The sequence below is a fragment of the Lycium barbarum genome, chromosome 8, assembly GCF_019175385.1.
Source record: "Lycium barbarum isolate Lr01 chromosome 8, ASM1917538v2, whole genome shotgun sequence".
Classification (NCBI taxonomy): Eukaryota; Viridiplantae; Streptophyta; class Magnoliopsida; order Solanales; family Solanaceae; genus Lycium; species Lycium barbarum.
Genome location: NC_083344.1, coordinates 112548843 through 112620931, shown reverse-complemented (window position 1 = coordinate 112620931; position 72089 = coordinate 112548843). Strand labels below are relative to the sequence as shown.

Below are 72089 nucleotides of genomic sequence, written 5' to 3'. Positions count from 1 at the left end.
AGTCATAAGGTGAAGATACAACCTGTGTAACTTTTACGGGTGGATACATTTCGTAACATATAAATCATCATCGTTAACCCGCGTTCGGGTAACCATCATATACCGCCCACTAGTGGTGATCATGCCCGGCCCTCAAGGCTCGGTGTAAACATAGCAGCCCGCCTTAGCGGTGACATGCCCGGCCATTTAGGCACGGTGGAATCGTACGCAGCCCGCCTTCGCGGTAACATGCCCGGCCAACTAGGCGCGGTGGAATCGTATCGTCATATAGTCAACATAACTCATCATTATTACACATCTCATGGACATATCATAATCTTATCATAACTTAACATCATCATACATTCATCATTAATCCTATATTAAAACTTGGAGGTAACCATGGCTATGTCGGGGTGACATGAGGTCGTGAACCCCCGAGTACATTATGGAGTGATCATAATCGTCATATCTCACCTTGGAGGGACTAGCATTTTAAGGTGAGTGTGCTTCAAGGAAAATCATCAAGGGAACTATACTTAGCATCGTTAGCTTCATAGACATCTTATATTACTCTAGGATTCTTCATACTTATATTCATCATCATCATTAACATGCTCGTATCGTATCTCTTTTCTTTATTATGAGCGCAGGCAGCTTTTTATAGTCATAGACTCATAATTTCCGTTATTTAGGAAAATTATGGAAAATTAGGAAGATTCATGCCTTAGAAGGAAGGGGTTAGCCTTACATACCTCTTTCGTTTAGCTAGTCTATCGTTTGATCGTTCTTCTTCGTTGCTCGCGTTTCTACCTTCAAGAAAGTTCATACTCATATTAGATAATCGATAACATAAGCGCGTTTGAACTTAGCTAAAGAAATTTGAGCAGCATCTCCTTTGTTTCTACTACTTTCTCCATATCGTATATCAACTCCAAAACGTCAATAATAACATTCTTAATATCATCATCAATAACTTTTGTCAAATTCATCATTATCCAATTCCCACAATTTCCCCTCAAGGTCCTCCACAATCATGATCACAATACAAATTTTCATTTGTTCTCATCTAATGTTTCTATAATGCTCTTAACATCATTCACAATGTAATTACACTCACAACATATCAATATTCATGATTCACCCCAAACTACTACTCAAAAATGGCATTATTCCCACATTCATGACCCATTTTCTATCCCCTTCTACAATCCAAGTGTTTCAAATTTTCAGTACCTTAAATAATATAGAAATACCATAAAACTTACCTTATATGGTGTGGGATTAAATTTTAAGTGAAAATACTTCACTTGAGCAAACCCCTAGTTCCACTTCCCACGAAATTTCTTGCCTTAGATGAACCCTAGTGAGTTTCTTGCACTTGTTTCTCTTGATTTGATGAAGTTGATCATTGATTTCACTTGGATTCTTGTATATGAGGAGTTTGAAAAGTTCTAGAGAGCTCTTGAGTCGTGGAGAGAGAAAATGAAATGAGTTAAATGAACTTGGGATATTCTTTTATAAATTAAAAATCTGTCTCGACATCATTATACGGACACTTATATGGTCCGTATAAGCGACCGTGAAATTACTTCAGCAACCATCTCTTTTTGTGTCAATTATACGGCACATTATACGGTCTGTATAATTTTATACGGTCTGTATAAGTGACCGTCAAATCACCCTATCAACAATGCATTCTGTGACCATTATACGGCACATTATACGGTCTGTATAAGTGACCGTATAATCCCATCAGTGAGGGAACTTCACTGTGGCGATTCTGCGGACCATTATACAGACCGTATAACATTATACGGACCGTATAATCGGCCGTAGAACCTATCTTTTCTCTGATCTTGTTCTCGTCACTTCGTTTGATCTCAAATCCTTATGGAATCTTATTGATACATGTTTAACACTTTGTTAACCATCTAAGGGACATTATAACTCTTCTTTAAAGCATCATTAAGCTATCATTAATTCGATACTCGTAAATCTTGCTCGACACACAACATATACCTTGTTTTCCTTAACAACTTTCGTCTCCTACCTCCCATGTCTTTGAAATCTCATTTAGAATCATCAAATGTTATTTCTTACTTATTAAAACATCGTATACGTCATGCACTTCGTTAGTCTACTCACTGTACGTTAACGGAAAAATTTTGAGGTGTAACAGTGAGCCATATTCGTGGAAGGGTTTTCTTAACAGTAAATAGTCACGCCCTGATGAAGGAAGATTAAAAATCCGAGTAGTGCTACGAGCTCAATTCGGGAATCGCAATAAGGTTTTTGAGGAGGAGCAAAGTGAGATTTGAAGAAGTGCAGATGCATGGAAAAGGAAAATACATGGGCTTTATATAGAAAGAGAATCAAGAGGTCCTGTAGCGTATCAAGAATTCTGACACAAGGAGGTCTCCCAAAAGGATTTGGCGGCTGAGTAATGATGACGTAGCATCGGGCAAATTAAGATTTTGAGTGGAAGGTCTTGTCCTAGGTAATTGGAGGCGGCTGTTCAGCTTTATTTGGGTCCATTCCCCGCCGTCAATAATTTTACCTCGGGAAATGGGGGACTATCTGTATACGGGTAAAACCGAGGATACAGACATGCCGATTTCCCGTTGTCATGGCTATGCTCGGGCACAATATGATCGGCTCATCAGGAACGAAGCTTCGAGCTTGATCTGGGATGAGGCGTTAAAGGAAGGGCGGTTGACTGCCATAAGGAGAGACCGAAATATCCGCCCTCAACCGGATATTTTGGCAACGATCTCGGCAACAGCTGTCACCAAATTACTTTCCTTTATTTAGACTTGTACTAGGGTTGGGACTCTTCTACTATATAAAGAGGAGGCTCTCATCCATTGTAGGGGGTTGGCAACAGAAAGAGAGATAGAGTTTATATAAAAAACAATAGAATCATTTGAGTTCATTTCCATTTGTTCCTAAGCTCATCTTCATTATTCATCGTGTACGTATTCAGCATAGGGTATCGACCTCGGTTTCCATACCCGAGGCCAGACATAATTAGTGTTTGGTCAGATTCGATTCTTTATTTATTTATTCGTTTATCTTGCAATCTAATCTCGAATTGAATTTAGCCACATATCTTTGGAATCACGCATAAATTTAATTGTTCTCCATTTTAAGGTTAAACAATTCGAAGCAAGGCATTCCCATTATAGTAGTTCCATACACGATGGGGTAAATGAATCCATGTCGAAGCAAGTGGTGTCTCCTCCTTGGGGTTGAAGTCTTTGATCCAACGTAACAAACGCATAAGAAATCTCAAGAACGTGACTTTGTCTCTGAAATAAAAGTTCTTAAAATCCTCCTTTTAAAATCTATTAAGATATGTTTGGATTGTGGTGTCCGATCTTTATTAGCCCCTTAATCAAAAATCTTGCAGCGAATATCCTCAATCATATGTTTTCCATGCTAGAATTTTCCAATCATCAGAATACGCACACTTTGACGAGTTCTTCGTCCTCCTATGGAGAAAAGAACATTGTCGGATTCCCTTTGTGTATTTCTTGAGGTCGAAAATTGAGCCTTATGGTTGGCTGATTTTGTTACGTTTAGCCAAAGAAGAATCATACGTACCCTTTCATGAAATCTCAGTGTACGAGGGATGGTTGTGGTTCTATCCTCCCACACCGATGTGGCAAATGGCCATGGGAGAATTCATCGGAGTGAATTAATTAATTTGGAAAAAAGAGACGCGTTGGGCGTGTCCTTTTCTCATAACGGGCATATAGTAAACAGAAAAGGGCCAAATATACCGCTGTACTATTGGAAAAGGGTTAAATATACCCCTCGTTATACTTTGGGTCCAAATATACCCCTGCCATTATTCTTTGTGTTCAAATATACCCCTCGTTATACTTTGGGTCTAAATATACCCCTCATTTTTAACGGAGGGACAGGTGTCACCATTTTATTGGCCTATTTTAAATTATCCTCTAATTAATTAAAATTTAATCCATAATTTGGTATCCAATTAAAATACCCATGCCCATACCCATACCCGGAAAATTAAAAGCAAGCTCGGAAAAGCTTCTTCAATGGCTGCCATAGTATATGACCGGCGAGCATACCGGATCAAAGCACCGTTCTGATCCCAAAGTTGTCCGCTAAATGCACCAACCTGAGACAAAAGGTTTCCATTCTGATGAAGTCCATTTTGGAAGAAAGCCCTAGAGAGAATTTCTCAAGGACACTCCACGGTCAGGAGCTGACAATGAATCCCCCCCCCCCCCCCCCCCCTCCCTCCTCCCTCTAAGCCACTTACTTTCTTTTTCAGTTTAAATTAGTTTGAACTGCAAATTTTTTCATAATTACGAAATTCGCTTCATTACATTCATTGATAATCGACTAATAAACTACGGAATGGGATACAAGAAATCAATCTTTCCTCAGATCCATTTCTTCCCTACGGATTCCATCAGCATTTAATACGACTATCTCCAGCTTGTCACCCTGCAATAAGGGAGCAAAATATTCAAAAATATAGGATGATAATTTAGACTGGAACGGCTATTTCTTCCAGTCATATACTATGGCAGCCATTGAAGAAGCTTTTCCAAGCTTGCTTTTAATTTTCCGGGTATGGGTATGGGTATGGGTATGGGTATGGGTCTTTTAATTGGATACTGGATTATGGATTAAATTTTAATTAATTAGAGGATAATTTAAAATAGGCCAATAAAATGGTGACACCTGTCCTTCCATTAAAAATGAGGGGTATATTTAGACCCAAAGTATAACGAGGGGTATATTTGAACCCAAAGTATAACGAGGGGTATATTTAATCCTTTTCCAATAGTACAAGGGTATATTTAGCCCTTTTTCATCAATTTTGTGAGTGAGAATTGTTTCCAACTTGTGTAGTTGTGTTCTACTATATGTATCACTATTTTAATGTCTAAGACTATCTCAAAAGAGAATGTGAGGTGGTCATCTATTTCTTAACCTTACATAAATGAAGGGAAAAATGAAATAGAGAAAAGGAAATTTGGAAGAGACGATTCACAAGTCATTGCCAACATGCTCATCAAACATAATTCGGAAAATCTGAAGCTCAAGCATATAATCAGCAAGATCCTAAAGAATGTGAAGGGTACCAATATTGAATACCTGCACTGTTTCAGAGAAGCAAATTATGTGGCAGACTACTTAGCTAAACTTGTTTCATCAAGTAGAGTCAGGTCCTTATATCACTCTCACGACAGTTTACCTGGAGAGGTAAAGGGACTAGTTCAACTTGATCAATGGCAGTTACCAACTTTTAGAAGAAGATTTGAGAAATGTAATTTCTTTGTTAGTTAATATACCTTTTGTATTACGGAAAGAGAATTGTATAGGCTACCTCTTTCCTTAAGATTGGCTTTCAATATTCTTTTGTAGATTAGAGGCAAGGTTCCATGTCCCCCTCTAATCATTGTAATCTTATTACATATATTAACATGGTAGGTGTTGACACCCAATTTTGTCCCTCCTTTATTTCAATTTATTTCCTGGAGCTTCTAAATTTATTGGCGAGCTAAACACTTTTCACTATTAATATCATTACTTTCATTTTCACTATTCTATTATCAACATTACTAGTATCATTTTATCACAAATTTTAAATGGTTCGTCATCGTTTCATTTTAGAATTTGTACTCGTTAAATTAATTTTACTTTATTAAATCCTTTACTTTCTACATACTAATTATTAATTGTCTTCACATAGTATATATTGTACTAGTTATTAAATTAGAAGCCCAAAAAATAATTAAATAGAGGAAGAAAAGGGACAAATTCGGATTTCACCCAACCCACACTTTAAATCCATTATCCCTTCCACCAGCCCATTACCACTAAATCAGCTCACCCGACCAGCCCCAAAACCCGTCAGCCCACAAATACTTTCAATGACCCAGCCCATTATCTCCTACCCGACCTGGCCCAACGGATAAATACATTTCACCTTAACCCTTCAACCTAACCTAACGCCGCTCCCTCTCTCTCTCGTCTCTCTCCTCTCGCCTCTCTCCCTCTTCCATTTTGGACCAAAGCTCAGGCCCTTTCAACCATGGCAGATCCTGCCACCCCCATTTTCGTGCAATACGCACAGCTTTCTTTTCCTCATCCCTCTCTCCTCTCCCTTTCCAGTTAAATACCAGCCTACCTTTAGCCTTGCACAAGACGCATTTTTCCATTTCCACACAAAAACGTCTCTATGTCTGTTTCGTCTGAGTTTTCTGTCGATTGACAGAGAAAGACGCTCCCTTCTCGCTTCAAACAAATTGAAATCTTTAAATATCAGAGAAGGTCGAACCACTTTAAGGAGGGTCTGAATCAACCACGTGAAAGGCCCCAATGTTCGGATTAGCAAAACTTTGACTCAATTTCGAATTTTGATTTAAAAACCCCACCCAATTTCGAACTCAAAAAACCCAACAAATCATCCTATAAAAAAGATCTCTAAGTTCATTTTGAAAGAGGGGTATTTTGGACGACACTCAACGTTTTTCCATCTTTTTTTTCATTACTACTCTAAATCTGGGAGTTGTTCGAATTCCGTTCTGTTTAGTTCGTTTTACTCTACTTTACTTTAAGATCGAGCGTAAATCCGAGACCTCGAAATCCCGTTCAATGCACCTACAAAAGGTCGGTAAACCTGAAGCTTCATTTTTATTTTTTATTTTTCTGGTACTGTTAGTATAATGAATCTGTCGTTTGAGATAAAATCATGAATTAGAGTTCTTCTCGTGTAAATCACTTCTCATTTCGCCTCGATTTTGTTTTACTGTTAATTAGCCTAAAAATATTACTCTTCGTCAATTTTATTTTTGTTGTTTTATGTGGTTGAAATTCCGACTGAAATATGTGTTATTTACTAGTTTGGTTGAAATCGCGACTGAAAATGTGATTGAGTGGCTGTTATGACATCTTTACTATGGCATGTTGGCTGGGCTGATTTTCGACTTTAGCTTTAAAACTTTTGATTCATTAATTTAAGTTAACCTTAATCTAAGTTGTTTAGCTACGCGTCTCTGGTTTTGATTTAGAAATGCTCGATTAAGGTTGATAACTATCAAGAGTTTAGAGAATTATAAGTTGAATATCAATTTGGTCCTTTTTGTTCTGAGATCCTATTTGAGGAAGAGGCAGAGTTTCAGTTATAGAGTGAGTTCGTTAATTGAGATTACGAGTGCGATTTCGAATTTAGAATAGACAGTAGTCTCCTTTCACTTACTTTGATCAAGATTGGTTTAGTTTGCCGCATGTTTTCCAAAGTTAGTCCTATATCTATTTTAACTACAAGAACTTGGCTTTGTGTTACTTCTTTAATTTGGTTTGTCACTGGTTTTATTCTTTGTCCCGTTAAAGAATGAGCAAGCATGTTTCGGTTTTCCTTGAATCTGTAGTTACTAAATTTTGGTTTAAAAAAATGAAATTTGCCAATGATTTATGCTCAGTGTAACATCTTACAAATTCCCTGATGAACATTCTGCTTTGCCTTGCTTTGTTTGAAGCTTCTCGTTTGAACAAAATGATGATAATCTGTTGTGCCTTAGTGTGATCCCTCTCTCTCTCTCTGTTTGTTTGGATTAACCTCCCCTGTGGTCAACCATTGTTGTTCCTATGTGCATAATTTGTTGCTTCACTTTTCTTGCAACATAGTTAGATGTCAACTGCTTCCACTTAAAAAATGCTAAAAAAAACAGTCTTATAAACCTCTCGTTCCAAGTAGACATTATGACTATCGATGGGTCTAAGTTGCTGCCTTTCTTATGCTAATTTTTTATTTACCTATACTGTACATTGTCATATTCTCATGAAGCTTATACTTGTTTCAATTTTGCCGTACAGCTGATGATAATCCCCTTGTTATTTTAGGCTTACTTTATTTGCTCGTTTTGTTGCTTTGACACGTTACTGGGCTTGCTGCCCCTTTGATGCTAAGCTTGGTTTTTCTTTCTTTGCATCATAAACCGGATTGGGTTTTTGTTGTGTCATGAGAATTAGTTTAAAAGAAAATAGATCAGTACTTATGTAGTTGCATTAAATTCATTTTAAGTGTGTGTTTTAGATTTCGATATCCTTTTGAAAATCACCTTTGTTATTAATCCTTATTTTCCTTTCGTTACATGTACACATCGGAGAAAAATGGAGTCCTAATTCAGGATTCATCATCTGCCGCATTCAGTGTTGGGCCAAAGCCCAACGAAATTTTCTTCTCGAGTCATCCTCAACCCGCAACATACAAAAGAAAAATTCTTGGGCCAAGCCATGTGGCAAGAGAGCCGAATGCAACAGCCTTTAAATGGGCTAGGCCCATCTACTTTCTCTACTCTATTCCTTTTGTATATTTGACTTGTATGGATTGACTAACACTTTATCTTATTCTTGTTCTTTCTTAGCTTAGATGAATCCTAGAGGGGTTTGTAGGATTTCCAGTTTGAAAGATTAAGTAGGTTTGTTTAAGACTTAGAATGAGTTTAAATGTTGATCTATAACATTTTGGGCTACACGAATGATTTCCCAAAAGAACGCCAAGAGAAAATAATAACTATACTTTCCAAACAAATCATGTTGATTTCAAAACATTTTAAAATAATGAAGACTTGAATCATTCCCTTTTATACATTAAAATCCTCTCTCCGATTTCGTCATATTTAATAATGTAAAACTTTAAAACTTTACCGATATTAATCTTACAATAACTCTTTTTAAATTTGTTAGTTAGCATAACTCATTTTCTCAAATATTTACAAAACGTTATACATCCCGCATTTTTCCCAGTTTATTTGCAACTAAACTGTTTTTATGCAAATTATTATTTTCTACCAATCCTATTTTAAATAGCATTCTTATACATCTATCCATAACTTTAGCAATACTTATAAATATATTTTTTTAAATATTATAAAATATTACATCTACATTCTTAGCCTAATTAAATTTTAGTCCGGTCGGTTAACCATTATTAATGGAATTTAGAGGATGTCTAATACCTTCCCTCTAGATTAGTTGAACCCTTACCTAGAATCTTAAGTTTCGTAGACTTTAAAATAAAATCAACTTTAGATAAATACTTTAAATAACCTTAGGTGCCCTAATTCACCATAAATAATTAGGTGGCGACTCCCAACTTTAAATAACCCCGGAATTACCGGGATATTGTAAACTATTTTGACTCCGGTTAAAATAAGGTATAACAGTAGGGGTCAAGCCAAACCCCCCACACCTTAGGCCCACAACCTAATGGTGATGGCTTATCTAAAAAAAAAAAGAGACGATTGTTTTAAAAGGAGTTTCTGGAGCGAGTTTCAGGTGAGACATGCCAAAATGTAATGCTACTTTATATTGAATGTAATGGTTGCTTTGCTTGGTCTTTTTGAGATGAAAATGTTCCACATATATTTTTCACTTATTTTACAATATTCTTAAATTTTCTACAATTTTACCTTTTTAAATTTAATATCTATTTCTATAATTTAATTTTTTAAATATTAAAGATTAAATATTCATAAGGCTTATGTTCATCGCTCGGGACTTACGCTTCGCCCTGTATCAGGTAAAACGCCTGGGGAAACCTTTTAAAAATTAAAAGACACTAAACTAAATAGGATCGAACATGCATTATTAAGATTGGATGGCAATACAACCAATCGCCAAAGTTTTATTACAAGACTCGACCATGACTAAAAAAGACACTCAAAAAGAGAGAGAACGGACACGACCAATAATTAAGCAGGATCATACTCGACCCGTCTTATTAATCTCCACATGATTGCGCTACTACCACATTATGTTGAACATGTCTTTTCCGTCAGAATACTGAACCCTGCATAAACCCGTCAACCGGTTCCTTTTTACCAGTTCCAACCGGTAACCGGACCGGTAAAATCGGAACCGGATCCGGAACCGATTAACCAGTTCCGGTTAACCGTTTATTTTGTACCAGTCCGGTTTCAATTTCTTTGAAACCGAAACCGGTTAACCAGTAAACCGGTGGAATTTGTTTTTAAAAAAAAAATGGTTTTTAGCCATTGGGGCTGGCAGCCCAATGGACTGTTGGGCAACGGTCCATTTGCAAAAATGGTCGTTGCCAAACGGTCCCCAACTCATTCCCCCCCCCCCCCCCCCCCCCACACACACACACAAAACCCCCCAAACTTTTTTTTTAACACTTTAACCCATCCCCCATCCCTATATAAACCCCTCTCCATTTTCATTTTAATCCACACCAATTCACTTTTCTCTTTCTCTAAAATCTCAATCTCTCAATTATAGTTACTTTGCAACAATTAGCCACTTTAAATTTCTCTCAAATAAATATTATAAAGTCTTATTATAGTTTCAATTATTAATTTTGCAATTATAATATTGTTGGTGGAGTTGGTGATTTTGCAACAATCCGAAGTAGCTTTGGCGGATTTGCAATTGTAGCCGCCTTCACTTTGTTGGAAATTAGTCCGGCAATTTGGTACCTTCGTTCCAACTCTATCTTTATTTTTCGCAATTTAATTTGTTGCAATTCATTTTCTTGTGATTTATTTGAGTGTGATTTAAATTAATTCTATTTAATAATGGCGAAGAGATTTAGACGTGGTGCCGGTAGTAGTGGTATTGTTAGGCGTGGGCTTAATGAGGAAACATTTGTGGAAGAAACACCTAATTTAGGTATTGATAGTGGTGGAAATAATCCACTTTTAGGTCATGAGGCAATGCAACAACATTATACCGACACTTTTAATGAAATTGATGATGATGATGATGATGATGAAACACAACCCCCCGAAAATCCCATAGGAGATACATGTCCTGCACAATCACATACACAAGACAAACCGCCTAGAACTCGTAAGTCAACCGCTAAAATTTGAAAATTTATGACTAAGGATAGGGAAAGCCAAACAGCTAAATGTACCCTATGTGGACAAATATTTACTTTTAAGCAAGAAACTAGTAAGGATGGTGGAACGGGTACACTAAATGGTCATATGAGAAAGAAACATATGGATGTTTGGGGAGAGCAAACGGGTTCAAATGTGGGGGGTATTCAAATGACGATAGACTTACGAACCGATAAAAATTTTAAGTATGACAACAAAAAAGAGCGTGTAGAAATAGCTAAAATGGTAGCTTATGATTGTTTACCATTTTCCTTTCCTTCGGGTTTGGGGTTTGTTACTTACATTCAACGTTGTTATAATCCTTTATTTGAGGGTATTCCTAGAAGTACTTGTAGAGCGGATGTTATAGATTTGTATAAAAAATATAGATTTTATTTGCGCCATGTATTTAAATCTTTAAATTGTAATGGTTCTCTTACCGCTGATTTGGGTCTTGGTCTTAACAAGTTAGATTTTTTTGCTATTACATGTCATTGGGTTGATGACAATTGGGTTATATAAAAAAGAATTATAGCTTTTTTATATGATGAAGGAAAAGGTCGTCAAGATGGAAACTTTTTAGCGGATTCAATGTCTACTATTATGAGATTTTTTAACATTTATAGAAAAACACTTTGTATTGCTTTAGATAGTGCTTCTAATAATACAAAGGCGATTGGTCTTTTAAAAAGAGAACTAAACCCTCCGCTAAGAAATATTTTTCATGTAAGATGTAGTTGTCACATTTTAAACTTAATTGTTAAAGATGGTCTTGTGCGTTTTGACGATTCTATTCAAAAAGTTAGAGATGCGGTTGCGTTTCTTTTTTGTAATGCTAATAGGGGAAGAATTAGAGATTTTAAGAATGCTTGTGTCGAAAATAACCTTAGACCTGGAAAGATGTTAAGGAATGTGTTGAACTCTTAGAAATTTTTTATAATGCAACTCTTGCTTTTTATAAACAATTCTATCCCACGGTAATCGGAATTTTAGCCTACTTAGCAGAAATAGCTAGAGTTTTACAAGAGTATAAATATAAACCCGGTTATCAAGCGGCTATTTTTGATATGACAACAAAATTGAAGAAGTATTTTTTTCTCATCCCAACTTTATTTATATTGGGTTCTATTTTAAATCCTTGTTTAAAAGTGTCTTATACTAAAGCATTGGTTGGTCAAATTTATACATTTTTAGAAATTGAAGAGGGAGTTCAACCATCTTTAGCTGAAGCCAAAACCGCTATTGATGACGAGTTTAGAAACGTTTTTACTCATTATTCTAATTTGGAAGAACATGCTACACCCGTTGCTCCACGCCCTACTACTTCTCAAAGTAGCAAAAAGGGCTTGTCGGGTTTAAAAGTTTTACATTCACATCCAACTCGTTCTTGTAATGCAAACTTTGATGAATATCACTTTTATTTGATGCAGCCAAATGTGGATATCAAGGAACTAGATGAGCTGGACGTCTTAGCATGGTGGAAGAAATACAAGGCAAGTCATCCGATACTCTCAAGAATGGCTCGAGATATCCTTACGGTTCAAGTATCAACCATGGCTTCGGAGAGTGCATTTAGCCAAGGAAGACAACAAATTGGAGACCATAGACACTCATTATCTGGCTTTAGCTTGCAAGTACTAGTGTGCATTCACGATTAGATTAGATCGGAGCGACGCAACCAAAACTTAGAAGCGGAGGAAGGCGAAGAGGAAGAGATTGAAGATTTGATAACAAGTGGACCGGACCAAATGGAAGACTTTGAAGATATCTCCATGGCCGAATATGATATGGGGGAAATTAACCAAATGATTGAGAATTGGTGATTTTATTCTACTATTGTTTTGCAACTCATGTATTATTTGCAAGTTAAAAAAAACTACATCTTGCAAATAAATGTTATCCAAGAATGAAAAAAATATATGGCTCATTGAGCTTTCTTCTATTTACTTGTGTTCATATTTTTACTTATGTTAAGTTAGGAATATACCTAAAATATACTAAGAATATACTTATAATATACATCTACTTAAATTAAAAACTAGAAAGTTATATACTTGAAAAATAACTAAAATATACTAAGAATATACTTATAATATAAATATACTTAATTTATAAACTTAGAAAAAAATTAAGCTATAAATAACTTAAGTTATAATATATAAGTATATATAGTATACATATAACTTAAACATATATATATAAGTTATAAGTCAATATAGTATACATATCACTTAAACATATATATATATATATATATATATATATATATATATATATATATATATAAGTTATATAACCTAAGTATATTGATATATATAAGTATATTTTAGGTATATGTAGTATAACTTAAGCATATAACTTTATATATATATATGTTACCTGTATTGCTGTTAGTCAGTTAATATATAAACCTTACTTATAAATAAATATAACGTATGTAAATATACCTACAATATACTAATAAATACTATAATATATATATAATATACAAAAAAAAAAAAAAAAAAAAAAGAGGTTTTGGCACTTTTGAACCGGACCGGTCCGGTTTCGGTTATTTAACCGGTAAATTTGAACCGGAAACCGGCCGGTTTGTTAACCGGTTACCGATCCGGTCCGGTTCAAACCGGTTAACGGGCTTAACCCTGCATCGCCACATTAAGTCAACATTAACCAACAATCTTACTAGCTATATATATGTACAGTAATCTACTCAATAATCGACCAATTCAAATTTCATTATCAAGAAAAAGATATAGCGAGCATTAACATTTGACGTTTCTAAGTTATTATCGTTGCAGTAACTCCATTATTTAATAATGCAGGTACCAATCCATTTGTAACACGTTAGATAATAAACATTACGTAGGAGTAGTAAAAATTTGTCATAGTGTATCCCATGAATTAATATAGTAAGAAGATAGGGGATTCAAATTGAATCCGTTTTGTATACTAATTACACCGTGCAAGAAGGATAAATGATTATATATGAATTGTTGAATGCTAGTGTTAGATAAAGGAGATTCAAAAGTTGCTTTATATCACAAAATTGAATCATAATTGCGCCATCTTAGTTGAGTTTTTAAAAATTTCCTTATGTAAATTTCTGATTATGCCACTTCGCAAAATAATTATGTTAGGGGATAAGGTGAAAACGAACTTGGAGCAGTCAACAAAGGGACTGACTTTGAAAGGAATCTCGAGGCCACAAACACCAGAGATTCCAGCGGCTTTGCCATAATCAATACCATTTATAGTTCTAAGAGCCGTTTTCACGCAACTGCATGCAGTCCTACGGTCGTCTGGCGTCTTACGCAGTTTCAACAGACTTTCAATTGTGCCAACAGCCTCCAAGGGCCACGGTTTTGCAGATAAGGGACGAAACCAACCACGCCAACATGAATTTGGTCGCAGGTCACTGCCTCGGCATGGGGTGCAACCACCACCATGCAAAAAACCATAAAGCATGCAATCTTGCCAAATATTTTCATTCCTTAAAAAATTGAGAGTCTATAAGACAATAGAGAGTACGTAATCTGAGGCAGTGACGGAGCCAGATTTTTCAGCAAGGGTGTGCAAACTTCAAAGAAGTAAATCGTGGGTGCGAGAAAAAAAAATCCTGCGAATGGATGCACCAAATTTTTTAAATAAAATTATATATTGTTGAACTAAATCATAAAGAAAACATGTAATAGAACTACCAATTGTATAAATCATAACTAAATATAAAAAGTCAACTAAAGAAAATCGACTAGTCAAAATCCATAAAAAATAATACGTACAAATCAAAATAACGTATAGAAGTTAACAAAAGAGTAATCAAAGAAGACAGTGAAGATGTTGAAGATTTAATTAAATAAAGCTACTATGTTAGTTTTAACCGTTTAAGCTTTTAATTGAGTCGGCCACAATATTTAATATATTTAGAGGAGAAATCAAAGGTACATAAACTTAAAAAAAAAAACCTCAAATATATTACACACAAAATTATATAGAAGAGGACTTAAAGTTACTGAAAACTTCCAAAAAGGATTGAGCTCCAAACAAAGACAACACGATTAATACTTCTATAATGGCTTTCATATATATACACACACAATGGGTAAGTAGAGATAAAGGTCGACTAAAAAGGTAAATAAAGTAAAATTAAGGGGTATAGGAAAATGAGAGAGAGTCAATTTGACTAAGGAGAGAAAAAATACAAAAGGATGAAAGAGAGAATAGGGAGATAGATAATCATTGAGAATTAAGGGACCTTTCTATTCCACTTGTCAATTAATTTTAAACTAGCAAAACAGCAATAAAAAATGCTCATGATGTAGTGAGCGCAGGTTTGATCTCGTGACATGAGACGCAAAGCATCTTTGCACACCCTTCACCGCTGGACTAAAGGTTGTGTTTGTATCAAGGGTGTGCAATTTTCTATATGTACCAATATTTAGTAGAATTTGACCTATATACACCGTGTAATTTTCCGGCGAAAGGTGTTCACGTGAACATCCTTACATGGCTGTAGCTCCGCCCTTGGTCTGAGGAGTGTTGGGTACAAAAAATAGTGAGACCTTAGGGGTTTTTATAGAGAGGAAATTGAAACTCAATTGATGGCCGACCAACAGATGAGTGAGAAAATTTAGCCGGTATACTTTGGTTAAATAAAATTGGTTTAATACGTAGATAGCCCCTTAAAGTTGTATACAACTTTCAATGACAATTCAATAGAGGCTTGTTTCAGTTGAACACTATAACCTTAATAAAGTACCTATATTATTAGACACTAAACGTTGTAAAGCAGTTTTAAACAAAAAAAATCCAGCTTTGACAATATTTTTTAAAAGAAATATTAAATTGGGGGTAGGATAAGGGAAAATGGGAAAGGGGATTACAACATAGGGATTAAAACCCTCACCAACAAGGTGAAAGTTCAAGCAGACAACTGTAATGACCCATTTGGTCGTTATAGTGTTTTGACCCATTTAACCTTGTTGACCCTTATCCCGAGTCCCATTAGTATGATCGATGACTTAATGAATTCATTGGGTCTGTTCCCGCAAGCTTAGAGTGTAAATTGAGTCATTGATGGGGAAGCTAGTTAAGTTGGCGAGTTAGAGTTGACCACGGTCAACGTCGGGTTAGGATGACCTCGTTTCAATGTTTTGAAAGTTCCAACAATTTAAAATGATGATTTTGAACTTGTCCACAAGTTTTGGTAAGGTTCCAAAGAGTTTTAGATGGGTTTGAGTTTTGTTGCGCTCGTATTCGATGTTTTCACCGTAGGTCTGTGGATAGAAAAGGCTCCAGATTGACCAAACGACTTTTTTTTGTGTGAGGTTTGAACCATTAGATCCGTATCGAAATTACAAAGATACAGCAAAAAGAATCGTCGCGTTTCGCCTCCGGATGAGGGAGTTATGACCATTTTAGTGCAGACTGTTCCAGCAGGTCCGTTGTAGCGACCATAAGGCAGCTATAGCGAGACCACCGTAGCGGTTTGGTGACCGCCGCAGTGACCGTCGGGGGGTAGAAAGCCCTATTTTAATACTCCAACTCCTAACCATTACCCCCAAGACCCCATAATCGGTTTTCAAGAGAGAAAGAGGCAAAATTCATTCCATTTTTTTGGTGAAAGCATCTCGGAGGGTAAGTCCCCATCTTTACTTGTTCCTTTTTCCTTTCTTCTTCAAGTTCCATGATTATTTTAAGGTCCATCAATGGTGGGTGAAAATCCTTGAACCCTAGAATTAGTAAATCCTTAAATAATTAGTGGGTTGTTGATTTTGTTGTTGATTAATCATCTATGAGTATAGATTATCACTTTCTAGGAAGGGAATTTGATTTCTTATGATTAAAATTGCATGTTGAGACTTAGGGTTCTAATAAAAATGGAAGCTTTGTTCTAAAACCTGTTGGAAAGGGTAAAATTGATTAGAAACCCATGAATTGAAGGTTAATGATTGTAGAGATATAAGTTATGATAAATTCACCATTAAAGGATGGTTTCTGTCACAACCCGACTAGGGGCCATGACAGGTACCACTACTAAAAAACTGCCAAAAACCGATAAAAAAAACGACGGACCGCGTCGGTTTTTTCAATGAAACCGATGGGAAACCGACCCATTATGGTCCATCGGTTTACATAGCTTCGCTTTTTGAAAACCGACGGACCGTATTGGTTTTTTGCGACGGACTGCATCCCTTACGTGGTCCGTCGATTTTTATCCAATAATTTAAAAAAATCGACGGATTGAGTCGGTTTTTTAATTTCTGATTTTTTATCTTAAATAAAAACAATATAAATTTTATGAAAAAATCGACGCAGTGCGTCGGTTTTTTATTTAAATTTTTTTATTTTAAATAAAAAACTGACACAGTGCATCGGTTTTCTCGAAAATTTTAAGAATTAATTTCCAGAAAACTGACGGACTGAGTCGGTTTTCTGGAAAATTTCCAAAATTAATTTCCAAAACACCGACAGACTGCGTCGGTTTTTCCTGCATGCAATTGCTGCATTTTCTGCAGCCACACCTGCACAAAACCAATACAAAAACCTGCTCAAAACCAGCACTAAAATGCTCCAAATCAATTCTAAAAGAGCTAGCTACAACACATAAAATCACCCTAAGTAACAATCAAACACATCAAACACTATCTAAAAACATCAAATACGATCTAAAATGACCTTCAAAGTTCAAAAATATTTAAATGTCCAACCAAAAGTACCATTAACTACTTCTACATAGTTTTAACATAAGTCCATAAAGCATAAAACATAAGTCCATTATGAAATTCAAACCAAAACATAAGTCTCATGACTATATAAATGAGCCCTAACCGCTTCCGGTTTCAAATACTTCTTACACCGGCAACGAGAACAAGCACACCTAATTACCCCTTCATTTTGAAAAGGGTGAAGTGACATTGCATGTGTGATAAACTTGTCAACAAATTCATCATGTACACCCACACGATCACTATTATTTATATCATACATCCACATACAATCCATCTACAAAAATATACCCACAAATTATTGAGGTTATAGAAATATATTTTAACTTAAGAATTCTAACTTAAAATATAACTTAAGAAAACACAATCCCAACCAATTCAAACTTTGAATTCTCAATAACAATTATAACTTTAATAACTTATGGATTCTAACTTTAATATAACTTTTAAAAGCACAATCTCAACCAATTCTAACTTTGAATTCTCAATAACAATTCTAACTTTAATAACTTATGGATTCTAACTTTAATTCTAAAAATTGAAAATTAAATCTAGTCAAATAAAGTTTACATTTTAGTTTAGAGGTTATAGAAATATTATGACTTAACCAATCCCAACCAATTCTAACTAAGCTAATCCCAACTAATTCTAACTAAGCTAACACAAATACATTGACAATGAACATAAAAAATAGCACAATCTCAAGCAAATATATATATATATATATATATATATATATATGAAAAGTAAACTAGTCAAATAAAGTTTACATTTTTTCACAAATTCAACATCAATAATTGTTAAAAGCACAATCCCAACCAATTCTAACTTTGAATTCTCAATAACAATTCTAACTTTAATAACTTATGGATTCTAACTTTAATATAACTTTGAAAAGCACAATCAATTCTAACTTTAATAACTTACGGATTCTAACTTTAATTCTAAAAATTGAAAAGTAAATCTAGTCAAATAAAGTCTACATTTTAGTTTAGAGGTGATAGAAACATTATGACTTAACAATTCTAACTTTGAAAAGCACAATACCAACCAATTCTAACTTTCAATTCTCAATAACAATTCTAACTTTAATAACTTATGGATTCTAACTTTAATAACTTATGGATTCTAACTTCAATATAACTTTGAAAAGCACAATCCCAACCAATTCTAAAAATTGAAAAGTAAATCTAGCCAAATAAGGTCTACATTTTAGTTTTGAGGTTATAGAAATATTATAACTTAACATTCTAACCTTGAAAAGCACAATCCCAACCAATTCTAACTTTGAATTCTCAATAACAATTCTAACTTTAATAGCTTATGGATTCTAACTTTAATATAACTTTGAAAAGCACAATCCCAACTAATTCTAAAAATTGAAAAGTAAGTCTAGTCAAATAAAGTCTACACTTTAGTTTTGAGGCTATAGAAATACTATAACTTAACAATTCTAACTTTGAAAAGCACAATCTCAACCAATTCTAATTTTGAATGCTCAAATAAAAATTCTACTAACTTATGGATTCTAACAAATAGCACAATCCCAACAAAAAGAACAAAACAAAAAAAAACTAGTCAAATAAGGTGTACATTTTTGCACGAATTCAACATCAATAATATTACAAACAATGATAACTAAGCTAACAAATACATTGACAATGGACATAAAATATAGCACAATCTCAAGCTAAAAAAAAAATGAAAAGTAAACTAGTCAAATAAATTTTACATTTTTTCACATATTCAACATTAATAACATTACAAATGATGTTTAACAAAGCTAAATAGACTAGCATTAGGCCTAAAATCTACAAATAAAACTAAGATTGAAAGAATTTTAAAAGCCCTAATTTAAAATAAACGTAAAATGTGGTCGTTCATTCGTCAAGGCTCAAGAATCCGCTGGACATCTCAGCGGCGGGATTTGATACCCGCATCCGATCGAAGTTGCATTACCTCAAATTACAAGTTAAAAACGGGGCTGGGGTAGGTGGGGTTAGGCTGCGCAGGTGGCGGCGGGTGGGCGGCGGCTAGCAGCAGGTGGCGGGCGTGGGCGGAGGGGGTGGGCGGTGGGTTAGGGTTTTTTATTTTAGAGAGAAGTGGGTATTTTTTTTGGGGGAAGATGCCAAATGATATGCCAAACCCGTTTCTATAATATTGTTAAAAAAAAAAAACCGACGCGGTCCGTCGGTTTTTAAATGTTGACCAGCCTTTGACCAAAAAAAAAAAACTAAAAACCGATGTAGTCCGTCGGTTTCTTTAAAAAAATCGTTTATTAATATTTTAAAAAACAAAATGAATTATAAATTAGTTAATATATTTTTAAAAATAAAACCGACATTGTCCATCGGTTTTTTAATTAAAAAAATTATAAATACACAAAACCGACGCACTGCGTCGGTTTTTCAAAGCGACGCAGTCCGTCGGTTTTTTGTCCGTCGAATTTTGGCAGTTTTTTAGTAGTGTACCCTGAGCTGACTACCGAGCACCACTCATTTGACTAATCATTATACTCAACCTGAACATGTATGATCTCCAAAGCAACACATATCTATATACATAAGCCCTCACTGCTGCAAAAATGATAAGTACAATGTAGTTAACATGGAACATCTACTACCCACAAGTGCGTGTCTACGAGCCTCTACTAGAGTACTATACATGAGGACGGGACAGGACCCCGTCATGCCCAAAACATATGTACCCAAATAATATATCAAAATAGCACCTCCGGAATAATGGAGTGCTCATGTAAGTCCGCTGATCAGCTACTATGAATCTGGGTCATCTCCCTGTCTACCTGTGGACATGAACACAGCGTCCAAAAAGAAAGGACGTCAATACGAACATTGTACTGAGTATGTAAGGCATGAATAATACTGGCATAATAAAGAAATCATGAAGCATGAGATGAGGATATAACCTGATTAACCTGTCAAAGTAAACACGTGTTATACATCTCACATTTATAAACATATCACATGTACCATCGTTGTTAACCCGCGTCCGGGTAACCATCATACGCCGCCCACTAGTGGTGTCATGTCCGGCCCTCTGGGAACGGTGTAATCATATGCAGCCCGCCTTTGCGGTGACATGTCCGGCCATGTAGGCACGGTGGAATCGAATGCAGCCCGCCTTCGCGGTGACATGTCCGGCCATCTAGGCACAGTGAAATCGTATACAGCTTGCCTTCGCGGTGACATGTCCATCCATCTAGGCACGGTGGAATCTCATCAGTCTATATTTATTATAAACTCATCATAACCTTATCATCATCATACATTCATCATGAAACATGCATTAGAACTCAAAGATAATTTATAACTATATCGGGGTGACGTAAGGTCGAGAACTCCCGATTCCATTATGAGTAATCATAATCATCATACCTCACCTTGAAGGAACTATCATCATAAGGTGGGTCTAGCAACAATGAATGACATCAAGGAATCGTATAATGATCATTAACTTCGTAAAATGTCATTTCATATTCATAGCATGAACTTTGTGAGAATATCGTATCATAGGCTTTAGAATCTCTAGACTTAGGCTCATCATTACCATTATCGTATTCATAACATATCTCTTATTCTTTTATCTCATAAGAAGCTCTATATAACGTTGACTCATATTTTCCGGAATGTAAGAAAGTCATGGAGAGACAAAGGGAATCATGTCATAGGAATCATGCTTTGGAAGAGAAGGGACTAGCCTTACATACCTTTGTGCTTTGCTAACTTTATCACTTGAATGCTTCCCTCCAATACTCATGTTTCTACCTTCAAGGAAGTTCGTACTAAAATTAGATAATCGAAAATATGCTTAAGCTTAGGCTAAAGCTAACGAAAATTGGATAACATCCCCTTTATTTTGATGACTTCCTTCATATAATAAACAACTCCTAACATCAATAACAACACCCACAACACCTTAGTCAATGACTTTATCAAACTATACATTATTAAATACTCAACATTCCCTATCAATCCTTCATAACCCTAGCTATGGCACCATGCCATATCCATCCTCATACAATGCCCTTACAATATCTTTAATACTATTCATAGCAAGATTATACTCATTACATATCAAGAACTATGATTCAAGTCAAGTCATAGTTCAAGAATATTATTACTTTCATATTTGCACTCCATATTCTCCTCTTTTTCCATAATCCAAGTCTTTCAACCCCTCAATACTCTCAATAATATGAAATAAACATAAAACTCACCTTAATCACTTAGGAATAAGCCTTGAGCCACTCTACTCCATTAGAATGATATCCTCCACTTGCATGCCAAAGAAATTCTTACTCTTCACAAACCCTAGTAGGCTTCCTAGTACATGAATCTCTTAATCTTGGCTTTTGATCTTAGTTTGTTGGTATAGATTTGTTGTAGAAAATAAAAGGAGGGTTTCGGAGGGTTCTAGAGAGATATAGGATCTGGTTTTGGGAGAAATAATGGAATCAAACGTGGGATCTTATATTTATAACCAGGGCTGGAAAGTTCCAGATCCGCGGGTCGACGGTCCGTCGACATGCCCCGTCAAACTGCCGCCTGAAATGTCTGAGTGCAGAACCTCATCGATGGTGCCAGATGACAGCTCGTCGACGTATTGACGGTCGTCCTCTTGGCCGTCGACGCTGACTGGTTTCAGCAATTTTTCTGAACTGCTCCGATTCGATTCGTTTCACTTCTAATTCCCTCATAACATCAAGAATGCATACTTATACTCCTGTACACATACAAGGAAAAATATCTCAAGTCCAAAACTTTGGTGCAGATTATCGAACCGAGGGTACACACCACCAATAAACCAAAATCTCCTTGCAATAAAACGGGAGGTGTAACAGTTTCATCCATTGAAAAGGGTAGAAGTAAGTGGGTCTTCTTCCCCAAATTGGTGTTCTTGTGTAAATACATGGTTTGTTGCTTACTTAGCATCATATAGTTAGACTTTGATCATTCTGAGGCGCTTCGGAAATTGAAGGCTTGTGTGGAGTAGTTCGTGGCTCCTGTTCTGCATTCGAGGTAGGCTACAGCTTACTTTAGTTAGACTTTGATTAGCGAAATGTATGTATTGTGTAGAATTGATGGGAGAAATCATGATTAGGTCTTCGGACATGGTGTTTTGGTTGGATATTAGCTATGTTGGTATGACTTCTGATTTTATGAACTCGTCGTTGTTACGTTATGTACTGAAATATGAGGTGTAGTTGTATTCATACTGTGGCGATTTGGGATGGATTTCTATTAGGTTGATTGTTCTTGATGGCGGCTCATTGATAAATTATTGTGATTAGACTTATTACCTAAATTGTCGTATTGTACTTAATTCTCTCTTATTGTGACACATATCATCGGAGAAAGGAAGGATGTTTCGACCTGAATTGTGATTTATATATTTATGATAGTACGTAGATGAACACTTGATGTATGATTTACTGTTGATGATAATATATAGAAAAGTGGAGCTTCTTGGTGATACAAGACTTAGTTGTGAGGCGTACTTGCTACATGTGGAAGTAAAGAGGGACATAGACTATTATGTTGGTTGAGACGGTTTGGATTTGTCTGATTCATTTCATGGTTGAGTTGATCCAAGTCTTGATATGACTTGTGGCTACTTGTACCTTCACTGTTGCTTTATTGGTTTGCATTGATTTACCATCTTTACACTCATTTATGCATTCATACACTCATGCATGGTGGAAATGGTTTGGAAGACTTGTGGGATGATGCCTTGTGTTTGACATTGATATTGCTAATTATTCATAGTCCATACATACTAATGAACTGGAATATGTTGAGACATACATTGTGATGTGAAATTAGTGAAGAAGTTAATATAATCTTCTTGTTGAACTTGTGATACTATTTGATACATGGTACTTGATGAATTGATCATTGAGAGTGACGTGACAGTTTTACTATACATATGAAAAGGCACATTTGACCAGGGGTGAGGATGTGACCTAGTTGTGAGCTCATGGTCTGAGGTTCGTTCCGGAAACGAGTGGTACATAAGGTGGATCCGCGTCCAAGGTTCTTTTTGAAGCGGATGATTTGTGGCTCGGGTCCGATGAGTATCCGGAACGAGTGGTACATGGACACCATGGGTCCCCTGCAGGTCATAGTTATTGAGCAATGACATCAGTTAGCATGTGTGTACAGTTCGCGTGATTGGCCAGTGCATGGCATTGCATTTTATTCTGCATTATTACATGCTCGTTTGTTTCTGATTTTGGTGTGGATGTTGAATGCCTATTGTGATATAAATATGACCATTGACTGAGTTAAATTGTGGATTAGTGACTCTACCTAGGGAAGGAACTTGGACTTGTGATTATTAGGTGAGACTATTGAAACTTGACAGACTTGTGGTTTAGAAGCTTCATCTTAGGCTGTGACTCTATTATGAGATATTCTGTGACTTGGATTTAAGTATTAAGTGACTATCTGTTTATCTTGTTGATTTTATACTTATATGCGTGAACTAATCTTAGTCGGCCTATGATGTTTACCGGTACATAGTGTTTGTACTGATACTACCTTGCTGCACCCTTTTTGAGTGCAGATTGTGTTCCAAATATTTCATCCAGACCACATCTCTAGCTTGAAGCTAGTTAGCTTGAACGGATCCGAGGTGAGCTTCCATTCATGCCATGCCACATGAAGATCTCTCTTTTCAAATGTCTACTTTCATTCCAGACATTATTTGTTATTATATTTGAGATATACTTCATTCTTTAGACATTATTGGTTAGAGTCCTTGTACGATGACTTTCAGATCTTGGGGGTGTAATAGTTAAGACTTCCGCACTTATATTATCTGTTAATTATGAATTGTTTTAGTTATTTATTCATTCACATGATCATTGATTGTTTGAGTATAAATGTATGAAGAAATTAAAATTGGCTAGTGATTAATGGGTTAACGGGGTAAGGGTTCGCCTAGTAGTGACAATAGGTTAGGTGCCCACACGATCGGTAACTTGGGTCGTGACAACAATCAACTAAACTACTAGATCCCTACAACTTGGACAATTAAATATGTGGCTAATAGTTAAAAAAAAATTACTAAAAAGAAGGATTAACTATACTAAACACCAATGTACTATGACTCAATTACTGATAAATATCCTGTATCTTAAAATGAAACACTTACACCTCCTATATTATGAAAATCCTGCACATGTTATATCTTTTCTTAAAAAAAAAAAATGAAACCATTTATATAATCGAAATTCTTACACAAATTAAACTTAATTCAACTAAGTATATTTAAGATAATTTTGAAGAGAAAGAATAAATTAAAAAAGAGAAATTTCTATGTAATATATATTAATTACATATTTAAAGTGCAAGAAAGTTATTACTAATAGTTGGTACTATATCTTATTAAATAATTTATGTTCATTTTCCTTTTTTTGACTTTCGATCGACAAATGTTCCATAAAACGTCTTATTTATTTTGTAGTTTATTTTTTAATAATTATATTTTAATATATTTAGTTACAGATCTACATGGTGGTAAGTGTAAGATTTTCATTCTTCCTCTGCTAATTGTTTCCTCAATTGCTTGTCAGAAGCCATGCTTTGCGGTAGCTTTTCGATTCCTTTGTTCGTCTAAACCATCAATCCTTTTTTTTTTTTTTTTTCTTATCACTCAACCATTCTTTACCACAATATTTCGTATTTTTTGGTGTTTGAAAGAATGATTAGCAAACTTAGTGCTATAATCATGGACATACATGCCGTAGCTGGAAGAGTGTTATAAAATATTTCTGGATTAGTTAAATAGCTTTTTCTTGTTTTTCAACTACAAAATATTTTTTTATAATTATTTTGAGGCCAAATGCCACTGTCATCGTCTCGTTTGTCATTTCGTGTCTAATAGGCAAGCATTTATTAAGGTTGGAATGTCTAACTGAAACAAGCCTCTATTAAAGTGTTGAAGTGAAAACCGTGGGTAAGACATCACAAGCACCAAATGTAAGAGAAAATTGTTGGGTTTTGGGTGAGAAAATTGTTGGATTTTGGGCCTTTTTGCCTTCCTATACAGATAAATAAAGAGAAAAACCTAATAATACTAGTTAAGACTCTATATTACAAAACATAGGGATACTTTTCCTTATTTACAAAATATACCAATAAAATTACAAAATATACCAGATCTGAAAAATTAAAAGGGTTGCACTTCCTCATTCTCCTTCACGCACAAATCTGGAAAAATTAAAATGCAACCCTTCCCTTCCCCATTGTCCTTCACCCCATATTTCTTCATCTCAACAGCGACTCTTCTTCCCCACCCATTACCTCGCCGCTGACGGTGCAACTCCGACCTAGGCACCCACCATCTTGTGTGAGCAAAGTGTAGTATCTAACGTCTTTCCAACTTTTAAATTCGTGAATATTAGGTCTTCAATTCTATACTTGTTCACTTTAGAAGTTGGAAATAAGTTACCTTCGGTATTTTAGTGAACAAGAATAGAATAGCAGATCTAAAGAACTAATTTTCACCAAGTTTGAAGTTTGAAAAAGTTGGAAAGTGATTGCTTGTTGACCAATAAAAAAGAAAAAAAGAGCGGCACATTGAAAGCCTCCTCCTCTCTGGTTGTTGGTCTTGTAATTTCAATATTCTATGTTGTTGTAGTTGATTTTTGGATGTATATTGTATGAAAGTTGTATACAATATTGTTGTAGTTGTATTAAATTTTCAAACCTTAATATGAACTTTACACAAATTTTATACAGTTATATAGTTTGTATACAACTTCATACCATTTTTATACAGTTTTCATACATGAAAAATGTGAAAATTTTAAACCTTGAGCAAGATGTACATATTTCATACAATTTCCATACACAAAATTTTGAGCGAAATTTTCAAGCCTTCAGCGAGATATACATATTTCATACAGTATTCATACACAAAATATTGAGCGAAATTTTTAAGCCTTGAGTGAGATATACACATCTCATACAGTTTTCATACACAATTTTTTGAGCGAATTTTTCAAGCCTTGAGCGAAAAATTTTGTATATGTTTTGTAAGAAATCTATTATTATGTTTTGTAAATTAAAAAATATCATCATATTTTGTAAATATACTCTATTCTTATGTATATATACGTCATTCTCCCATATTCATATGGGCCTATTTAACTACCCGTTTTTGCCTATATGAGGCTTAGGCTTCATTTGTTTTCATTAAGACTAAGACGTCTGAATCTAAATGCACATCTGAATGATTAAGATGTTGTCTCTAGATCTAAACACTGAATGATTAAGACTGTTTATTTTTCAACATCTGAATGTGCATAATGTATTTATTTAAACATAATAAATATATATTTCAAATAAAAAAGTAACTAAAAATTAGAAAAGAAATGCAAATTTAATAAAAAAAAATATTATTTGATAAAAAAAAAATGAAACATTTATGTTTTTCTAGTAATGATGGAGATGTTTGTAGTGGTGGTGGGTGGGGTAGGGGTGGGGGTGCGGTGGGTCTGGGGTAAGATAGCTGGGGGCGCGGGGGGTGGATATCGAAGTGGGGGGTTGGTTGGGTAGGGGGTTAGGGTGGAGTGAGTAGGTGGAGGGTGGGGGTTGGGGTTGGGGTTGGGGTGGTGTTGATGGTGGTGGTGAGTGTGGGGTTGGGTAGTGGAGGGTTGGGGTTAGGGGGTGGTGGGATGGAGCTGGTGGTAAATATTATCTATATAAAATACTTCTTAATGATATTAAGATTTTGTTCAAAATCATAATGATTAAGACCTATTCAGACCAAATAAGTGTTTAGATCTTAATGTAAATAAATACACTTAATGATCTAAGGTCTAACCATTCAGATTCAAACCTCCATTAAGTGCAAACAAATGAGGCCTTCATTATCATTGCTACCCATGCAGATAAAAAAAAAGTGTACCTTACCCACCTGAATTGCAGCGTCAAATTCCCTTGAATTGAATTGGGTTTGTTTTATTTTTGTCCTCTCCAACCTTCCATTTTTGGGCTTTTTTTTTTTTTTTGGGGTCCTTGTTTTCTCTTAGCTGGCTCCATTTATTTTTTTTGTTTGTTTTGTTTCTTTTCTCTTTTTGTCGTTTTTTCTCTTTTAATTTCCTTTTCCATTTTTGGTTAGTTTATCTTCTTTTCTTGTCCCTTTATGAGTGTGTTTGGTAGGACGAAAGTGTTTAATGATTGGCTTGAAACTAAATTTGATTATCTAAGGAAGTCGAGCCAATTGAAAACTCTTTTGTTCAATCGAAGACTCTTCTTTTTATTTTTAGGAAGACGATTTCCGACCATTCTTCGAAGTTGATTTGAAATCAAAACATTTGTTCCATGACGAGAGGCTCCAGCTTCAAACTTTGAAACTATACCAAATCATACTTGGCAACTGAAGCATGGAGGAGAAAATATTTTACTTGTTTGGTTGCACTTAAGATCTTGAAAAATATTTTTCTTTAAATGTTATCTTCAAATGAAAAAATATTTTTCGAATTAATAAAAACACACTAACGCATTCCCCAAGCCCCCCATCTCACATGTACACCCCCGCCCCCAAACTCCACCCCCCACACCCACAAACTTAACCCCACCACCCCACCCCTCCCCCCACCACCCCCACCCCTCCCTCCCCACCACCCCAAACCACATCATGCCCCACACCCCACCCTACACCTTACTATCCCACCACCCCCTCCCCTGGTCCTAATTTTCTTTTTCATATATTTTATATCACTTTTATAAAACAAATTAAAAAATGAAAAAAATTCTAAACAACACCCCCCCCCCCCAAAAAAAAAATCTTTTTAAGAAAAAAGTTTTCTTTTTAGTTTTTTACACCACCCCCGACCTACCCCACCACCCTCCAAAAAAAAAAAAAATGGATTCTTACACCACCCACCCCCCTCCCCCCGAATTTCCCATTTTATATATATAAATTTTTATATAAAAAAGGAAATTTTTTTCTTGCTCCAACACCACCCCCCACCCCCGGCCCTGCGTAGCCTACCCCACCTCCAACCCGTACTCTACACCACCAAAAGTTGCACTCCGAATTCAAAAACTTTATAAAGGTTTTGCTTTGAATTTATGCAAATGCTCTTAAAATGACATTTTCGAACTTGCGTACCAAACACAAGAAAATGAGTAGGAAAATCACTTATATTCTGAGAAAATATTTTCTTGAAAAATATTTTTCATCATACCAAACATACTCTATATATTCTTGTCTTTTCTCCCCTTTTTTAACAATAAAAATAAAATACAAAGACAAGAATATTAGCTAACTATTTTAGACTAATAAAAATATAGAAAAATTAAATAACTAGACTACAACAAGAAATAAATAAGAAAATACTAAAAAGTCATTAACTTAGTTATTAAAATCTAGATTAATAGAAAAAATATTTTTATAAAAAATAAAAAAAAGAGTTACAAATGAAAATAAAACTTATATCCAAAATTTGAGTTTTTTGTTTTTAATAATTTTTTACAAATAAAACTTGCTAAAATGATATAAAATTAAAATTTCAAAATTGTGCTTAAACATTGTTTGTTGTATTCTATTATAATTTTTTTCTTTTGACGGAATGAACATGTCCTTTATGATACTCTATCAATATATGATATATACAATGTGGGTATCATAGAGAACTATTTGAAAAATGATTTATTGAGTCGGAGGTCTATCAGAAACAGCTTCTCTATCCACAAAGGTAGGGGTAAGGTCTGTGTATACCTCATACCCCTTCCCTCCAAACTCCACTTATGGTAATATACTGGATATGTTGCTACGTTGTTATTGTTGGGTATGATAGATGACTGAGGAGTTTTTATTTTTGAAAGAATGAATCACTCTTCTATGATACCCTGTCAACATATCATAGAGGGCTGAGAAATGTTTAAGTTGAAGAATGAATCAGTCATCTATAACACCCTGTCAGTTTATGATATATACCATGTGGGTATCATAGAGATTGAGTTGTGTTTTTCTTGAAACAATGAACCAGTTCCCTATGATATACTATCAATATATTATATATATACAATGTGGGTATCATAGATTGAGGACTCTTTTTCTTCTTAAGGATTGAACCAGTCCTTTTATGGTACTCTGTCAATATATATATGATATATACCATGTGGTGTCATGATATACTACAACAGTATACTTTAACTACTACTAATATATTATTTTGATATACGATATGCTAGAATAAGTAGTTTTCTGATAATTGGCATAATTTTTTTATTTTTTTCAAAAAAGGTGTACTATAGACTGTAGTAGTTATCTTTTTCTGTTAATATAGAGAAAAAAGGAGAAAATAATTAAAAAAAAGAACAGAAATAAAGATTTAAACACTCAAATTAACAACAACTAGTACTACCCTTTTAATCCCAATTAGTTGAAATTATCTATATGAATAATATTCATCTCGTCCTATTTCGACCATGGTTTCATTTTAGAACTAAAAAAGCGAGGTTCTTTAACCCTATTAGCGGACTCAGAATTTTAGTGTACCGAAGACATCTCTTATCTGTAAATATGTTCATCACTAGCAGTGGCGGATCCAGAATTTTCATTCAGGGTATTCGGAAAAAAGAAGAAGCTAAATATAATTTAATTTCAGGGTGTTCATAAGTTAATATATGCACATAAACACAGAAAATTTACCCTATATATACACTGTAATTTTTTGCCGAGGGTGTTTGGGTGAACACACCTCGACAACATGTGGATCCGCCCCTGATTACTAGGGGGAAAGTCCGGCATGGAACTCTTTGAAAACCTAATGATTATAATTTATCACCAAAGTATAAACTTTAATATTATTAATTTGATACTAAGGAGCTGTTTGGACATGGTTTGAAACCATGTTTTGAAACCATGATTGGACATGCAATTTGAATTTCTTAGGTTGTATTTTTTCTTATAGACATAAAAACCCCACAAGTTGTGAAAACTATCAAATATTCTCAATTCTTATACAATCTTACCAAATGAGCAAGTAATAGTTCATAACAAAATTAATACTCTACTAGAAGGTCATTCTAAAAAATACAACATCAATTGATAAAACTTTTTTTCAATAAAAAATACAATTTAACATGAATAATAATGTAACTACTCTTTAATATAATCCTCTCACATGGTAGACATAAATAAATTTTGGCAAATGATTGGTGGGAGTAATTGTTTGAGTCTTTTTTTACAAAATATAAACTTATGGGTCAACTTTTATAGTTAAAATTTTTGAAATCATAGTTTGAAACCCCAAATCATGTCTTTTGGGATGATTAGGGATTTCAAACCATGAGATAAAATGCACGTCGAAACGCTGATTTCATCTCATGGTTTCAAATCAATGTCCAAACAACTATTAATATGACAAAAGTACATTATCCATCATACGTGCTTTTATATTCTAAACAATATAACAAGTTTTTAAATAAAGGTAAAATAGAGAAATTTCTTTGCAAAATGAGTGTTAGTGAAGGCGTTTAAACCTTTTTCAAATTTCAAAATCTTATTATTTCTTTTTTCAAACAAAAAATGAGCTCATGTTTAAAAGGGTATTCAAAATTTTAAAATATAAAACACTTACTCAAATAAAGTGAAGATTAAGGATATATTCAGCAGTAAAAAAGATTGATAAATAGTCTCATACTCTCGTCGAAATCGACAGATGCCGAAGTGAATGTTGAAGGCAAAATGGTTTGTATTTTTACTATATATGTGGAGAGAGAAGGCGTGTTTTGGGACTTTTGATTTTGAGGAGTTGATGTGAAACAAGAATAAAACAAACTAATTAAAAATAATTTTCTCAATCATATTAGTAATTTTAATAATAGCAAAATCAAAATTTAAAATATTGGTTATACAGTTGAGAATAAAAGAGTGAGAAATTTGTAACGTGTGTTAAATGCAGGTAATAAAAATAAAAATTATAAAATAGATGTGAATTTTAATAACAAATTCCTAAAAAATTATCTATTATACTTTAAATAAATTTTTAAATCGCAATTCATAAATATTTCCTTATTGACAATCAAAATTCAAAAATCTAGATGATAGAGTTATAGGAAATAAAATGAAATTTTATTAATGCATATATACTTAGTGCACGTTATATTGGAAAATAATCATACTAGAATTGCGGTAATATTGATGAACTTAAATTAAAATTTAATATCAAATGTTATAGGATTAGTTAATTACAGGTAATATGAAAAATATAATATCAAAATTCATATATAATATAAAAAGATATTAAATGTATGAGAAATCATGATGTCAAGATAAAATTTCCATTACATAAAATAGGAGAAGCGGAATATTTATTGTTCAAAATTGAAGAAGCAATTTAATGTTAAAGTAAAACTGAGGGTGTAAATCAAAACTGGGTCCGTAAACCCGTAGCTTATGCTCTAGATCCACTGCGACTTGTTGCACCTTTTATTTGATGTGATGATTTCTTAAATTTTTTTCAGGTTTATATGACTATATACCTTTTATCTTAGCTTACAGTTTTAAGACATTCGTCTTGATAGATTAGACTTCAGCCAACATTTACTCTCATACTATAAGATTTGCTTGTGTAAAAATGTTTTGCAGAATTTACTTTTGATAAATATTACATGGATCTATATACTTCATCAACATAGCAATAAAGAAAATTTAACCGTAGTGTTTCTAAATCGGAAAAAGGGTCAAAAATGCCCCTCTATTTTGAGAAAAGGGCTAAAAATATCTTCAATTACAAATTTGCGTCAAAAATATTCCTTCCGTCATTAAAATTTTCAATTATACCCCTATCTTAACGGAAATCCCAAACATAACTCGATTTCATTTTTAATTTAAACCCGACCCAACTAAATAAAAAACGTATATGGGTTACCCGCTCTTGTGCCTAATGGCTACAGATGTAGGACTCGAGAACAAGTTGGTCGCATATGCGTTTTTTATTTAGTTGGGTCGGGTTTAAATAGAGCGGGGTTAAAAATAAAATTGAGTTATGTTAGGTATTTCTGTTAAACCAGGAGTATATTTAAAAAATTTAATGATAAGAGAGATATTTTTTACCTAAATTTATAATAGATGATATTTTTAGCCTTTTTCCTCCTAAAGTGAAGGGGCATTTTCACCCTTTTCCCTTCTAAATCTGACACCTACATCCAAAATTTTACAAAAGGCCTCACCTGGCTAATATGGCAGCATGAAACTGACACGACAGTGCACATTCATGCATATACAGGACACTGCTTCAATGCACTGAGATTTAAAAAGGACAAACACACAGCTAAAAGATTCCAATTTTTAGATATGGATAAAACCTATATTTATTATTTTGATAGCAAGTTCCAACAAACTTCCTTCTATTGCATTTAATAGTAGTACAGTTCTTGAAAAGGCAAGACTTGACTCATCAACGACTCTTGTACTCTGCTTGTTCCACCAAAAGAAATTAGACAGCTAGCTATACTAATTTAATAGGGTCATTTATTACAACCAATCCCTCCAAATCGTATCACTGGATTCAGTCCATATTATATATAATATGTTGTTTTTAGCTTGGATACACTTTTTAAAAAATTTATTCATCCCTAAAATGGAAGAGATGTTTTCACTAAATTATCCTTTAATCAAAATTTGCATCTTTCTAAATTGACATAATTAAGTATTGAAATTTAGAGTGTTAGATAAATTAATATTACCTAGCAATTAATGAAACATTGGAGCCAATTCTTAAGGGGCCGTTTGGTGCATGGTATAAGTTGGGATATTCCAGCACTAATGTTTTATACCATATTTGGTAGAAGGTATAAATTTATCCTGGAATAAATATCTTGTACCAAACAAAGTATAAATGCATCCCATGATATAAGCTGGGATATCCCAGCATATCCCACTTATCCTGGGACTATTTTATACCATCTAGAAGATGGTATCTAGATGATATAAAATAGTCCCAAGATATGAGATAAATTAGTCTTGGGATTATAATCCCGAAATAATTTTGGCCATGCACCAAACGACCACTTAATGTAACCTGTTACTTACTCCACTTGGAAGTCTTGAAAAAGAGCAGTAGTACTAATTATTTAATATGATTTTTTGATTATGTAAAAATTCATTATTTAAAGAAAAATTAAAAAATTTAAAAAAATTAATATGTTTTTTATTATGTAAAATTACTTACTTTGGAGTAAATATAAAATCTAAAAACACAATTATGGACCGGAGGGAGTATATAAGTTTAAGCACCATATACTGCTTTGAACGTGTGATCATCTCATTAAAAGTGATTAACTATGACATTTATTTATTTAATTATTTTTTCAATACACATTCTCACCTAGCCAAGCATGTATAATTTTTTATTACTATTGTGTAAAGTATTGGCGGATACAGTCTTGCAGCACTGGTTTCATCGGAGCTTGATCAATACTTTTCACTTAAGCATAAATTTATGTGTTAAATCAATTAAATTTGCAATAACTATAGTATATATGAACCTATAATATTAAATACTCCTATATATTATGTTCAACGCCAAAAACTTTAACGGTTGAACTAATCGAGTTTAATAGTGGATCCGTCTCTAATAGTAGGCGATAGTAAGACTTCAATGGAAGCCTCCATATTTTTTATACCATATTAGACGAGTGCAATCACCTTATATAATCACTATTAAGAAGAAGACATACTTTTATTTTTATTTAATGATGTCTTCAATAAGTTGCTGATGTTTGCATTTGTGCATACAACAGCTAAATTAACACCAGAAAATAGAGGGAATAAAATTAAAAATGATAAAAATACAAGAAGTAGCACGCACATGAGAACCTTAACTAGATCTACGGCCACTGAGGTCGGAAAAAAGAGCTTTCTTCGTCATAAAAACACCAGCTTGATATCCACCACATTTACTTAAAGGTGTTGTAGGAGCAGAGAATGAGGAATGTGAAGAAGACGACCGCGATAACGATGATGAAATCGACGACGATGAAGAAGAAGAAGGTGATAGAGGAAAATGGGGTTTCTTTGGATTGATCAGTTTCTTGAGGAGTGCATGAAAAAGCTTGGATCTTGAATTCTTTCTAGTTGGTTTTTGGTTAATATCATTATTTTTGTAGTAAGACGGAGGGGGAGTAAGAGGAGGCAAATAATGTGAAGTTTGAGAAAGTGTATGTTTTGGAGTGCCAGGTTGAGATTCCCAAATGAAAGGAACAGAACTTGGAACATTATCACCATAGTAGATTCTGAAAGAAGGGATGGCTAGCTTATTGGTGTTTTCTTTGGAAAGGAGTTTGGAGAAGAACTTGGTGGTGTCTTCATGCTTAATTCTGAATGATTTCTGGTGATGCACATGAAACTCACTGCAATTACTGATCATTATAGATTTGCACAGAAGTTCTTGAGAGATAAGAAGACTAGGGGATTGAGGTGCTTTTAGATTCAGTTTGGACTACGGCTCATTATAGAAATGATGAAAATGGTTGTGTCGAAATATATAAGTTGTTTATTTGTATGACTACAAGTTCTAATATGTATTGGCAGTATTAAAACAAATATGTACCAAAAGAAAAGTAACTAAAACAACTACACAATTAAGCGACTTATAAGTTATTCCCTTTATTTCAATTTACGTTTGCAATTTCCTTTTTAGTATGTCCAATTAAAGAATGATACATTTCCGTATTTAAAAATAATTTAATTTAATTTCTTGTTTTACTTGATGATTTATAACCACATAATATCTATAATTTGTATTAAATCACATATTTTAAAAGTCTTTCATTTTAAAAAAAAAAAAATCATGTCCGATCAAAGCACATGCATTACATAAATTAGGACACAAGGAATAACTTTTTCATGTAAATAAGTCGATATTGAAATTCATAATAAAATATTACATGGAGTTGACTCTTGTCTGTAGGATTTTGAGTGGTTAAACCAACTGGATAAAAATTGCGTACCTGTTCTTCCTCAAATGCTAAATTCTAGTATGTTTTTTAAAATTCTTAAGTCATCTCCATTCCAGGAGCCTGACTTGGATGTTATTCATTCAGCAAAAAGGGGATCAACAAGGTTACAATACCCTGTACCTACTATGATGGAACACCCTCCATCTATGTAAAGTAGGATTTCATCTAGGCTCTCAAAAAATTCTAGAGTGTGAAAGTGAAGATATGACTCATATCTTCACTGTTAACACAAGAGGTAATCAAGGGACATCAAATAAGTAATTCCTATACATAGATCTATGCACATTAAAGGAGTTTTTAATAATGGAATTCCTAAAAGAGGGCATCTGCAATTTGTCAATCTTGATCTGTCCTCTGCTGTCTCTTGGTAAATCCATGAAGTTGTTCATCCAAACAGTGTCTCCATAGGTTAGGCCCCAGTTTGCTAGATTATCCTCAGGTCTATTACATTCTCTGAAGCAATGATGGATGATCTTATCTTGGAAAGACTCTTAACATGTGCTGGATTTGCTCTATAGTATTTACCAGATTCCATGGAGGATTAGCCTTGTTGGTAATCCAATCCCCTAGTAACTGTGAGTCACTTTCAATTTCCAGCTTGCAGATTCCTTTGTCTATGCACCACTCAATCCCTGTTTTCTTGGCTAATGCTTCAGCCACATTGTTAGTAGTACTCCATATACAATGTAATTCTTTTGTATATTATTTTCATAACTTAATTTGGGTTCGAGGCTTTCACTTTAGTTGTTTTCTAAAAACTTCTAGTCGGTAAAATTTGTTAGGAAACCCCCAAAAAGGGCTACTTAACACTTCCGATAATAAATTATTAAGCTAGTTACCACTATTAAGAAGTGTTATGAGTTTAAATTCAATGTATAGTAGGGTATTCGTTACTCTCCTGTTAACAATATAAAAATTACTACTCCCTCCGTCTCAATTTATGTGATATAGTTTGAATCGGAACGGAGTTTAAGAAAGAAAGAAACTTTTGAAACTTGTGGTCTAAAATAAGTTATAAAGATTAGTGTGGTTGTTAATCATTTCATTAAGGATAAAAGGGAAAGTTTTAAGTTAAATTATTTCTAAATATAAAAATATATCATTTTTTGGGAACAGACTAAAAAGAGAAGTATATCACATAAATTGGGACAAATGGGTAGTAATAATTAATAATAATTAGTCATACAAATTACTAAAACGAAAAACTTGCCTCGTCTCGATATTTAAGATCTCAAGATCATTAATATGAGACATATTAAAGAGCAATAGATTAAAGAAGCATATCCGCAGGGTGTGTGCACGTGTACCACATGTTTGTTCGACGAAATGTCCTTTATTGCATTCACAAGAACAGCAGACAGTCCTCCTAAAAGCTTTAAGAACATGGACCATGTTTAAATAGGGTCCAAGAGCTCTTAATTACTACTGATTTGTTTCCCCTTTCTTCTTTCTGCTTGAGACAAAAGTGCAAACTTACATTCACGAAGAATTTAATGAAGGGTATATAACGTAACGTATATAAACCAAAAAAATTGACCTGCAGTGTCTCCTATAAGTTGTATTAATGAAGGTTTAAAAAATAATAATTGAAAAAATAAGTAACTTGAATATTTGTTTACAATGTCAGAGTGCATATATAGAACTTGAATTCTTATTTGTCACACCTTCAGTCCCCTATTTCCTTTCTTTTTTTTTTTTTTTTTTTTTTTTTTTTTTTGATAATTCAATTGCCTCTGAAGCGCGAGAAAGGTAGGTGGGACTGATGAAGTAACCTATCAAGTGGTAATACTCAAAAGGATTGTGTATTTAGGTGCCAAATTAAAGAATAATATAAATAATAAATGCAGAAATAGTGCTTTCTGAGAAGCTAAAAAACGTGTTTGCATAGACACTGGGCCATAGGTCCAACCTTCCCATGGACCAGAATACCACATCCCAGAAAGGCATTTAAGTTGAGCAAAATTATACAACTCACAAGTTTAAGACAATTTTGTACTATTTCTTTTACGTTCTGGATCCTATTCTTGCAGTAACTTTTAGACCTCAAGTTTTGTTCTCAAATCCCTATACAAGAATAATTTGGGAGTCTGTAAACCACATGCATGAAAGAAATCAAGACATGTCAAATAAAGCATCTCAACGAGGTTTGGAATTGTTTTAAGGTCTCTATGGCGTACAACTCATGAGCAGCAAAATGAATTATTTGATCGTAATAATCAGAGCACTAGCATTATAATAAAGGAACAAATTACAATAAATAGAGAGAACCCCAATCTATCATGAAATAACTCAGAATTGCAATATGATACTCTATACGCTCTGATTACAAGTTCCCTCACTAGACTGCAGTAAAGTATCAGAACACAATTAAAGCTCTCAATTTACTCTCTATTTCAACATTAGTTTCCCCTAACAGGGGCGTGTGCAACATATCAAGTGGGGGTTCAACTGAACCCCTAACTTTCGCACCGAGCATAAATTTATGTGTAAAAATTTATCAAAATTGCAATAAATAGTAGACATAAAGCCATAACTTTTAAAAGACAACAGGTTCAACGCTAAAAATCTTAACAAATTGAACCCCTAAAGTTTAAATCCTAGATCCGCCTCTATCCCCTAAAATTTTATGAAACTTATAAGTAATAGTCCAAGCGAGTGAGTCTTGCCTTTTCTCATATTCTCAATCTATTTAGAGCCCGTTTGGCTTAGCTGATTTAAAATAGCTAATAAGCATTTTTGGGTGCTGCAGCTAATTTAATAAATAAGCAGTTACATGTTTGAATAATAGTGTTGAAACCCATAACAAGCAGCTGAAGTGCTTGGCAAAAAAATGTTGATAATCACTTTTTTCTGTTAAAATGACTTAAATATCCTTAAAGTTGTTTACACTAATAAAGATATGATTTTTACAAGGTTTTAGATTCCAAATTAATTTATGTTTCATTTTATTTTTAATATAAAATTGCTTAGGTAAGACTATTTTTATAAATAAAAATTATATAATAATATAAAATATAATCTTAAGCTATAAAAATCACAAATCAACTCCATTGATGTCAAGTTGGAGATGAAGGGAATGGCAGTAACTTGTATACAGATCAAGAAAACTGAACAGCTTGAGGGCTCGGCTGTGGAACTTGAAGGACTAAAAAATATTAGATGGAACTGTAATCAAGTAATCTTAATTAAAATGTGAACCTAGTTGGGGGTTTGTTGTCTCTAGCACGTAGTAAGATCGAAAAAATACGGCAAAGGATAATATATACCCCTGTACTATCCCGAAATAGTTGTGTGTATTCTCTGTTGGCTTTTTCGATGATATATACTCGCCGTTAGTGTTTTGGTCATCTATACCCCTGCGTCTAACGGCCCATTTAACTGGGACACGTTGTCAACGGCTCCAACCATTTTTATTTTTAATTTAATTTTCACTTAAACCCATACCAAAATAAACCCGACCCTCCCCATACCAAATAAAAATGAAAATTGAATTAAAAATAAAAATGGTTGGAGCCGTTGAGATCGTGCCACGTGCCCCCGTTAAATGGGCCGTTAGACACGGGGGTATATATGACCAAAACGCTAACGGCGGGTATATATCATTGAAAAAGTAAACAGGGATACACACAACTATTTCGGGATAGTATAGGGTATATATGACCCTTTGCCCAAAAAAATATTTAACAAGATATCATAATATACACCGCAACACAAGTTCATCATAGCAAAATTCGACGACGGCACACATGGAAATTCAGGACGAAAAAAGTATGACTATGACTTGCCACTGCTGCAAATTATATACAAGTACCAAAAAAAAAAAAATACACCGAACACAAGCACAAGTAAATAAGTTGATTTTCTTTTACAAGAAAAATCTATAGATTTGTCGTTAACTTTGAAGAGGTTGGAGGAAGTTTTAGGTATGGAAGAACAGCCCAGAGAGAAATCATTGGAGAGGATCAGGGGTTTTATTTTAAGAAATGGTATTTTAAGAATTACATAAAAATATCAGGGATAAAATTATAAAAGTTTGGTCAAATCAAAGTGCTTATAAGATGTAAAATTATAAGTTGGGGGAGACCGATTTATAGCTTAGGACTTATTTTAGCTTATAAGCACTTTTAAAATTTACCAAATGCGTAAATGTTAAAAGTTTAACCAAACACCCTCTTAGAGTTATTAAACTGTAATGGGCCGTTCGGTAGCTAGTTAAAAGAGCACTTATTCATGTATTATTCTCTGCATAACTAATACAACATTTGATAGCTATTAAAGAGCCACCTTATTCATGTATTAATTTCTACATACTTTGGTAGCTAGTTAGGAAGTAAGTTATTCACATATAAAATTAGTACGACGTTTGGTTTACAATTTCAAAATCCGTATAACTAATACATGCATAAGTTATGAGAGAATCTATGTATTATTTTGTGCGGGGTAAAAGATGAAAAAACTAATACAACAACAACAACAACAACAACATCCCAGTGAAATCCCACATCGTAGGGTCTGGGGAGGGTAGAGTGTACGCAGACCTGACTCCTACCAAGGTAGGACGGCTGTTTCCGAAAGACCCCCGGCTCAATAAAAGCATAAAAAGAAGTCAGATACGGTTAGATAAGGTTAAGAGATTCGGACAAGAGATTTAAAGCGATATGGAAATGAAATAATGCAAGCGACACAGATAATACAGGATAATCAGAGCACAGAAAATAACCGATAATAGCAGAAATCAGAGCAGATGACACAGGATAACCAAAGCACAGGAAATAACACATAATAACAGATAATAGCAGAAATCGGAGCACAAGAAATTATATTGGAATAATGCGACTACTAATAAGAACGGATAACGAGACTATCTACTAGCCTTCTACCCTAATTTGGGTCCTCCAAACCCTCCTATCTAAGGTCATGTCCTCGGTAAGCTGTAATTGCGCCATGTCGTGTCTAATTACCTCTCCCCAATACTTCTTCGGCCTACCCCTACCTCGTCTGAAACCATCCATGGCCAACCTCTCACACCTCCGCACTGGGGCATCTGTATCTCTCCTCGTCACATGCCCAAACCATCTCAATCTCGCTTCTCGCATCTTGTCTTCCACCGAGGCCACCCCCACCTTATCCCGACTATCCTCATTCCTAATCCTGTCACTCCTGGTGTGGCCACACATCCATCTCAACATTCTCATCTCGGCAACTTTCATCTTTTGAACGTGAGAGATCTTAACTGGCCAACACTCCGCCCCATACAGCATAGTCGGTCTAACCACCACTTTGTAGATGAAAAAACTAATACATGAATAAAAATTTGAAATGACAATTTTACCCTTATCACTTCCCACTTAAATACTTTCCTTTATGAAACAAATAGTTTTATATAATATTTTGTAAAAAAATATATAATATTTTAATTTTAATTGTAAATAAATATTTTATTTTAATTTTTTAACAAAAATATAATATTTACTAACTTTAATATAACAAACCAATATTCGAAAAAATAATCTATGCATAACTAAACCCTTCATAACTAATACCTGCATTACTAATACCTACATAACTAAACCCAGCATAACTAATACCTACATTACTAATACCTGCATAATCCTAACTAGCCACCAAACAACCCCTAATTACACTAGTGCTCAAGTGTTCGACCCAAAAGTATCCACAGGAAATGCCTTTTACAGCTTCCGTTAGAACTAAGAAGTCATCAGCAAGACCAAGACACAACACAAAACAAAGAGAAAAAGGAAAACGCTATGTAGAGGAAGATGAAGTTAAGTGAAATAACACACAGCACGAAGAAGTTGTTTCTCCACTAACAATAAGGTGAAAGACAGTACGAGTTGAACACTCCATGCAAAACGTGGATGGATAAAGCAATCCTTTAGTTCTTTTTCTCGCTTGAATTCAATGAACTGCAAGCAAAATTGAGAAAGCTAAGATTTCCCTCAGTGTTCAGTCACTTATGCAGGCCTACAGCCATATGCGGTACATATGGAAGAACTCTATGTTGTAACTGAGCAGTTAAATGAACATTTCTAAATTAATTATGCAAAGTTTAAAGTGAGAATAGCACTAATCCTTTATGTCAGTAATAGTCTCTTTGCAACAAAAAGATCAGGCGAGTACTCAGTCATGTTAAGATCAATTGTTACCTGATCAGAAGCACATGCATGTTACATGTAACCCCATCATGATAATGTAAAATCTCCCTTTCAATGAAAAGAAGGAAGATACAACTAGTCCGACATGCTAAAATTTCCTACAAAAGAGGCCAATTTTCCTCTTCAGAACGGGAGGGCGCATTCAAATCCTCTCCCCTATTTTCCTTTGCTATTTTTTTTTTTTTTTTAACTCTATGACCAAAGAGACTGTACATCTGGTGTGTGGCATAAGCCGCCAATTGACGCCCTTGTTATCTGTGGGTTGCCTACACCTTCTCCTGAACCCTGCTGAGTCCAACCCTTTCTGAAAAAGAATGCACAAAAGTAGCAGTAAGATTATGTTAAAGAAAAAAAACAAAAAAGTAAAAGGCATCAGACGACCTTCCTGTGCGCGCGTGTGTGTCTCACTCTCTGTGTGTTCTTGTGTATGTGAACATTACATGTATATGTTAGGGAAAAAAGGATCTGACAGAAGCAGATACCATCCCTGGGGAAAAGAAGCATTTATCACTAAATTACAATTATATTGAAAAGTATAAAATGATACACACACAAAAGCAGAAGTCTCATTGTGCAATCCAGGTAAACATTACTGCACTTGTTAGGAGAAACTTAAGCGACATAATTGCTTTTCATAATCATAAACACAGCCATTTTTTTTATGACAAATCATACACACACCATAGTGCTTATGATTATGAAGAGCAGTTACATCAATATGTCTAAACTACTTGGTGCGACTTAAGTACTCTCAGCTTACAACTACCCAAAGGCTTAACAGCATACAGAGACTTGTTTATTGTATGTGACTTAGACAAGCGGATTACAAGGAGACGGGCGAGGACGTGGATCATCTTCTATTACATTGCGGGCTAACCATGAGGCTATGGTGGGATATGTTTAGGTGGTTTGGTACTCCTTGGGTAATGCCAAAAATAGTGACAGATTTGATGTTCAATTGGAAGAGCGGAACAAAGAAGAGAAGACAAAGGACTTGGAACGTGGTTCCACTTGCTTTAATGTGGGTAGTTTGGAGGGGGAGAAATAGGAGAGCTTTTGAAGGCGTAGAGTCGAGTTTCTCTCAATTAAGGAGTAGTATACGTTCCCTTATTTACTTTTGGTGTGAAAAGAAAGTTCCTTGTCGTATAGATGATTGGGTGGAGTTTGTAGAGAATCATATCCTTTTGTAGATTCTTTACCTTTTGGTATACCCCTTCTAATATGGCCGCTTTGGCCATGTTTATGAATGAAAATATACTTGATCAAAAAAACAAAAAACAAAAAAGTTGCACCACTCATTGATGTTGACCAGATATGAGCTAGAAGTTTTGCATCACACAAAAGATTTCAGTATGTTGTTCGACTTGTGACTGACCAACAAGCTTTACTGTAATATAACATCCAATGTTATCAATATGCCATTCTTCAGGCCATACTAGCTGTATGTCTTTAATAAACTACAGAAAATGACATTGAATCATGCATGAACCTAATTATAGGTCCCGTTCAGAAAAAATAGTGAGCTTATCAGCCCTATGTCCACCAAAGGTGTCCTAAAACCTATTCAATGAGCTAGTTTTTTTTTTTTTTTTTTTTTGATCAAGTAAATATATTTTCATTCATAAACATGTGGCCAAAGTGGCCGTATACAAGCGGTATACCAAAAGGTAAAGAATCTACAAAAGGATATGATTCTCTACAAACTCCGTCCAATTATCTATACAACAAGGAACTCTCTTCACAGTTCACACCAAAGAAAATAAGAGAACGGAGACTACTCATTAATTGAGAGAAACTCGACTCTACCCCTTCAAAAGCTCTTTTGTTTCTCTCTCTCCAAACAAATGAACAAAAAGGAAAAAGGGGAACTCATACACTCATAACTGTATCTTGGAATTTCACTTTACATGAAAAGGGAAGTAACGCTCATCATTTAAATATGGTAAGCAATCATGTCCTCGATTGCGTGATTGAATGTAGAAATCACACGTGAAGTGTAAGGGATCAATCAACTGCTGTATACTTCGTCCCACCTTTCAGTTTTAGAATTTTGCAACCAAAAACCACAGAACCACCACTCTATCCTTCATCCTTTACAACTAAATTAGCTCTCTAACAACCCCAAAGCAGAACATACAACAACAACAACATACCAAGTGTAATCCCACAAGTGGAGTCTGGGGAGCGGAGGATGTATGCAGACCTTACCTCTACCTTTTGCGGGTTAGAGAGGTTGTTTCCGATAGACCCTCAGCTCAAACGAAACGTAGCCAATGCAGGATTGCAAGAATAATAAGACAGCAAAATATCAAGATACAAAACAAATGAAGCAACATAGTAATACACACATAAAGAGAATGACCTACGCGATACCAAAATACTACTACTAAGAAAAGGAGATGGAAAGGCTAGACCCCCGCCTCTCTCACACAGCGTGACAAAACTCAACTACCTACTAACCTTCTATGCTAATCCTCGACCTCCAACTCTTCCTATCTAAGGTCATGTCCTCAGTCAGTTGAAGTGTCATATCCTGTCTAATCAACTCCCCCCAGTTCTTCTTCGGTCTACCTCTACCTCTCCTAACTCCTGCAGCCACCAATCTCTCACACCTCCTAACTGGTGCATCCTCACACCTCTTCACATGCCCGAACCATCTCAGTCTCGCTTCCTTCATCTTGTCCGCCACATAGGCCACTCCGACCTTGTCCCGTATATCTTCATTCCTAATCGTATATCTCCTAGTGTGACCACACGTCCATCTGAGCATCCGCATATCTGCTACTTTCATCTTCTGAACGGTGAACATTCTTGACTGCCAGCATTCTGCCCGATACAACAATGTTGGTCTAACCACCACTCTGTAGAACTTACCTCTCAGAAACATAGTGATGATTTATCGGGGTAAGATGCAAACAACTGTGAATGAAGAAGCAAGGCCACAATTCCTTTTGAGAACATTATTAATGTGAGATGTAAGATACGGTTTACTAATGAGAAGATCTACATGGTGATAACATAAAGAGGTTGTAGTTGCATCTGATTCTTTTTTCCTTTGGAGGGTGGTAATTATCTAAGCATTTCCTATAAATGCGTGAGAAGATTGATCTAATTGTCATTAACACTTTCACTCTATGTTTCTTGGACTCACCAAAAATGTCGCTGCATCCGTGCCAGTAGCATTTTTGAAGAGTCCGAACAACATAGCTTATGGCCAAAGGTTTCTGTCACAACTTATAATTAAGTTGGCCAACTCACATTGCTGATCACAAAAGATTTTTTTGTTTTTGATTGTTAAATTATTTTTCTTGTTCTTTGGTCCAAAATAAATGTACAGTTTCAGGGATCTCAAAAAGGATAAGATATGGGGCTTCATGATCAACAGGTAAACAACCTGGCCTCAAGTTCTGGCTTCCTCTATTGTCAGGATTCCACTACTTCATCCGTAAAGAGTTTTAAACTGTTCTAAGTTCATGGTTTTAAGGCTTCAAACAGGGGCCAGAAATCGAGCTAGTTAACAGAACAAAGGGTGAGGTCCCTGTCTTTTCCAGTTGACACTTACACTCACAGCCACAATATCCTTAATGTTCCAACATCCTCTACACCAATTGAGCCCTAAACGGACAGCACTTATCTTCCCATTGCTCTTCAAGAGCTTACTCGATTATGTCGCTACCGTCAATTCTATTTCTTGAGTTAACTATTTATCATCTTTACACCACATGTCTGTTACAAAATAATCTGCAGTTCTAACACCTAGGACTGTGGCATAGGATTACCGAAGTTTCACCCTGGTCTGCCAGACTATAGTTAAGAAGATAACTGCTCTACATTAATAATAGTAATTAGGAGACGCCTCTTTAACACAAAGTAAAACTAAAGTAGAATGTTACCGAGTATTACAACCAAGGTACATTCAAACAGAAAGGTTGATCTCCATAAAGCCTCAACTACCAAACAAAATATTTAGATACACAGCCTTGATATAGGATACTTTTCCGTATCTCCATGAAAACCATGTGTTTCATTCGCCTCTTCATCAGTTGGAGAGTGAAGTACCTTCTTACATGGGGAACACGCTAAAGAGGTTTATGTAGAACAACCACGATGATTTGTTGAAAAGGGATAATCTGAGTTAGTGCATCAACTGTGCCAATCCCTCTAGGATTTGGTCCATTTAACTGTCATTAAACACTTTGGCATGTTTCAAAGGAAGCAGCTTATTCATTAGTTTACAACACAAGTCTAACAAAAAACTTATTTTGTTGGTTATTTAGGCTTATAACGCTACTCCTATCACCTCGACTGTAACAGAATCTAAAAGACTCAAAGCTGATACCATAAATTGATTTGGAAGCTCACTTACATCACAATTCTCCAGTCTCATTTGCTGAAAATACGGTAAATATTCTCCAAACTCCTTGTGACTTTCATTGGAATGCAATGATTTGCTCTCTTAGATGTCTAGGATCTCTATGATAAGACATGTTATATAAGGATATAGACATGCACAAACTGTAGAGTATTATGATATTTACTGAGAAAGATATCCTTCAAACAGATAATCAACTCCAAGTCTAAGGTCATGCATCTTAAGTGGAGGTAACATAATGTGTCAGAAAAGTAAGAAAATGGCTTTCATTAAAGGCAGACAAATCATGGATGCTGCATTGATTGCAAATGAATGTCTAGACTCCAGAAAAAAAGAGGACAGAGCTGGAATCCTATGCAAGCTAGACATAGAGAAGGCTTTTGATCATGTGAACTGGGCTTTCCTGTTAAACATGCTTAAGAGAATGGGTTTTGGCACAAATGGGTGAATTGGATAAAATTCTGCATCAGTACTGTCAGATTTTCAGTTTTAATCAATGGGTCCCCTGAAGGTTTTTTTCCTTCACATAGAGGATTGAGACAAGGAAACCCTCTTTCTCCTTTCCTCTGTCTGATTGCCATGGAGGGTCTCAATAACATGTTGATCACAGCTCAAAGGAATAATTGGCTTAGAGGCTTCAAGGTCAGTAGAAGGCAAGCTGATAGCATGGAGATTACACATCTGCTGTATGCAGACAATGCAATTATCCTATGTGATGCAGATGCTGACCAAATGAAGATTTTGAGAATCATCCTCATTATTTTTGAAGGGGTGTCAGGTTTGCATATAAACTGGAGGAAGAGCCTAATTTTTCCAGTAAATGAGCCTCAACAATTCCAGCAGTGTGTTGATATATTAGGAGAAGTGGGATCTCTGCCGACAACCTACCTTGGTATGGCACTTGGTGCAAATAGCAGATCTTTGGACATTTGGAATGGGGTTTTAGAGAAATGTGAGAAAAAACTCACAAGATGGAAGAGCCAGTACCTTTCTTTGGGTGGCAGGCTAATTCTCATAACTAGTGTCCTAGATGCTCTACCTACCTACATGATGTCTCTTTTCCCCATTCCTCCAAAAGTTGAGAAGAGATTGGATATGTTTAGAAGCAATTTTTTGTAGCAAGGCAACAAAGATAAAAGGGGTATCCATCTTGTCAAGTGGAAAATTCTGACACTAAGCAAACAACTAGGAGGGCTTGGTATAAAAAATCTTAGGAAGCAGAGTCAAAGTTTACTTATGAAATGGCTCTGGCGGTAATCAAATGAAGATCAATCATTATGGAAGAAGGTGATTAAAGAAAAATATGGGGAGGACGATGCGTGGAAAACCATAGCTGTCAGCACTATCTATGGGGTTAGTGTTTGGAGGACTATCAGAAATCTTTGGAATATCTTCAGCATTAATACCAGATTCAAAGTTGGGAATGGACAACATATTTCTTTATGGGAAGACAACTGGTTAGATAATGGCTCTCTCCAGCACCTTTATCCAGATGTTTACATCCTAAATCAGCAGCAAAGGGCCAATATCAATGAGGTGTGGAACAACCAAGGATGGGACCTTAGCTTCAGAAGACTTTTGAATGACTGGGAAATAGACAGATTCAGTGCCTTCCTCAGCACACTTAAATCTCTTCAATGGAGTTACCTGAGCAAGATAGATTATGGTGACTGTGAGACAAATCAGGAGTCTTTTCAGTCAAGAAAGCTTACCTTTGGATGAATCACAACAACAGTCTTCAAGTACAATGGCCTTGGAGACAAATTTGGAAGACAAACATACCATACAAGGTGGCATGCTTTGTTTGGTTGGTAGTAAAGAATGCTTGTTTAACAAAAGACAGACTACAAAGAAGGGGAATACAAGTTGGCTCTACCTGTCACTTATGTGGACTGTATGCAGAAACAAACAGTCACCTTTTTTTGCATTGTAGGGTGACTACTCAATTGTGGGACATATTTCTTGCTAATATTGGTTTGAGTTGGGCAATGCCAGTTCATACATTAGGTATGTTATCTAGTTGGAACAAAAGTGGAGGGACTAAAGCTCAAAGAAAGTATTGGAGTATGATCCCAGGATGCATATGGTGGACTATCTGGAAGGAAAGGAATTCAAGATATTTTGATAACAAAAGCAACCCTATCCAGAAGCTAAAGCTTAATTGTATTCGACTTTTGTAATTTTGGTGTAGAGAAAAGTACATAGATGACACAAAGACGCTCATACAATTTCTAGAGTCTCTCTAGTTGCTAGTTTATTATTTTTGTGCAGCTTTAGCTAGACTCCCTGTAACTATGACCTTTCACTGGCACTTTTGATTCAATACAGTTTGTTACCATCTCAAAAAAAAAAAAAAAAAAAAGGGAGAGAGAGAGAGGAAGCATAGGCAAGATATGCTGGCTAAATCAAGTGCAGAAGCCAAGTATGAGTAATGACTTTAGACACATCTGATCTTATTAGTTAAACCAGTCTCTCGTAGATCTCTTCCTGAATCTAAAATTGGCCCAAGAAAGCCTTTCAATACTGTTTATCTGCAATGTTCAAGCACAAAACAGTCCAAAATTGATGTTGGTTCAGGTTCTCTCCAACTTCAATTTAATCCCTCCCTCCCTCTCTTCTCAGACACACACACACTCACACAAAATATACATTAATACACATGTAAACTTCTATGGGCAGCCCGGTGCACTAAGCTCCCGCTATGTGTGGGGTCCGGGGAAGGGCCGGACCCTATTGTACGCAGCCTTACCTTGCATTTCTACAAGAGGCTGTTTCCACGACTTGAACCCGTGACCTCCAGGTCACATGGCAGCAACTTTACCAGTTATACATGTAAACATCTATGTTACTAAATATTTCTTGCCACTGATAATGCATCTAGAAAACTAGCATACCGCCTTATCCTTGAGCCCGCCAACATGAATGTGCTACTGACTTATATATTAATAATGAATGTGCAAGTTGCAAGTAGCATGCACTTCCAAGCTTTAACACAAAAGGCAATGGGGGCTACACATTATAACCACACAAGACTTATGAGATGCTCCCAAATGTAATTTTCAGAAAGAAAGGAATCAGACACATTGATGCAAAAAACAACTGCAACTATGTACCTAAACTAAAGGATTTCAAATCTCAAAAAAGTCAAAAACACAATCAAGCTACAAACAAAAGGTCACAAATATTTTAAACCAATAGAAGTTGAGATTTTTTTTATTTTGCTTACTTGGCCCAAGAATCAGGTGGAGACAACTCAAATGGATAGCTTGTCACGGGAGCATTTGGACTCTTATAATCACTATGAGCAGCATTCTCAGGATTGAGAGAGAATTGGCTTTCGCCTCTAGAATATGTACCAAAGAGTGCTTTTTGGAACCCATTTTCAGCACTGCTAGGCAAATTAGCACCAAGTGTCGCACTGTTCTGGCAATTTCCGGCATAAACTATTTGTGTAGAATGAGAGACAGAAAGGACTGGATCATCATTTTTAAACAGTGAAGCCATGGTCTTCGGAGGTGCAGAAGGTATTATCTCTTCCATGTTTGATCTGTTAGGTTCTGGATTTGAAAGCCAGTTGGCTGGAGTACTAATTAAACTAAGACCATCTTGACCAAGTGGAAAGCTATTCCACATCTGCCATGTTCCAGTATCATCTGCATTACTTGAAACATTCATTGGTGGCACAGTGCGTACATCCTGAGACTTAGGAGTGCGGGGAAAAAGAAAAGACTCGGCATGCCTCTCCTCTGGAACACACAATCTTGATATTGGACACTCAATTGGCGATGGTCTGGTGACTTCAGAAGAGGCATTACCATGCTTTACAGGACATGGTTTGTCCAATCCTACATTTGACACAAATCCAACGTCAAGCTGAAAGTTATCAAGTGACTCAGAAACGGGTCCAAGCAATGATACTGGGTCTGGAACATAACAAGGATCTTCAAAAATCTCTGACTCCTCTGGCAATAACTTACCTGCACCATCTCCAACTAGAGGAAACAATGGTTCTGATGATAATGGAAGAGTTGTAATATTACTTGTGGATCCAAGAGCAAAATTAGATAAAGGAAAAGGTGACGGGAGTCCAAAGCTAATGGGGTTGTCAAAGGATTGGGTAGATGGAGGTTGACAAGGGTAAGTTGGTGTTTGAACTTCTGCTTGTGGCTTAACAGATGGTCTGCTTATTACATTTGTAGTTGGACGAGAAACAGCAGTTGAATGTGTGAATAACTCTTGCCATGATTTTTTAGGAGCTGTACATGGTTGAGATTCAATAAGTACCTGTAACGAACAGATCAGGGTAAATATAAATATAGCAACTGTATGTAAATTACTGTTACCGTATCGAAAGGTTCATTGAAAACAGTATCTTTTGAAAGAGTGACATTTCTCCTGACATCAAGTGAACTCAATCTTTTCAGAAGTATAGGTCAAATAAACATGATGCAACCCAAAAATTGAAATGCCCATTGAACATGACACACCAAATTATCAGCTGCTGAGTTTAATTTTAGCAGAAGTATCAGAAAAGACGTTTGATGAAAATGAAGGCATAGATATAAGCAAGAGAAAAGAAGATTTAACAAAAGACTTACAGGATGGTTGATGCTCCTGTCGTTCCCGTTTGGGTTCAGTTTTCCAGATACCCTATCTGGCTGAGATAGTTCCCTCCTCGAGGCATGGGTTTGAATATGATCTATGCCAGTTTTAGATTTGTTTTCTCTTGGAACACTAGAGATATTATTACTCTTTCCAAAATGATCACCTCCAGTAAATGCTTTAGAAGTGGATAAAAAGGTACCTCTCATGCTATCCAAGTACCGAGTTCCAACATTCCCATGGTTGTGATTGCTTGTGGAAGCACCCTTAGAACCATGAATAACTTCTGCATTATGTGCCTTAACAGTTTCTTGCCTATTTTTGTGCTGTTGCCTTCTATCACTTATGTCACACTTAGTTTGCTCACTTCCCTTGCCTGCTCTTTTATCCAGTTCTTCTGTATCTGAGTTGCTTTTGCTTGAACACCTGTCCCTTTCTTTCCTCTTCTCTTGACGCCTCTTTTCTGCTTCTCTTTTACTCTCTCGTACCTTATCAGATGGTGACACTTTACACTGTTCTTTCTCAGCCTCAGTATGTTCCTCCCGCAATTTCCTGCGCTCTTCCACCAATCTAGCAACATCCTCTCTTTGCTTTCGCTCCTCCTCCTCCAATAGCTCCTTCTCTAACCTGGCCTGCTTCTTCTCTTCTGCTTTTCTTCGAGATTTTTCCCATTTACTCTCCTGACAACTGCCCCCATTCTCCCTTCTCTTATCCAACATTGCTCTTTGCTCTGCATCCATTGAAGCATCATCATCTCTGGAGGAACTAATCCTAAAAAAAAATCTGCAGATCCATATGATACTAGAGAAAAAATTAGTCAGTGCCTTGCAAGCTAAATTAAAAACCCGAGAATATGACTTTTCTGCTAAGCAATGCTCCCTATCGAAAAACCCACTGCCATTCTTGCTCCAAGAACTTGACTTCCCAACAGAAGAACCCCTGACCCAATTCCCATTCTCAAACGAATCCTGTCCACACACCCACCTGTTGTCTGGCCAAACATTCCCATTCAATATCTTCCCGCCTTTCCCAATTAAGTCTTTCAAAATCCCAGAACTCAGAAACCCCAATCCTGGCTGCACAGGCAAGTCCAGAACAGGTCTCTTTGATACATGCCCACAATAACAACACATAAACTTCCCACCACCGGGATTCTGATCTCTATACGGAGTCAAACAATTCCTACACTTCCTCGTCGCTATTTTCCTCAGTTTCTGCATTTCAACGGCAACAAGCCTCTTTCTTTCTCTAGCCCTAGCTATTCTTCTCACGTGCCAAGCTGTTAACCACGGCATCAAAACCTCATACCACACAAGCGTAAACAAAAGCACCATTACACACCCCAACCTCGGCGACGTAATTTCAAACCGAAATGCAGGTGGCAATAGCTGCGATAACGCCCATAACCCAACGAGCGGAATCACCAACCATGGTAACATGGTAGCAACCCCTCTAGACCACCTTTGTATCTGGCACAATATACACATTATCCTCTAAACCCCACGCTTATCGTCCCCGTACGGAACGATAAACAGTTAAAAATCAAACCACAGTTGAAGCACACCTGTAGTTATAATGCCCCACAAAAGAATTATGCTTTCCAATAGGGAAACTCCAACGGTGTCGTTCCAAACAAAGATACGATAACCCTAGTCTTTAAATTTCACTTCCAAGTCAAATTATGCAGCAAGTTTCTGTTTACCAATTCTTCTAAACCCTATAAATTTGAGAGAAATCGCCAACCAACCAACGGAACGATAAACAATGAAAAAATCAAACCACAGTTGTAGTTGCAATGACCCACAAAAGAATTAAGCTTTTTTCAATCTCTATAAAAGCAACAAAACAAGCTTTTCATTTGTCCAAGGCTGCGTTGCTTTGTAAATACACACTTTGGTAAATAAAATTGTTTAATCACTCAAACAAACAAAAAAAAAAGGCAGCAACAAAACCCTAGTCTTTGAAATTTCACTTGTGGGTCAAAGTAATGAAGCAAGTTTTCGGTTCATCAATTCTTCAAAACCTAAAAGAATAGATTTTGATCAATAAATCCCCTGATTTCAAAGGGAGGAATGATTAAATAGAAAGAAACGGGTCGGGTTAGGGTTTGGGGGAAGAGTATTGTGATTGCTTCTTTAGCTAGAGCTAAGAAGTTAGGAAAGGACACGGAAGGAATATTTTAGATTAAGAAATGAAGCTAAAACACGGAATGGAATTTACTTACCGGCGAATTAAATGACTGTTGAAGAAAAGGCGGAGTGACGAGATAAGAGCAAAGGTTGTGGTAATGTTTATATTTGGACCGGGAGGGTTGAAGTAAGACCCGGTTCGCCACATCATACCGGTTGACAACAAGTTGAAGAAATTGCACGAAATTGGGGTCATTTGCACTTTTGTGCTAGTCTTCAAATGAACTGGTTTTTTATTTTTGTCTTTCAAAATTGTTGAAGTCATGTTTGTGAAATTCATGTAGAACCCCCAATTGAGATCTTTATTATTTGCACCCTCTAAAACCATTTTTATTGTGCTATTTAGACACAATTTGTTGATTTGGCACAGTGTGTATCACACTTGTTCGTGAACAATTTTAAATAATAATTGTCTATTTTTTTTTTAGCTTGAAAGTATGTGAACTATAATAAATGATCCAGAAAGAAAAAAAAATAACGAAAAATAATAATAATATTGTTGTCGTTCTTCTTACGACTAACCCCTTCCCCATCACCGCCACCGCCATTACCGTCGCCACCGCCACCGCCACCGCCACCACTGCCTCTTCCACCGCCAAAAATTTGAGAGAGATGGCAAATCCAGAATGGACATCATTTTCCCCTTCCGGTAACCACAACAACCACTAACTTCCTATCTTCACCGCCACCACCGACAGCGTAAACTCATTTCGAAATCAAATCCAAATGTCAACATTGATAAACTCACTCAAATCTTTCTGCAAGAAACTATATGCTTTCCTATCTCTGTTGGTTAATTATTACTCTACTAAACTACTTGTCTGTCCTTAATTAGTAAATTAATTTTGTTTTAATGCTTTCGTCGGAGCAACGCCGGAAAAGCATCAACACAACAAGGCGTCTTCTTCGACGATTTTGAGAGTTCAGTGTTAATGGAGAAAGGAGGGAGACGGGTGAGCAGTGGGCATCGTGGTGGTTTAGTGGTTGCTTCGATTCACCGGAACTAGAAGCTCCTCGCTGGGAAAGAGAGCATGAGAAGAAGAGTTGGGGGGGGGGGGGGGGTTCTGTTTGTGGAAGGAAGAAAATAATATGTTTCTTTTTTGTAATTTTTATTTTTTTTAAGATAAAATGCACGTGTTTCTTTTTTATTGGTTGTTTTGGCGTGTGAATTGCACGTACTATTCATGTTTGGCTGAATATTAACTTTGTGTCCAAGTGGCACAGTAAACATCTTTTTGGAGGGTTCATATGGTACGAGTCTCAATTGAAGGGCCCAAGTGGATTTCACAGACAAGTTCGAGGGTTTGTCGATGACTTCAGCCTTTCAAAATTAAACTTATGCCTAGTGAGACATAAGTTACCCATCATAATATTCACAAGCTATGACATAAATTCGATTTTCAAGGGTAAAACATACCATTTCATTTGAAGTGCAAAAATTAAAGACCACTCCATTTGAAAGGCACGGTTTGCCCTTCACATAGATCGGTCTTTAATTTTTACTTTAGCAATCAAACTTATATTTTGGCATCGGTTTTTAAGGATACGGGCATGACTTATAGAATATTATGATACGAAAATATAAAAACGTATGCCCCGTGAAAATATTATTTGCCTTAACGGACAACTATTAAAGACCAGCACAAAATAGGAATAAAAGTGCAAATGACCCGAAGAAGTTCAGTAATCCGCTATGGGCCCACGGAGGAGCCGAAGCCTATTGAGAGCTTTTTTGTGCGCGCGGATTGCCCTTCAAACGCACTGGATTTTGATTTTTGATCCTCTCTGTGGTCTTTAACTTTTGTCCCTTTTAATTATTTAATAAAAATAGTCTGACCTGCTTTGCAAGACATAATTTATGTAACCTTTTTTTCTTCAGAAACTGAACTTCTGCCCTGCTTGGCATAAAATCTGTAGGAATTAAGTTATGCGGCATGCATTTTGTAGTATTTTTAAATTATGTTGAGTGTTGAAAGTTTTGCCTTATCCGACATAATTTGTCTAGATGTTTATGATACATATGCTGAAGTTAAACGTAAACTATGCTTAACGAAATCTAAAATTAATTATGCACTTTTTTAGATTATGTTGAATGTTTTGTCTTGTCAGGCATAATCTCTATGTATGTTATGATACATATGCCGAAGTTAAACATAAAGTATGTCTCGCGAAATTTAAATTATGTCACGCCAAAAATGCTAAAGGGAAAAAGCTAAAGACAAACAAATTTGAGGGGCAAAAATTAAAGACCACCCTGAAATATGGGCATTTGTGTGAATGACCCATCTCAATTGAACATAAAATTCTATCGCCGGCCTGATTCCCCAAATATAATGTACTTAAAGAAGTTATTTTATGATAATACTATGCATGAAGTTTCATGTACTATTAAGGTATGACAATACTTGCATAAAATTCTTGCATATGCAATGCAGTGTTTGATTACATGTTTAATACCTGTCTAAAATGCAACATTATTTGTCTGTTATTTGTGTTGACCGCATAAATAACATACTTGCATAAGTTATTCAAGAACATACTATTATTTTATACGGGAGTAATTAATAAGCTAATAGTAATACTACATAGTGAGAGACAATTAACACGTACTTGGATGATAAATGATGGTTGCATTATTTGTCTTAAAACAATACTCCTCCCTTCATGTTAACTTGTTCATATTTGATTTGACACATTCTTTAAGAAGTAATAAATTAAATAATAATTTTATTATATTATCCCTAATTATTATAAGTCATCTTAGTCATTGGAAAATTAATTAAAAATAATTAGTACCTAATAACAAGGGGAAAATAGGTATAAAATAACAACTTATCTCTTGATTTTTTCATACTGAATAAGTAAAAGTGAACATGTATTTTTAGTATGATAGTATGATGGAAGCAAAAGTAGACGGAGGAAGTAACAAATTAAAAACTCTTGACGTCATGAAGTTTAGTCCATCCTTTGATCAACTCAAATTAGTGTGTGTCCTAATATGAGACAAAATTTACTGCGAAGCTGATCTCGTCGGATAGATGAAATAAATTCTATCATCCTTTACCAACTTACGTACTACATTTGGCAACATTAACTCTTGAAGTCTGAAAATTTTATACTCCTTCCGGATAAAAAAAGAGTTCACTTAGCATTTTTTTCTTCAATTAAAAAAAAATCCATTTAGCAAATCAAGAAAGAATTAAACTTGTTTTTTCATATTTGCCCCTATTAAGTGTTATATGATCAGATCTCAATGCCTATTTAATTAGGGGTAGTTTAGTCAAATTACTTATTTTTATCTAGAAGTTAGTATTTTCTTAAGGAGTGTGAAAATAGCTAAGTGGACTCATTTTTTATCCGGAGGGAGTACAATAAATGAATCTCTTAAAGGATCACTTAAAATTTTAACTTGGCTTTGATTAGGATATTATAGTGAGAAATTAAACTAGAATTCTGCCTGATCATTTTCTAGCTTATTAATTCATCATTATTACTTTGGAGTGGTTTGTTTGAGAGACACAAGTTATGCAGGAATTATAATGCAAAATTTGTAACACAGTGATTAATAATGCATGAATTGTAATGCAATAATTATTAGTACTTGGGTACTATTTTGAACAATGTAAGATTTAAAATATGTGTGTTTTTAAGGCTTTAATTGTTTGATACACTTGGGTCATTTTGGTATTTTTAATTATTAAATGTATTGCTAATTACACTATCTTATTCTATCTTCCACCCCCCCCCCCCCCCGCACCCCCGATCCATTTTAGTTGTTATAGTACGTAGTTACTAAAATTAATTGGTTCAAAATACTTGTAATTTAAAAATTAAAGATAGAATTAATGATTGTTTTCTCACCTTTATCCTTAATCAAGTAGTAAAGAGTTTTTCCCACATGAGTAGTAAAGATTATATTACTCGTCGTCGTTGCCATTTAAGAATTTTAGAAGAAAATATCTCTCAAAAATTTATTCCTTTAAATTTGTTTGTTTGGTTTTGACGACTTGAACAAGTCTTTTGAATCTTATGGTCTTAAACTACAGATATGTTGAATGTACTCAAATGTCCTTTAATTTTGTGGTCTTAAACATGTAATTTAAAAAGTTGAAATTAAATTAGAGTTAAAAAAATAAAGCAAGACAAACAAATTGAAACAGAGGGAGTATAATGTTCTAAACCCCCCCCCCCCCCCTTTTCCACACATAAATGTCGGTGGACTTCTCCTGTAATACACTTTTTCTAGCATGCATGCCGTATTCTCGTGGTTCTTATGATCTTATCACCTTCAAACTTTAATCGTGCTCCCAAAAAAAAGTTGGTCATGGTCACACATTTATCATGCCGATTGAACATTGCATGTACCATGAATACAACCTTTTAAGCTACAACTAAAAACTTTATGAGGTATTAATGGCGAAAAGGAGGTTTAATATTTATTTAAAAGCTGCATGGCCTTCCTCTCAAAAATGTATTATAAAAAGTAGAAAAGAGAGAGTTGTTTAGATGTATTGGATATAAGTATGAGGATAATAATTCGATGATATATATCTTTTGATATTAAAAGTTGATGATAACGTTTACGTATTGAACGAAGTATGTAGGATTGCTGGTACAAGCCGAGAAGTGAGAGAGAATATGAGCGGTTAATCAGAAAAAAAAGAAAAATGGGTTTTTATTATCAAATAAAGACACATCAGAGACAAATTATAGAGAGAGACTGATATATTATTCAACTTTGCACTGATAAACAAATGAACTGAATTGACATTCTATTTATTATAGAGGAAAAGAAGCAGCTGCGAAGCTTTTCAGAAAGCTGTTGTGAGGCTTTTCAGAAGCTGCTGGCAAGCTGCCTGCTTGAGCTACTTATAAGCTATCTATTTGAGCTACTTGCAAGGTGCCTGCTTGATTGCAAGCCTGAGGAAGCTGCTGCAAGGATTTTTCAGGAAGCTGCCTGCTTGAGCTACTTGCAAGCTATCTGCTGGAGCTACTTGCAAGCAGCCTGCTTAATTGGAAGCTTATCCAGTTGATTGTATATTTGAATGGACATCCACAATACAGTGTATTTATAACACTCCCCCTTGGATGTTCATTAATAGATTTGTGTCTCGTTAAAACCTTACTAGGAAAAATCTAGTGGGAAAAATCCAAGTGAAGGAAAAAGAGTACACATCTAGTAATACGCATTACAAGCTGCCTCATTAAAAACCTTACTAGGAAAAACCAATGGGACAAAACCTTGATTAAGCAGAACAGAGTACGACGCATAGTTTACTCCTCCTGATGAAGACCACAATTCAGATGTCTAAGTCTTTGCATTCCAATTTTGTTTACCATCTTCTCAAAAGTTGAAGTCGGCAAAGATTTAGTGAACAAATCTGCAGGATTATCAATTGAACGAATTTGTTGTACATCAATATCACCATTCTTTTGGAGATCGTGTGTGAAAAATAACTTTGGTGAAATGTGTTTCGTTCTATCTCAATTTATGAATCCTCCCTTTAATTGGGCTATGCATGCAACATTGTCTTCATATGATACTGTGGGTATTTTGGTATCACACTTCAGGCCACATCTTCCTCTGATGAGATTTATCGTCGTTGATCTCAACCACACACATTCTCTACTTGCTTCATGAATAGCTATTATCGTAGCATGATTTGAAGAAGTAGCAACAATAAACGGCTTTGTAGATCGCCATGATATAGCAGTACCTCCGCATGTAAGCAAATAGCCTGTTTGAGATCGAGCTTTATGTGGATCAGATAAATAACTTGCATCTGCATAACCAACAATATATGTACTACCTTTGTTAGCATAAAATAGACCTATATCAATAGTACCTTTTAGATATCGCAGTATATGCTTAATTTCATTCCAATGTCTCCATGTAGGAGAAAAGTTATATCTTGCTAGCAAATTAACAGAAAACGCTATATCAGGTCTTGTAGCGTTAGCAAGATACATAAGTGCACTAATGACACTAAGATATGGTACTTCAGGACCAAGTAGTTCTTCATTCTCTTCTTGAGGTCGGAATGGATCTTTGTTCAAGTGAGCGAACAACCATAGGAGTACTTAATAGATGTGCATTGTCCATGTAAAATTGTTTTAAAACTTTCTCAGTATAGGCAGAGTGATGGATAAAGACTCCGTCCGCTAAATGTTCAATTTGCAGACCAAGACAAAGTTTTGTCTTTCCAAGATCTTTCATCTCAAATTCTTTCTTTAAATATTCAATTGCCTTTTGGAGTTCTTCTGGAGTTCCAATGAAATTTATGTCATCAACATAAACAACAAGTATAACAAACTCTGATTTTATTTTCTTAATAAAAACGCATGGACAAATGACATCATTTATATAACCTTCATTTATCAAGTACCCACTAAGGCGATTGTACCACATGCGCCCTGATTGTTTTAAACCATATAATGATCTTTGTAATCTGATTGAATATATCTCCCGAGACTTTGAACTAAATGCTTCAGGCATTTTAAATCCTTCTGAAATTTTCATATAAATTTCATTATCAAGTGAGCCATAAAGATAAGTTGTAACCACATCCATTAGATGTATCTCAAGATTTTCATGTATAGATAAACTAATGAGATATCAAAATGTTATGTCATCCATAACGGGTGAATATGTTTCTATATAGTCGACACCGGGTCTTTGAGAGAATTTTTGTGCAACAAGGCGTGTCTTGTATCTTACAATTTCATTTTTCTCATTTCTTTTTCGCACAAAGACCCATTGTTATACCCCATTTAAAACGGGTTAAATTGAGTACAACATATTGGAGATTTCTATTTTTTGCTTTATTTTAAGGAGTCGCCACCTAATTGATTTTAAGGTGAATTAGGGCACCTAATTATTTAACTAAGGTAAAGCTAACTAAGGTAAAGCTAACTAAACCCCGTTAATAGTCTGCTTAATCAACATGATTCTAGATAAGGGTTCTAGATTATCCTAAAGGGAAGGGGTTAGGCATCCTTTAGAATCCGTTAACTATGGTTTACCGGTCAAACTTAGGTTAATTAATCGAGGTTAAATATAGTGATTAAATCTCAAGAAAATAACTTGTAAATATTAGTAAGATTTTAAAGGAAAATATTATAATGCTATTTAAGCTAACTTGTAGAAAAATATAATAATTTGCGTAAAAGAAAATTTTAAATGCTAAATAGAACTTAAAGATATTGCTAAGGCCTTAAATAAAAAATATAATAATGCTGTCCGAAATAAGATTTGAAAAAATATATAATAATTTTCCTATGATAATAGCTTTCTAGCAAGTGTGTACTTTAGATAAAATTTACATCATATCAATGGGGTGATGTAGAAATGCCTAGGCTTATTTTCTTTAAAATGTGGTGAAAATGGCATGAATTTTCTTTATCTCTTTCTTTAACTTTATTTAACTATGTTCGGCTCAAAATATGTACAATCGAATTAATCTAAAATGTTTATAAAATATACTTGGATTAATATTTGTATGTTAGTGACGTTTTAATTTTCTAAGATAGTAATAAATAAAACATAATTCCTTTGATTCAAAATATACTGTTTTTAAAAATCAACTGTTCTGAAAGTAAATATTAAGATACTATAAATAACTTTAATGTAAAAAGAAGAAAATGAAAACTTATGGTATTAATTGAGTTTCTCTCTTAAATTTACTACCCATTATGCTAAAGCTAACCCACTAAATTCGCTAAGGTTCACCTAAATTAAGAAAATAAAAACAAAATAAAAAGTTAGTCACATAATACAAGTTAAATGCAACAACATAAAATAGAGGTGTAAAAAATGTAATGAGATGGGCTTAGCCCATTTTTGGGCTGCTGTGAACAGGCTGTTGTTGGGCTTTGGCCCAGTCATTTTTTATAGACTGCTGTGGCTGCTACCTCTGTTCCTGTCTATTGGGCTTTGGCCCAGAAAATGTGTGTCTTTCTATTTTGCTGCGGACAGAGGGCTGGACAGAGAGAGAAGGCTGTTTCGTTGGGCCTTGGCCCAACACCGAATGCGGAAGGCGAGTCCCTCGGACTCGTATGCGAAGGTCATGCGAAAAAATGAAGGAAAAAGATTAGTGTACAATCGATGAATTATGTTAAACATGTAAAATATAAACTCAAGCAAGCTAGCAGATTGTGTATATTCTATGTATATTTTAAGTATACACAGATCTATCTCCAAATCAGTTGGCACCAATCGAGCAAATTAACTAAAGTCTTTACATCTTATGACATACCCGAAATGAGGAGAATTAGACACTGCCTAGTCATGGGAAATTAAAACAGGGAAAAACAGTGATACCATGCACCCACATTAAGCATGCTAAACAAAGAAAGGGATTTGGACATAATAACCAGCCATGAAGAACCAAACAGGGGGGATTAGCAGGATCTGTCACTACAATAAGCTGAGTAGAAAGGCAAAGAGACCACTATTATGACTAAACACACTGATCCCCAACCAAATCTGTATTTAGACTTAAGAAAACTATTTAATAATACCCTATCTATGAGGACACAGAATACTCAAACATCAGCAAATTTCAACTTGTTGACATACTTGAGACATCATTTCAAGACATACAAAAAGCACTCAAAAAATGGGTAACATTCGGCAGTCAAACAACCAGATTTGCACACTGGATCCACATTTAACAAGGCCTATGCCAAATACTTAGAAACAGAAGAACACATCAGAGGAGAGGGAGAGGTACAACACGAGACAAGTTGTCACGACCCAGCTAGGGGCCGCGACGGGTACCCGGGGCAAACCGCCGAGCACCGCTCGCTCTATTACCCTCCTTACTCGATTAATGCCTTATCATCATATTTATGCTTGAAACATAGAAAAAGATCATAACTTATATGGAAACATAAATACTTGTGTATATGGAAAGGTTTGGTACATCAAAATAATGAGTGCACGTATACATGAAAGATGTGAGACCATGCTACCCACACTACGCATCTACGAGCCTCTACTGACATACTATACAATGGATGGAACAAGACTCCGTCATGCCCAAATATATATATATACATATGTACCAAAAGAGAAATCACAAGCACCTCCGAACAATGGAGTGCTCTCAACAGTTGGCAGCTCCTAAGTATCTGGATCAAGCTCGCCTCCCTGTCTACCTGTGGGCATGAACACAACGTCCAACGAAGGGACGTTAGTACGAATATTGTACTGAGTATGAGAGGCATGAACAGTGAAGAAAGGCATCAATAATATAATGAGAGCATCAATATAAAGCATATGGATCTGACCGATAATCAAAAATGGAATAATGCATGTTGTCTTACTCATACTTATCATCGTAACATGGATGCATCATATGCAAGCTGCCCGCCCATGTCGGGACGGTGTGATAATCAATAATATAAGCCCGCGTCCAGGCCTCCCGCGTCCGGGGTACCATCTCGTGCCGCCCACTAGTGGTGTCTGCCCAAGCCCGAAGGTTGTGGTGTATCCGTATCGCCGCCCGCCGAAGCGGTGTCTGCCCGGCCAACTAGACCCGGTATGCAATGCTCATGCCATGCTTATCGTAAAATAGTCATAATAATGTACTTATTGTAAAATATTTATCTTATCATAATCACATGCATAAGGTTTGAGAACAACTTTACTCTATCGGGGTGACGTAAGGTCGTGACCCCCCGATTACTTTATGGAGCAATTACGGACATTTTGCCTCACCTTGAAAGGACTAGTACATAAGGTGAGTGTAGGCAAGGACTAACATCATCATATCGTATAACTTATCTCATATAGACATTTAACTTTTTGGAATGTAGGAGCTCATGGAAAGATGGTAATTCGGACTATAAGATTCATGCCATTGGAAAGAAAGGACTAGCCTCACATACTTTGTCGTTTAGCTAAGTTGTTGTCCACTTATTCTCCTCCGTTACCACGTCGTCACCTTCATGAGAGAATTCTTATTACATTAGTTAATCGACTATGAGAACGCATCGTTATCCCTAGAGAAAATTAGGCGGCATTTCCTTTGAGTTTAACACTTATATCATGACCTATACACCATTTGTAACGTATTCATAATCATAACACGTCAACTTCTATGATTCCATCCAACTAACATTCCATAGTGACACTATTTACTCAATCATGACCCATTCCTATGTTCTTCTACATTTTAAGTATCTAAGTCTTCCAATACCTTGAATCACATGGTATAGTCATGAAACATACCTTAAACTTCACTTAGCCAAAACCCTAGTTCCACCCTTTTGAGGATTTCTTGACTTAGATGATCCTTTGATGTGTTCTTACACTTGTTTTCATGAATTTAGTGGTGTTGATCTTGATGTTCCCTTTGATTCTCTTAAATTCTTATGGAGGAAATATTTGGAGAGTTCTAGAGTATTCTTGAATTGTATGGAAGAGAAATGAAATGAAATGAGGCTTAAGTCCCTTTTTAGTAACTCAAAACTGATGTTTAATGAATTCTCGTCGGGATGAACAGTGGTCGTAAACCACAGTTTACGGACCGTATTGTGGTTTACGGTCCGTCCTCCGCGATCGTTTTTAAGCATTTCAAAAACAGAAAGTTTGGCTAAGGGACATGGCAATTTACGACCGAGGTTTACGGTCCGTAAACCAGTTTGCGGGCCGTCCTCCAAGTCGTTTTTAGCCATTTCAACACTTGACAGAACTTGAAATTTTTGGATAGTTGGAGGACGATTGCACTATACGGTCCGTAAATCACTTTACGGGCCGTATAGTGCCCTTTACGACCACTGTGCTGAAAATTTTCCGCCACCTTTTTATTTCCAAAAATTCATAATTAGTCATTCCCGACTTAATAAAACATCATACACTCAAGCCCTTCATTGTTCTACTCATCACACAAGTACGGAAAGATTTCCGAGGTGTAACACAAGTAAGACAGCTACAGTCTTAAGTATTAGGCAGGAGGTCTTAATCAAATATGCCACAAAGTCGCAGGTGATTCATCTTACTAATTTAACTACGAAAGACCAATTTAGAGTAACATGTGCAAACTGGACTGGACTAAACAAAATCCCCTACATATTTGAAGTTTAAACTAATCACATTGCATAAATTACGAGTCACTACAGAACCATGATTCAGCCAACCGAACCAACATAGCGTTCCCAAGCTACTCCAATATCAAACAAGAACTGCGGACCATACTAATAACTAGGGCTGCTTATCGGGCGGATTGGGCGGATAACTACACTTAAGGTTTGGCTTAACGGTTATCGGCTTTTAAAAGTACTAATCCGCTAGCCAACCGATAAGATACCGGTTGGTTCGGTATCGGGTTGGCAATTATCGGACTGTTATTGGGCGGTGTATCGGTTAAATTACGTAACTACTTTTTTTTTTTGTGCCTTGAAAGACAAACGTTTTATTCACAATTTAACAACTAGGAAGTCAATTAAGCCCCATAGCCACAGGGCAAGACTTAACAGTAAAGAATTCACAAGTTTAATCTCAAACCTTCCGATGGTGATCACTTCACCACCTTTCTCTGGAACCACAATTATTGCAATAGTAACTTCCAACACTAAATAATAATAATAATTTATGGTTAATGGAAGAGTTTACCGAAGATAATTACTGATGGTTCAGACTTGTCACTTTAGTGCTTTAGCTTTAGATTTTAGTATTTTAGGTTTACAATACATATTTTATATGTTTAGGGGTAAAAATATAAATATGATAAATTCTTAACGGATTAACGGTTTGCCCAATAAGAAAACTGTGTAATCCGCCCCCGCACCGATAAGCCGTTAACTACAAAATTTTAATCCATTCCCCAACCGCTAATCCGATAGCCCACTACCAATAAGCCAATAAGCCAATTTTACGGTTGGGTTATCGGTGGCGGTTCGGTTTTGAACTGCCCTACTAATAACAGGTTAAATCATACTAACTTTATCTAAACAAGTCATAGGTGACTGAAACCAATTAAAACTGAACATGAGCAAGTATCAATGAACTCCCGAGGGTTATGCTAACCTACAACAGACTTGAGCAATTAAAACATCTAACTCAAGCCCCGGTCATAGTTCTTGAACACATGAAACCATAAACTTAATAGCACGATCCAGAATCAAGTATATAGGACAATAATGGATTTGAGCTACCATGTTGGCAGAAAACTAAGCAGGTGAAGATTCACTTAGGCAGGCTGTAGGCCAACCTAGAATGTGACTAAATAAATTAATCTTATAGAGTATAACAAAGTAGTTGTAGACCCAAACTACGCATGGCTAAATCAAAACATAACCAAAATAAACTTGTTCAGGCTAACTAATCATAAAAAAAAAAAAAATTAATGCACGCAAACAGGATTGACAGATCATCTAGTCTACACTAACATGTGATTAATCAAATGACATACAAGCAAACAAAGGTAAATTTACAGTACAAGGGTTAATCTAAACTTGCATATAAAGCTAAAACAGTCACAAAACTAAACTGAACAGGACTAAACATGCTTAACACAACTAGAATAACCGCAAACGAAACTGGAATACAACTAAACAAACAAATCGCATAAGTAGGTTAGAACACTCACGCAAATACTAAAAATAACTCACAGGAATGAAAATTACCATCTTCGAGTGCAGCGAACAGGGTGCGGGGCTTCGATATACAACTTCAGACACTACGATTTTCCGAGCCAGTATGCACTCAGATCCGAGGCAATCCCAGAAGCAAAAGAAGAACAAAGAAATGCTTTAGAAATTTTAAAATCAATGTCAAGAAATGCCGAAACTATTCTTTTCCTAAGGGAATTTCTGGGTGGCTAAAACTTGTTACTTCCAGGGAATTCGAAGCGAACAAAAGAACTTAAATTTTTTTAGGGGAATTTCCGCCGCTCCAAAAGACCTCCCTAAACCCACTCAACTAGCAACTATTTATAGGGTTTAAACTAGGGTTTGGGCTGGGATTTGAAAATTGAAATTTTTGGGCGGGATTTGGTCAACAACGTTAGGATTTGCAGGTATCTAACCTATTCGACCAGAAAAAGAAAGGAACCAGACAAAAACCATTGAAAATCGGTACCCGAAATATGAAAAAGCAACTGATAAAAAGGGACGATTCCCTTCGCAAAGGGACGAAAACATTTAAAACCTTTCAGATCGCAATCGAAGATGGAACGAAGAAGACAAAACTTCAACGTTTGAGAACTGACGCGGGGGGTGGGGGGGTACAAACATTAATCTTTTTCCCAAATCAACCATGCAAGGACTGTGGGAGTGAAAGGGGTTCTGTGATTTGCTATTTTCGTTGAAGGGGAGATGGAGTGAGGAAAGAAAGGAGCGGCGGATTTGAGAGAAAGAGAGATAGGGTTTAATTGTTGAAAATAAGAAAACTGGGCCGGGTCATAGGGTCGTTGGGCTGCCTATTTGGGCTTCAAGCTGGCTGAAGTTTGGACAGCCCAATCCCTTTTTTGGTCTTCCTTTGAGTTTCTAAATGGATCAAAATAATCTTTTATGTTATAAAATAATGAGTAGTTAATTATACTACTAATAAATAATAACAATAATAATTGAAATATTGATAGTGGTGATGGTAATAAAATAAAAATAAAGATAATAATAATAGCTAGTGACTGCAATAGGATAATGTAACGCTGATATTAATAAAGCTAATAATTGTAGTAAAATATAAATAATTATTTTTTTAAAAGTTACCAAAATACTAAAAAGGTGAAGAATATTTAAGGGAAGGCGGGACAAAGTTGGGTGTCAACACCCATTTGTGGCCAAATGGTTTTACACCACCAGGTGTTTGGATTACCGGTCCAAAAACCTCACGTTTAGCAAGTGAGTTCAATTCTGATTGAACTACCTCCTGCCATTTTGGTCAGTCACATCTTCGTCGACATTCTTCGATAGATTGAGGTCCTGATCTTCATTGTCTTTCATAATGTTCAATGCAACATTATATGCAAAAACATTATCCACCATAATTTCCAATCTATTCGAATCTATCTCATCACCAGTAGAACTTAATGATAGTTCTTTATTCACTTGTGTCTCGGGTTTACTGATATCTTCAGGAATATCAGGATTAATTAGATCTTGAATCTCACCGTTAGATCCTTTTCTAGTGTCATTTTGATCATTTTTCATGCTTCTTTTTCTAGGATTTTTATCCTTGGAACCCAATGGTCTTCCACGCTTCAGACGTGTATGAGATTCAGAATCTATGGCACTAGAAGACTGTCCTTTTGGGACATCAATTCGGATAGGTGCATTCTCTGCAGGAATATGTGACTTAGTTATCCTTTTCAAATCAGTAAATGCATTCAGAATCTGATTTGCTATTTTCTGCAGATGGATGATCTTTTGGACAAACAGGGGAATGTGGATCAAAATGAGAGAGTGATGAAACTTTTCACTCAATTTGTCTTTTGATTTCCCTTTTCTCTCCCCCCTAATTGTGGAAAATTCATTTCATCAAACCGACAATCTGTAAATCGAGCAGTGAATAAATCTCCCTTCAAAGGTTCAAGGTAGCGAATAATAGAGGGTGATTCAAATCCAATATATATTCCTAACCTTCTTTGGGGGCCCATCTTAGTGCGATGTGGTGGTGTAACCGGCACATATACAACACAACCAAAGATTTGGAGATGAGCAATATTTGATTCATAGCCAAATACTAATTATGACAGAGAGTATTTATTATAATGAGTCGGTTTGAAACGAATAAGCGATGTTGCATGTAAGATAGCATGACCCCAGACAGTAGTGGGCAACCGTGTTTTCATAAGTAGTGGTCTTGCTATTAATTACAGGCGCTTAATAAATGACTCAGCAAGGCCATTTTTAGTATGAATATAAGCCACAAGATGTTAAACTTTTATCTCAACTGATAAACAATAATCATTAAAGGCTTGGGATGTAAATTCTCCAGCATTATCGAGACGTATAGCCTTAATGGGATAACCTGGGAACTGTGCCCTTATGCGTATTATTTCTGCCAATAATTTCACAAACGCCAGGTTACGAGATGATAAGAGGCACGCATGGGACCACCTTGAAGATGCGTCTATTAGGACCATAAAATATCTAAATGACCCATAAGGTGGGTGAACAGTGTCACGACCCAACCCCGTAGGCCGTGACTGGCGCCCTACTTGGGCACCCTGACATACCTATCCATATTTGATCACACACAAATAGCATATACGGCCATAATTACTATATGCCGTCTCAAACTATATCAAACTGTTCAAACACATCTCAACGCAACCGTATGCGGATATAGATGTATAGATGTCAAAAAGCCGGCAAGGCTATCAAATATGTCAAAAGCCGACAAGGCTGTCAAATGGCACAACGGCCCAAAACGCATATACAAATGCACGCCGACAAGGCTGCCACAACATATACAAAATGCACGCCGACGAGGCTGCCATAACGAATAGAGTCATGCAAACACATCCGTACAGAAGTAGGCACACACACCCACAAATACGTCTACAGACCTCTAAACAGACAAACCGAATCATATGGCGGGACAGGGCCCCGCCGTGCCCCTGAACAAATACATATATACATAGCGAACGAATATATACCAAAATGTGTGCTCTGAAATGAGAAGAGCACTCCAAACAGCAGAAGAGGGTGTCCTAAATGGGTAGATCACCAAACTGTGCGTCTGTACCTGCGGGCATGAAACGCAGCCCCCCGAAGAAAGGGGGTCAGTACGAAATATGTACTGAGTATGCAAAGCAGAATATACAGAAAGAAAATCTGAGACATAAACGAAATGGAAGTACCAAACATAAGTACCAATCCAACATATCAAAATGTTTACTTTCAAAATATAAGTCATGCATAAGGTACAGAAGAATATGGTCGCCCACCCGTCGATGGCGCCATAACACAGCATAACACCAGAAAATTTCAAATCTCTGTATCCCCGTCACATATCACATCACAACATAACGCCATACACAACATAACACCAAATATATGTGGAACCCGACCCTCGTTTGCGAGTAGCTCGGAGAACCATAAACACAGCATAACTTCGGAGTATATCAAAGCACGCACGATAACAGAACCGGCCCGGGAACCGGCGAAAGATATAACAGAACGCACGAGTAGAGTCATGAGTAACCATATGCATAAAATCATTATCATAGACTCAAATATAAGTAAAATGATCATACTTGAAAATCGAAATAATAGTCATAACGAATTCTTTCAAAAGTTCCCGAATTACATAAAGGAAAGTCGCGGGGCTCACGGACGGGTATTTACCCGAGTCGGGCCCGCCTATGGAAAACATACTCATTATATGCCATATAAACTTCTACAAAAATTATTGAAGCAATCCGAGCCTTTCTGTGAAAGATATGACGTTTACAAATTACGAAATTCTTTAAAGTGAAACCTTTTTATGCAAAGTTCGGAAAGCGATTATTTCAAAGACATAATGGTTCATATTTCATCAAATCATACATAAGAGTGCCAAGGAATATTTATAAGGCTCATAACATGCTCGGATTTCGAATCTTAGAATTTTCCTCAAGGCTTATAATCTAGCCTATTGAAAACTAAGGCATGCCAAAAGAAAGAAGGGTTGCGCTTTACATACCTCGTACGCGCTCCAAGTTTGCCCAACTAAAGTTAATCCCAACCTACGCCTCGGGCTCCCCAAGGCCTATGAATACGCCAACGAATATCAAACATTAGCCATAGGTACTTAAGCCATTTATTCCAAACTAATTCTAAATTCTACAGAAAATTCGGCAGCACTTCCCCTGTAAATAGGCTAACCCGAGAATTTAACTAGCTCAAAATCAGCAACAACAACCACAATAACCAACCTAGCAACATCGATAATCAATTCGAAAGGCAAAATAACATTAATAGCTCTTTTTTACACCATACGACAACTTTCCAAATATTCAATTCAACGGTTTACCTCAAAGCCAACATCAACACTTATACATTCAAATACTAACCCAAACCCATACTAACAACATCCAAGAACATTCTAAACAATTCACATAATATTTCCAACAATCCACAATTTTTCCATCTATGGCCGAAAACAGCCCCCTAACGTAGAGCAGCCCCCTTTTCACTCCTTATACCGTATTTCATGCAATCTTTTCAGCAAATTTAATGAAATACTGCAGCAGCTACACCACAACTACATCATCTATCCATATGCAAGTAAACCACATTATTATCATTATAATCCTTATAACAACCCACAACAAATTTAACTCCAACTCTAACCATTAAATTCCTTCATTCTCATCACATAATCCATGATAACAACAACAATAATCATATGAGCATAATCATACCCTTAATCCTTTCAATTCAGCAAGGATAACAACATGTCCATAAAACAACACAACTTTAAATTTAACCATTTAATTCCTCCATAATGCTACTAAAATCAATTCATCATTCTTACTCAAAACACCCCCCCCTTACACGGCTCAATTTATAATTCAACATCAACATACATAACCCGTTTGTATTCAACACACATCTACCAAGCTATACAAGTCTAAACTACCTCCAAAACATGTAGAAAAGAATTAAATCTTACCTTAGAGACAAGCTCTAATTTTTCACCATGAAATGTCTTCAAGAAAGCCATGGCTACCATGAGCTCCATCTTTTTCCTCCTCTTAATCTTCAAATCTCTCCAATTAATTGTGTAGAAGGGGGCAAAAATGGGCTGGCCGTGAACAGTGGCGGCGTGAACAGTAGCGCCGCCGTGAATAGTGCGCGGGAACTTCTTTCTCTCTCTAGGCTTGAGAGCCCTTCTCTCTAAAACCTAATTTGCAAGATTAATTTGTGGAATATGTAATGACTTAGTCATCCACTTATACTTATATATTATCTTTACAAAGTGGACATGTGTCAATTTTCATGACATGTGTCCATCTTTATTCAAGTCCAACCAAATCTCGCCACGTGTCGTAGGGCCAACTTTTCGATAATTAGATTAATTAATCACTAATCCCCACTTAATAATCTAATCATGGTAAATTAATCCCAACTTTCCATTAATATTTTTACACTAAGTAAAATTCATAAGCAATTCATTTTCTAATAGAGACCGGAAATTAAAGATTTTTGTTTCGTGCCCGAAAATGATCCCGTCTTTAACTTGAGTCGATTCTCTTGCGAATAACTCGACGTATAAAATTACGGGGTATAACAAACAGGTCCGCATATATCCTCATGTATACGTTCTAGAAAGGCAAGAAATTCAATACCAACTTTCATTGGCGCTGGTCATGTTATCAATTTGCCTTGACAACAAGCAACACATGAAAATTCACCACTTTCAAGAATCTTCAGGTTCTTAAGTGGATGCCCATTTGAATTTTCAATGATTCGCCTCATCATTAGTGATCCAAGATGATCCATTCGGTCATGCCAAAGCACAAAAGTACTTGAATCAGTAAACTTTTGGTTTACAATAGAGTGTGCTTCAACTGTACTAATTTCTGCATAATACAAACCAGAAGACAAAGTTAATTTCTCCAAAACATATTTCTGGCCGGAGACATTCTTGGTAATACCAAGATATTCAACAGTAATTTCATTTAATGTCTCAACGTGATACCCATTCCGACGGAAATCTTTGAAACTCAACAAGTTTCTCGGGGATTTAGAAGAGAACAATGCATCTTCTATAACAAGTTTCGTCCCCTTATACAGAAATATAATAGCACTTCTAGAGCCTTCAATCAGTTTTGAATTACCAGAAATTGTAGTAACATTTGCCTTTCTTCTAAGCAAGTAAGCAAAATATTTCTCCACACAAGTATGGCATGCATTGTTCCACTATCAATCACACAAGTATCTTCGATCATTGATCCAAACAATATTTGAGGAACGCCCATATTTTCTTCAAAATGAAAAAATATACACAAAGTGAACATTGTAGTAAATATTATTACCAAAACATGATTTACACTTGATTTACAAAACTCATAACCGTACAAACCAGATTACTAAAACAAAACATGTCTTAACTTTAAGTATTAACATGATTATACAAACAACATGAATTAAAACATTTAAGTTTCTCCAGATTCATCTCTGATTACAAGATCTATTTCTGGGAGTGCAAAG

General features: G+C 35.6%; 2 protein-coding genes and 1 long non-coding RNA gene across 5 annotated transcripts; all 3 read right to left on the bottom strand.

Moving 5' to 3' along the window:
• Window positions 1-34303: 34303 nt before the first annotated feature.
• On the bottom strand, window positions 34304-35155 carry LOC132605287 (uncharacterized). The gene has a single exon (XM_060318486.1). The coding sequence runs from the start codon at window positions 35007-35009 to the stop codon at window positions 34461-34463; it is 549 nt and encodes a 182-aa protein (XP_060174469.1). The 5' UTR covers window positions 35010-35155; the 3' UTR covers window positions 34304-34460.
• Window positions 35156-41670: 6515 nt separating this feature from the next.
• Window positions 41671-53136, bottom strand: LOC132606750 (uncharacterized). Of its 3 annotated transcripts, XM_060320373.1 has the most exons (5): window positions 50748-53136; window positions 50127-50433; window positions 49376-49994; window positions 42159-42264; window positions 41671-42081 (listed from the first exon to the last, which is right to left on the bottom strand). In XM_060320373.1, exons 1-5 carry the CDS (start codon window positions 52236-52238, stop codon window positions 41947-41949), a joined length of 2658 nt encoding a protein of 885 aa, XP_060176356.1. In that variant the 5' UTR covers window positions 52239-53136; the 3' UTR covers window positions 41671-41946. The 3 variants fall into 3 exon arrangements, with proteins under 3 accessions (XP_060176356.1, XP_060176354.1, XP_060176355.1); XM_060320371.1 differs by having other exon boundaries at window positions 49376-50433; window positions 50748-53134; XM_060320372.1 differs by lacking the exon at window positions 42159-42264 and having other exon boundaries at window positions 49376-50433; window positions 50748-53129.
• Window positions 53137-68247: 15111 nt separating this feature from the next.
• On the bottom strand, window positions 68248-70758 carry LOC132605286 (uncharacterized). Its single transcript, XR_009569131.1, has 3 exons — window positions 70549-70758; window positions 69577-69642; window positions 68248-68637 (listed from the first exon to the last, which is right to left on the bottom strand). It is a non-coding gene; the product is annotated as an uncharacterized LOC132605286 (long non-coding RNA).
• Window positions 70759-72089: the final 1331 nt, after the last annotated feature.

What these genes read in the sequence shown, in the direction of transcription:
- LOC132605287 (XM_060318486.1), bottom strand. Translation starts at nt 35,009, where the DNA reads ATGATCAGTAATTGCAGTGAGTTTCATGTGCATCACCAGAAATCATTC.
- LOC132606750 (XM_060320371.1), bottom strand. Translation starts at nt 52,238, where the DNA reads ATGTGTATATTGTGCCAGATACAAAGGTGGTCTAGAGGGGTTGCTACC. An exon ending in ACAGGAGCATCAACCATCCT is followed by an intron (nt 50,434 to 50,747) that starts GTAAGTCTTTTG and finishes TGTTCGTTACAG; the next exon opens with GTACTTATTGAATCTCAACC. An exon ending in CCACCTGATTCTTGGGCCAA is followed by an intron (nt 42,265 to 49,375) that starts GTAAGCAAAATA and finishes TCTTTTCCCCAG; the next exon opens with GGATGGTATCTGCTTCTGTC.